Source organism: Xenopus tropicalis, chromosome 2 (assembly GCF_000004195.4).
Source record: "Xenopus tropicalis strain Nigerian chromosome 2, UCB_Xtro_10.0, whole genome shotgun sequence".
Taxonomy (NCBI): domain Eukaryota; kingdom Metazoa; phylum Chordata; class Amphibia; order Anura; family Pipidae; genus Xenopus; species Xenopus tropicalis.
The window spans coordinates 177,286,266-177,347,038 of record NC_030678.2 but is presented as its reverse complement, the minus strand read 5'-3'; the positions used below and the strand labels follow the sequence as shown (position 1 = coordinate 177,347,038).

At 51.0% G+C, this 60,773-nt stretch overlaps 1 protein-coding gene across 1 annotated transcript; it reads left to right on the top strand.

Annotated features, from left to right (window-relative positions):
* Window positions 1–13,199: 13,199 nt before the first annotated feature.
* On the top strand, window positions 13,200–32,815 carry stard10 (StAR related lipid transfer domain containing 10). The gene is made up of 6 exons (NM_001126587.1): window positions 13,200–13,528; window positions 27,432–27,579; window positions 27,951–28,054; window positions 31,408–31,525; window positions 31,812–31,864; window positions 32,297–32,815. Exons 1-6 carry the CDS (start codon window positions 13,370–13,372, stop codon window positions 32,522–32,524), a joined length of 810 nt encoding a protein of 269 aa, NP_001120059.1. The 5' UTR covers window positions 13,200–13,369; the 3' UTR covers window positions 32,525–32,815.
* The last annotated feature ends 27,958 nt before the right edge of the window (window positions 32,816–60,773 follow it).

Below are 60,773 nucleotides of genomic sequence, written 5' to 3'. Positions count from 1 at the left end.
TGGGTGAGTAATAAGGACGTTTTATCTGGATGCTCCTATTGGCCAACAGGACACACAGCCGCTGCATTGTGACTCATCACTATGTGCACACAATGTACTGAACATCCCCCCCCCCCCGCAGAAAGGGACCCTCTGGCCTTCAGAACCAGCATCAGTACCGGGAGAGAGAACAACACTCAGCAGGGAACGTCCGGAGCAGCACCATCAGCTGATATTATGGTACAGGTGTATTGGGGAGTTGTATCAGGAGTCAGAACCAGCAGTGCAGGGAAGGGAAAGGGACAGACACAGTGACAGTTACACATAACTATAAACCCAGTGAGAATGAAGGATGAATGGGTATTGGGGAGTTGTATCAGGAGTCAGAACCAGCAGTGCAGGGAAGGGAAAGGGACAGACACAGTGACAGTTACACATAACTATAAACCCAGTGAGAATGAAGGAATGAATGGGTATTGGGGAGTTGTATCAGGATTCAGAACCAGCAGTGCAGGGAAGGGAAAGGGACAGACACAGTGACAGTTACACATAACTATAAACCCAGTGAGAATGAGGAATGAATGGATATTGGGGAGTTGTATCAGGAGTCAGAACCAGCAGTGCAGGGAAGGGAAAGGGACAGACACAGTGACAGTTACACATAACTATAAACCCAGTGAGAATGAGGAATGAATGGATATTGGGGAGTTGTATCAGGAGTCAGAACCAGCAGTGCAGAGAAGGGAAAGGGACAGACAGTGACAGTTACACATAACTATAAACCCAGTGAGAATGAGGAATGAATGGATATTGGGGAGTTGTATCAGGAGTCAGAACCAGCAGTGCAGGGAAGGGAAAGGGACAGACACAGTGACAGTTACATATAACTATAAACCCAGTGAGAATGAGGAATGAATGGATATTGGGGAGTTGTATCAGGAGTCAGAACCAGCAGTGCAGGGAAGGGAAAGGGACAGACACAGTGACAGTTACACATAACTTTAAACCCAGTGAGAATGAGGGATGAATGGGTATTGGGGAGTTGTATCAGGAGTCAGAACCAGCAGTGCAGGGAAGGGAAAGGGACAGACACAGTGACAGTTACACATAACTATAAACCCAGTGAGAATGAGGAATGAATGGATATTGGGGAGTTGTATCAGGAGTCAGAACCAGCAGTGCAGGGAAGGGAAAGGGACAGACACAGTGACAGTTACACATAACTATAAACCCAGTGAGAATGAGGAATGAATGGATATTGGGGAGTTGTATCAGGAGTCAGAACCAGCAGTGCAGGGAAGGGAAAGGGACAGACACAGTGACAGTTACACATAACTATAAACCCAGTGAGAATGAGGAATGAATGGGTATTGGGGAGTTGTATCAGGAGTCAGAACCAGCAGTGCAGGGAAGGGAAAGGGACAGACACAGTGACAGTTACACATAACTATAAACCCAGTGAGAATGAGGGATGAATGGGTATTGGGGAGTTGTATCAGGAGTCAGAACCAGCAGTGCAGGGAAGGGAAAGGGACAGACACAGTGACAGTTACACATAACTATAAACCCAGTGAGAATGAGGAATGAATGGGTATTGGGGAGTTGTATCAGGAGTCAGAACCAGCAGTGCAGGGAAGGGAAAGGGACAGACACAGTGACAGTTACACATAACTATAAACCCAGTGAGAATGAGGAATGAATGGATATTGGAAAGATGCTTAAAATGATGATGATGAAATATTTTTTATTTATCTTTTTATTTGGGTGTAGTTCCCCTTTAATCCCCTAATCCCAGGGTCAGTAGCGGAGCTGGCAGTTTGTGGACCTCACAAAAGCGGCAGTCGGAGCAATTAGGTGCGACACATTATACTCTCTAATCTGCATCTGAGCTCAGTGTGACCCCACACCCTGCACTAATACTTACTAATTACTAATGGGGGGGGGGGGGGGGTCTCTGTGCTGCTGTGCTGGTTACACAGGATATACAGGGCAGAAGGGGGGGGATATAAAGGGCAGAAGGGGGGGGGATATAAAGGGCAGAAGGGGGGGGGGATATAAAGGGCAGAAGGGGGGGGATATAAAGGGCAGAAGGGGGGGGGCAGGTAGAATTACTGGGTCCTGAGCGGCCCCTTTCCTGCCCGGAGACACAGACACCCGGATACAGAAGGTGCAGAACAGGAGCTGCCGCCCTGAGCAAACAGCCTGGGAATGAGGAACAGGGAGGGGATAGGCCAGCCCTCCTGCCTTAACCCTTATACTCCCAGCCCTCCTGCCTTAACCCTTATACTCACAGCCCTCCTGCCTTAACCCTTATACTCCCAGCCCTCCTGCCTTAACCCTTATACTCCCAGCCCTCCTGCCTTAACCCTTATACTCCCAGCCCTCCTGCCTTAACCCTTATACTCCCGGCCCTCCTGCCTTAACCCTTATACTCCCAGCCCTCCTGCCTTAACCCTTATACTCCCGGCCCTCCTGCCTTAACCCTTATACTCCCGGCCCTCCTGCCTTAACCCTTATACTCCCGGCCCTCCTGCCTTAACCCTTATACTCCCAGCCCTCCTGCCTTAACCCTTATACTCCCAGCCCTCCTGCCTTAACCCTTATACTCCCAGCCCTCCTGCCTTAACCCTTATACTCCCAACCCTCCTGCCTTAACCCTTATACTCCCAGCCCTCCTGCCTTAACCCTTATACTCCCAGCCCTCCTGCCTTAACCCTTATACTCCCAGCCCTCCTGCCTTAACCCTTATACTCCCAGCCCTCCTGCCTTAACCCTTATACTCCCAGCCCTCCTGCCTTAACCCTTATACTCCCAGCCCTCCTGCCTTAACCCTTATACTCCCAGCCCTCCTGCCTTAACCCTTATACTCCCAGCCCTCCTGCCTTAACCCTTATACTCCCAACCCTCCTGCCTTAACCCTTATACTCCCAGCCCTCCTGCCTTAACCCTTATACTCCCAGCCCTCCTGCCTTAACCCTTATACTCCCAGCCCTCCTGCCTTAACCCTTATACTCCCAACCCTCCTGCCTTAACCCTTATACTCCCGGCCCTCCTGCCTTAACCCTTATACTCCCGGCCCTCCTGCCTTAACCCTTATACTCCCGGCCCTCCTGCCTTAACCCTTATACTCCCAGCCCTCCTGCCTTAACCCTTATACTCCCAACCCTCCTGCCTTAACCCTTATACTCCCAGCCCTCCTGCCTTAACCCTTATACTCCCAGCCCTCCTGCCTTAACCCTTATACTCCCAACCCTCCTGCCTTAACCCTTATACTCCCGGCCCTCCTGCCTTAACCCTTATACTCCCGGCCCTCCTGCCTTAACCCTTATACTCCCGGCCCTCCTGCCTTAACCCTTATACTCCCGGCCCTCCTGCCTTAACCCTTATACTCCCGGCCCTCCTGCCTTAACCCTTATACTCCCGGCCCTCCTGCCTTAACCCTTATACTCCCAGCCCTCCTGCCTTAACCCTTATACTCCCGGCCCTCCTGCCTTAACCCTTATACTCCCGGCCCTCCTGCCTTAACCCTTATACTCCCAGCCCTCCTGCCTTAACCCTTATACTCCCGGCCCTCCTGCCTTAACCCTTATACTGCCAGTCCTCCTGCCTTAACCCTTATACTCCCGGCCCTCCTGCCTTAACCCTTATACTCCCAGCCCACCTGCCTTAACCCTTATACTCCCAGCCCTCCTGCCTTAACCCTTATACTCCCAGCCCTCCTGCCTTAACCCTTATACTCCCAGCCCTCCTGCCTTAACCCTTATACTCCCAGCCCTCCTGCCTTAACCCTTATACTCCCAGCCCTCCTGCCTTAACCCTTATACTCCCGGCCCTCCTGCCTTAACCCTTATACTCCCAGCCCTCCTGCCTTAACCCTTATACTCCCAGCCCTCCTGCCTTAACCCTTATACTCCCAGTCCTCCTGCCTTAACCCTTATACTCCCGGCCCTCCTGCCTTAACCCTTATACTCCCGGCCCTCCTGCCTTAACCCTTATACTCCCGTCCCAGCCCTCCTGCCTTAACCCTTATACTCCCAGCCCTCCTGCCTTAACCCTTATACTCCCAGCCCTCCTGCCTTAACCCTTATACTCCCAGCCCTCCTGCCTTAACCCTTATACTCCCAGCCCTCCTGTCTTAACCCTTATACTCCCAGCCCTCCTGCCTTAACCCTTATACTCCCAGCCCTCCTGCCTTAACCCTTATACTCCCGGCCCTCCTGCCTTAACCCTTATACTCCCAGCCCACCTGCCTTAACCCTTATACTCCCGGCCCAGCCCTCCTGCCTTAACCCTTATACTCCCAGCCCTCCTGCCTTAACCCTTATACTCCCAGCCCTCCTGCCTTAACCCTTATACTCCCAGCCCTCCTGCCTTAACCCTTATACTCCCAGCCCTCCTGCCTTAACCCTTGTACTCCCAGCCCTCCTGCCTTAACCCTTATACTCCCGGCCCTCCTGCCTTAACCCTTATACTCCCAGCCCTCCTGCCTTAACCCTTATACTCCCAGCCCTCCTGCCTTAACCCTTATACTCCCAGCCCTCCTGCCTTAACCCTTATACTCCCAGCCCTCCTGCCTTAACCCTTGTACTCCCAGCCCTCCTGCCTTAACCCTTATTCTCCCAGCCCTCCTGCCTTAACCCTTATCTCCCAGCCCTCCTGCCTTAACCCTTATACTCCCAGCCCTCCTGCCTTAACCCTTATACTCCCAGCCCTCCTGCCTTAACCCTTATACTCCCAACCCTCCTGCCTTAACCCTTATACTCCCGGCCCTCCTGCCTTAACCCTTATACTCCCAGCCCTCCTGCCTTAACCCTTATACTCCCAGCCCTCCTGCCTTAACCCTTATACTCCCAGCCCTCCTGCCTTAACCCTTATTCTCCCAGCCCTCCTGCCTTAACCCTTATACTCCCAGCCCTCCTGCCTTAACCCTTATACTCCCAGCCCAGCCCTCCTGCCTTAACCCTTATACTCCCAGCCCTCCTGCCTTAACCCTTATACTCCCGGCCCTCCTGCCTTAACCCTTATACTCCCAACCCTCCTGCCTTAACCCTTATACTCCCGGCCCTCCTGCCTTAACCCTTATACTCCCGGCCCTCCTGCCTTAACCCTTATACTCCCGGCCCTCCTGCCTTAACCCTTATACTCCCAGCCCTCCTGCCTTAACCCTTATACTCCCAACCCTCCTGCCTTAACCCTTATACTCCCAGCCCTCCTGCCTTAACCATCACACTCCCAGCCCTCCTGCCTTAACCCTTATACTCCCAGCCCTCCTGCCTTAACCCTTATACTCCCAGCCCTCCTGCCTTAACCCTCATAGTCCCGGCCCTCCTGCCTTAACCCTTATACTCCCAGCCCTCCTGCCTTAACCCTCATAGTCCCGGCCCTCCTGCCTTAACCCTTATACTCCCGGCCCTCCTGCCTTAACCCTCATACTCTTGGCCCGGCCCTCCTGCCTTAACCCTTATACTCCCGGCCCTCCTGCCTTAACCCTCATACTCTTGGCCCGGCCCTCCTGCCTTAACCCTCATACTCTTGGCCCGGCCCTCCTGCCTTAACCCTTATACTCCCGGCCCTCCTGCCTTAACCCTCATACTCTTGGCCCGGCCCTCCTTCCTTAACCCTCACACTCACGGCCCAGCCCTCCTGCCTTAACCCTCACACTCCCAGCCCAGCCCTCCTGCCTTAACCCTCACACTCCTGGCCCAGCCCTCCTGCTTTAACCCTCACACTCCTGGCCCAGCCCTCCTGCCTTAACCCTCACACTCCCGGCCCAGCCCTCCTGCCTTAACCCTCACACTCCCGGCCCTCCAGCCTTAACCCTCATACTCTTGGCCCGGCCCTCCAGCCTTAACCCTCACACTCCTAGCCCTCCTACCTTAACCCTCGCAGCTCGGCCCTGCTGCCTTAACCCTTTCCTATAACTATAACTGTGGGATAGTGTGTAAAGTAAGGCAACAATGAGAAAGCCTGTAAGTGTGGGATAATGTATATAGTAAGGCAAGGTGGTGTCAGGGGAAGGAACTGTATGTGGGCAATTATACTATGTACAGTGAGGCAAGATGTAAAATCTGGGATCCCGTCTGCAGCCCCCAAATGTTGAGAGACTACAACTCCCAGCATCCAAAGTTACCAGCTGTAGGGGTGCAAACTGTACGATAAGTAATGGGCCCCACGTTAGGTGTCACCCCAAGCAGCGCAGCCATTGTCATTTCCCTGTGAGTGACACCCATGTACCCCCCACCCACCATATAGGGACTGCGCCCCACTCACTGGTACTGTAAGGGGCCACAGAGACCTCACTCACTGGTACTGTAAGGGGCCACAGAGACCTCACTCACTGGTACTGTAAGGGGCCACAGAGACCTCACTCACTGGTACTGTAAGGGGCCACAGAGACCTCACTCACTGGTACTGTAAGGGGCCACAGAGACCTCACTCACTGGTACTGTAAGGGGCCACAGAGACCTCACTCACTGGTACTGTAAGGGGCCACAGAGACCTCACTCACTGATACTGTAAGGGGCCACAGAGACCTCACTCACTGGTACTGTAAGGGGCCACAGAGACCTCACTCACTGGTACTGTAAGGGGCCACAGAGACCTCACTCACTGGTACTGTAAGGGGCCACAGAGACCTCACTCACTGGTACTGTAAGGGGCCACAGGGACATCACTCACTGGTACTGTAAGGGGCCACAGAGACTTCACTCACTGGTACTGTAAGGGGCCACAGAGACTTCACTCACTGGTACTGTAAGGGGCCACAGAGACCTCACTCACTGGTACTGTAAGGGGCCACAGGGACATCACTCACTGGTACTGTAAGGGGCCACAGAGACTTCACTCACTGGTACTGTAAGGGGCCACAGAGACTTCACTCACTGGTACTGTAAGGGCCACAGAGACCTCACTCACTGGTACTGTAAGGGGCCACAGAGACCTCACTCACTGGTACTGTAAGGGGCCACAGAGACCTCACTCACTGGTACTGTAAGGGGCCACAGAGACTTCACTCACTGGTACTGTAAGGGGCCACAGAGACCTCACTCACTGGTACTGTAAGGGGCCACAGAGACCTCACTCACTGGTACTGTAAGGGGCCACAGAGACCTCACTCACTGGTACTGTAAGGGGCCACAGAGACTTCACTCACTGGTACTGTAAGGGGCCACAGAGACCTCACTCACTGGTACTGTAAGGGGCCACAGAGACCTCACTCACTGGTACTGTAAGGGGCCACAGAGACCTCACTCACTGGTACTGTAAGGGGCCACAGAGACTTCACTCACTGGTACTGTAAGGGGCCACAGAGACCTCACTCACTGGTACTGTAAGGGGCCACAGGGACATCACTCACTGGTACTGTAAGGGGCCACAGAGACCTCACTCACTGGTACTGTAAGGGGCCACAGAGACTTCACTCACTGGTACTGTAAGGGGCCACAGAGACCTCACTCACTGGTACTGTAAGGGGCCACAGAGACCTCACTCACTGGTACTGTAAGGGGCCACAGAGACCTCACTCACTGGTACTGTAAGGGGCCACAGAGACCTCACTCACTGGTACTGTAAGGGGCCACAGGGACATCACTCACTGGTACTGTAAGGGGCCACAGAGACTTCACTCACTGGTACTGTAAGGGGCCACAGAGACTTCACTCACTGGTACTGTAAGGGGCCACAGAGACCTCACTCACTGGTACTGTAAGGGGCCACAGAGACCTCACTCACTGGTACTGTAAGGGGCCACAGAGACCTCACTCACTGGTACTGTAAGGGGCCACAGAGACCTCACTCACTGGTACTGTAAGGGGCCACAGGGACATCACTCACTGGTACTGTAAGGGGCCACAGAGACTTCACTCACTGGTACTGTAAGGGGCCACAGAGACTTCACTCACTGGTACTGTAAGGGGCCACAGAGACTTCACTCACTGGTACTGTAAGGGGCCACAGAGACCTCACTCACTGGTACTGTAAGGGGCCACAGAGACCTCACTCACTGGTACTGTAAGGGGCCACAGGGACATCACTCACTGGTACTGTAAGGGGCCACAGAGACCTCACTCACTGGCACTGTAAGGGGTCACAGAGACCTCACTCACTGGTACTGTAAGGGGCCACAGAGACCTCACTCACTGGTACTGTAAGGGGCCACAGAGACCTCACTCACTGGTACTGTAAGGGGCCACAGAGACCTCACTCACTGGTACTGTAAGGGGCCACAGAGACCTCACTCACTGGTACTGTAAGGGGCCACAGAGACCTCACTCACTGGTACTGTAAGGGGCCACAGAGACCTCACTCACTGGCACTGTAAGGGGCCACAGAGACTTCACTCACTGGTACTGTAAGGGGCCACAGAGACCTCACTCACTGGTACTGTAAGGGGCCACAGAGACCTCACTCACTGGTACTGTAAGGGGCCACAGAGACCTCACTCACTGGTACTGTAAGGGGCCACAGAGACCTCACTCACTGGCACTGTAAGGGGTCACAGAGACCTCACTCACTGGTACTGTAAGGGGCCACAGAGACCTCACTCACTGGTACTGTAAGGGGGCACAGGGACATCACTCACTGGTACTGTAAGGGGCCACAGAGACCTCACTCACTGGTACTGTAAGGGGCCACAGAGACCTCACTCACTGGCACTGTAAGGGGTCACAGAGACCTCACTCACTGGTACTGTAAGGGGCCACAGAGACCTCACTCACTGGCACTGTAAGGGGTCACAGAGACCTCACTCACTGGTACTGTAAGGGGCCACAGAGACTTCACTCACTGGCACTGTAAGGGGCCACAGAGACTTCACTCACTGGTACTGTAAGGGGCCACAGAGACCTCACTCACTGGCACTGTAAGGGGTCACAGAGACCTCACTCACTGGTACTGTAAGGGGCCACAGAGACCTCACTCACTGGCACTGTAAGGGGTCACAGAGACCTCACTCACTGGTACTGTAAGGGGCCACAGAGACTTCACTCACTGGTACTGTAAGGGGCCACAGAGACCTCACTCACTGGCACTGTAAGGGGCCACAGAGACCTCACTCACTGGTACTGTAAGGGGCCACAGAGACTTCACTCACTGGTACTGTAAGGGGCCACAGAGACCTCACTCACTGGTACTGTAAGGGGCCACAGAGACCTCACTCACTGGTACTGTAAGGGGTCACAGAGACCTCACTCACTGGCACTGTAAGGGGTCACAGAGACCTCACTCACTGGTACTGTAAGGGGCCACAGAGACCTCACTCACTGGTACTGTAAGGGGTCACAGAGACCTCACTCACTGGCACTGTAAGGGGCCACAGAGACCTCACTCACTGGTACTGTAAGGGGCCACAGGGACCTCACTCACTGGTACTGTAAGGGGCCACAGGGACCTCACTCACTGGTACTGTAAGGGGCCACAGAGACCTCACTCACTGGTACTGTAAGGGGGCACAGAGACCTCACTCACTGGTACTGTAAGGGGGCACAGAGACCTCACTCACTGGTACTGTAAGGGGCCACAGAGACCTCACTCACTGGTACTGTAAGGGGGCACAGAGACCTCACTCTGCCAAACAAGCCTGTCGCTCAGTGTATAGCCACCGTTACAGTGTCCGACCCACACACAAACCAATTTAAACTGCCCAATCAACTCCACTAGTCTGAGTCAGCAGCTTATTGGCCAGAGTATGTTGTCTCCTTTATTGGTATCTAGCCAGAAATCAGCTGTATTTATTGGGCAGGTAGGTTAGAAAATCCCAAGTTGGCAGTTAGGGGTTACTCATAATATCAGGGGCCGGTTGGCAGTTAGGGGTTACTCATGATATTAGGGGTCGGTTAGCAGTTGGGGGTTACTCATGATATTAGGGGTAGGTTGGGGGTTACTCATGATATTAGGGGTAGGTTGGCAGTTAGGGGTTACTCATGATATTAGGGGTCGGTTAGCAGTTGGGGGTTACTCATGATATTAGGGGTAGGTTGGGAGTCACTCATGATATTAGGGGTAGGTTGGGGGTTACTCATGATATTAGGGGTAGGTCGGGGGTTACTCATGATATTAGGGGTAGGTTGGCAGTTAGGGGTTACTCATGATATTAGGGGTCGGTTAGCAGTTGGGGGTTACTCATGATATTAGGGGTAGGTTGGGGGTTACTCATGATATTAGGGGTCGGTTAGCAGTTGGGGGTTACTCATGATATTAGGGGTAGGTTGGGAGTCACTCATGATATTAGGGGTAGGTTGGGGGTTACTCATGATATTAGGGGTAGGTCGGGGGTTACTCATGATATTAGGGGTAGGTTGGCAGTTAGCGGTTACTCATGATATTAGGGGTAGGTTGGCTGCTGAGGGTTATTCATGATATTAGGGGTAGGTTGGCAGTTAGGGGTTACTCATGATATTAGGGGTAGGTGGGCAGTTAGGGGTTACTCATGATATTAGGGGTAGGTTGGAAGTTAGGGGTTACTTATATTAGGGGTAAGTGGGCAGTTAGGGGTTACTCATGATATTAGGGGTAGGTTGGCAGTTAGCGGTTACTAATGATATTAGGGGTAGGTTGGCAGCTGGGGGTTATTCATGATATTAGGGGTAGGTTGGCAGTTAGGGGTTACTCATGATATTAGGGGTAGGTTGGCAGTTAGGGGTTACTCATATTAGGGGTAGGTGGGCAGTTAGGGGTTACTCATGATATTAGGGGTAGGTTGGCAGTTAGGGGTTACTCATGATATTAGGGGTAGGTTTGGCAGTTAGGGGTTACTCATGATATTAGGGGTAGGTTGGCAGTTAGGGGTTACTCATGATATTAAGGGTTGGTTGGCAGTTAGGGGTTACTCATGATATTAGGGGTAGGTTGGCAGTTAGGGGTTACTCATGATATTAAGGGTTGGTTGGCAGTTAGGGGTTACTCATGATATTAGGGGTAGGTTGGCAGTTAGGGGTTACTCATGATATTAGGGGTAGGTTGGCAGTTAGGGGTTACTCATGATATTAGGGGTAGGTGGGCAGTTAGGGGTTACTCATGATATTAGGGGTAGGTTGGCAGTTAGGGGTTACTCATATTAGGGGTAGGTGGGCAGTTAGGGGTTACTCATGATATTAGGGGTAGGTGGGCAGTTAGGGGTTACTCATGATATTAGGGGTAGGTGGGCAGTTAGGGGTTACTCATGATATTAGGGGTAGGTTGGCAGTTAGGGGTTACTCATGATATTAGGGGTAGGTTGGCAGTTAGGGGTTACTCATGATATTAGGGGTAGGTTGGCAGTTAGGGGTTACTCATGATATTAAGGATTGGTTGGCAGTTATGGGTTACTCATGATATTAGGGGTAGGTTGGCAGTTAGGGTTTACTCATGATGTTAGGGGTAGGTTGGCAGTTAGGGGTTACTCATGATATTAGGGGTAGGTTGGCAGTTGGGGGTTACTCATGATATTAGGGGTAGGTTGGCAGTTAGCGGTTACTCATGATATTAGGGGTAGGTTGGGGGTTACTCATGATATTAGGGGTAGGTTGGGGGTTATTCATGATATTAGGGGTAGGTTGGCAGTTAGTGGTTACTCATGATATTAGGGGTAGGTTGGGGGTTACTCATGATATTAGGGGTAGGTGGGCAGTTAGGGGTTATTCATGATATTAAGGGTTGGTTGGCAGTTAGGGGTTACTCATGATATTAGGGGTAGGTTGGCAGTTAGCGGTTACTCATGATATTAGGGGTAGGTTGGGGGTCACTCATGATATTAGGGGGAGGTTGGGGGTTACTCATGATATTAGGGGTAGGTTGGGGGTTACTCATGATATTAGGGGTAGGTTGGGGGTTATTCATGATATTAGGGGTAGGTTGGCAGTTAGGGGTTACTCATGATATTAGGGGTAGGTTGGCAGTTGGGGGTTACTCATGATATTAGGGGTGGGTGGGCAGTTAGGGGTTACTCATGATATTAGGGGTAGGTTGGCAGTTAGGGGTTACTCATATTAGGGGTAGGTGGGCAGTTAGGGGTTACTCATGATATTAGGGGTAGGTTGGCAGTTAGCGGTTACTCATGATATAAGGGGTAGGTGGGCAGTTAGGGGTTACTCATGATATAAGGGGTAGGTGGGCAGTTAGGGGTTACTCATGATATTAGGGGTAGGTGGGCAGTTAGGGGTTACTCATGATATTAGGGGTAGGTTGGCTGCTGAGGGTTATTCATGATATTAGGGGTAGGTTGGCAGTTAGGGGTTACTCATGATATTAGGGGTAGGTGGGCAGTTAGGGGTTACTCATGATATTAGGGGTAGGTTGGAAGTTAGGGGTTACTCATATTAGGGGTAAGTGGGCAGTTAGGGGTTACTCATGATATTAGGGGTCGGTCGGCAGTCGGGTAGGATGGAATTATAGGGCCACTCGGGATAGTGCGGGTAAATTGTCGGCACAGGGTTCCCCAGAGGTTTCGGACATACAAACCCGGTGAATCTGACAGGGTATAAGACCCAGGGACACATGTAGAAGGGGGAGTGCGCTGTGCGGTAGGTGGGTGGGTGCGCAGTGAGCGCCTATGTACATAAATGTGTCATGTCCAGTGCGTATTCACAGATGCTCTCAGCACACAGGGCACAATTACACACACACAGCTGCACACAGTCGCACCGACACACACACACAGTCGCACCGACACATAGAGAGAGAGAGAGCGACACAGGCACTAACACAGAGGGCAGATCCCAGGGGTTCCCCCCACCATTTCCGCTGGGGACACTGCTGATTCAGAGCTGACAGCCGGGGGTGCCGGAGGGCCCCATTCCTGATGCACCTGTCTGGCCTGTAGAACCGGATTGGTGCTGCCATATGCCTGCCCCGGGAAGGCTGCTCTATAGATGGGATTGATCCCCGGGTGAGAGACACATTCCCTCCGGTAACTGCTCCGATCCCCCCCCCCCCGGGCACTGCAGCCGCCTGCCCCCCCCCCCCGGGCACTGCCAGCCGCCTGCCCCCCGGCACTGCCAGCCGCCTGCCCCCCCCGGCACTGCCAGCCGCCTGCCCCCCCCCGGCACTGCCAGCCGCCTGCCCCCGCACTGCCAGCCGCCTGCCCCCCGCACTGCCAGCCGCCTGCCCCCCCCGCACTGCAAGCCGCCTGCCCCCCCCCGCACTGCCAGCCGCCTGCCCCCCCGCACTGCCAGCCGCCTGCCCCCCCCCCCCGCACTGCCAGCCGCCTGCCCCCCCCCCCGGCACTGCCAGCCGCCTGCCCCCCCCGGGCACTGCCAGCCGCCTGCCCCCCGCACTGCCAGCCGCCTGCCCCCCCCGGCACTGCCAGCCGCCTGCCCCCCCCGGCACTGCCAGCCGCCTGCCCCCCCGGGCACTGCCAGCCGCCTGCCCCCCGCACTGCCAGCCGCCTGCCCCCCGCACTGCCAGCCGTTGCGCCATGTCCAGGGACTCCGTGCAAATCCCCGACGATCGGGACTTCCAGACGTTCCGCACTGAGTGCTACTCGGACGCCGGTTGGACTATGACCTACAGCAAATCCGGGATCACCGTGTGGATCCAGATCCTAGAGGAGGAGAGAGCCCTGCACAAGATCAAGGTAAGGATCGGTCCATTGGATCCAGAACCGGGGCCCCTGTCACTTTGTATCGAGATGGGGAGTAACAAGTGCGAAGTGTCGAGATTTCATTCGGGGCAGATTTATCAAAAATGGGAGTTTAGCGCTAAATCCATAAAAACTCACCCAGGTTCGATTCATTCCTATGGGAAGTGTATTTATCTAATGCGGAGTTCGAACTTTCACTTATTGGTAAATACGTTTCTAAAAAATATCCAATAGGAATGAATAGAGTTTTTATGTATTAAGTTCACATTTTGATACATCTGCCCCTAATTACTGTTACTTTACTGCTGACTGTGCAATTTGGCTTCCCTGGCCCTATACTGTATCCCTGGTCAGCCCCCATACGGTATGTAGGGAACCCCAAGCAACATCCCCCCCCAAATAAAGTACATTGGGGTCCCATTAATGCAGCCCCAGCACACACCCCCTGGGGCCGCTCCATACAGTAAATGTCATATAGTAAAGTACATTTGGAGCAATCCCCCATATAATGTTGTGTAGTATTTGCCCTCCTTGTGCAATGTATTTTGGAACCCCCATGTGCACTGTTTGCCTGGGATCTTCCTGTCTGTGCAACCCCCATACAGTACATCTGGGGACCCCCACCCCACAGCGCCTGTGGGAACCTCCAGGAGTTACCTCTTTCTGTTATGTTTAAAAAAAAAAAAAAAATATATATATATATATACATCATGCAGACATAGTTTGCTGGGTGCTGAGAGTTGTCTCTACTACAAATCATAATCACTAATGGTCCTGCCCTGCAGAGCTTGCAATCTAAAATAGGCAGGATACATTAGTGTTTCAGTTATAACAGCAATGCCATTCTGCCTCAGCAATAAGGGGATATGTGACTTTCTGTGGAGTATATATATATATATATAATAGATAGTATAGTATGATAGTATTATACTATAGTGCAGATCCCTTATCTGTTGTTAGGGGGGGGGGCTCCAGCTGTTGTTAAGTGGCATTTGGGGGGTGCTGGCAGTTGTAATAACCAACAACTGGAAGACTGGAAGCTAAACTTGGAAATTGAGAAAATGATATATATATATATATATATATGAGTTGTAGAGGATGATGGGACTTGTAGTTCTGAAGCAGCTGGTGTGTTGTAGGTTAGTTATCACTGACCAATCAGGGGGTCTGCAGCCTGTGGGGATCAGTGTTAGTAGCAGGGCAGAACCAATGCGGCTGTGCCATGCCAGTGGGTAACTGAGGGCAGAGGTACATGGGCATGCAATTGCCCCTCCATTGCCCTTTAGAATAATTGGGCCCTTCCGGTGCAGTTGCAGGTCAAGCAGTTATTGATCAGAAATGCTTATTCCCAAGTGATACCTGCCTGACCAATCAGTGCTCTCTCAGGCTCGGGGGGGGGGGGGGGATTACCATTCGATCAATACAAACATTTTGCCACCCACCGTGCTGAAAACCATATGGCTGAGAAAATACTCACAATCCCCATAAATCTAATAGGAATTCAGGGGCCCACAGTGAGGCCACGCCCACATTAGCCCCAACTGTGAGGCCACGCCCACATTGGCCTCCAACTGGAGCATCCCAGGCACCGCTGTGTGGCCCCATGGAGCCCGTGCCATACAAGTCACCCATTTATTTGGCACCATAAACTTGACTTATTTCAATCAGCAATATAGGGCTTATTGCATTGGTGGCCAAATTGGCCAAATAGTTGCCCAGTCTCCCCAGTAGCCCTCGGATTCATGGTGCATATGCAGTTTAGGGTACGGACGGGTAACCATGTGATTAACACGCGGTGAAAATTTTTCCAAAACTTCCATTTATGGAACAAAAAGTCACGTGATTTTATGGACTCGGAGACGCGGATTCAGCCGAATCCCAAACCAAATCCTGGATCTGGCACATTCCTACTAACGAGATAATAAAACTCCCAGAATTCCATAGGAAATACATTTTATTACAGGGGAGGGTCCTTCCTTGCCCCAAACCCAGTTCTGATAGACCCAGGGGGGGAACCAGTGTTACAGGTTGGGGGGGGGGACAGGAGTTTCACCTGAAATTCTCCCTTTGTGTGTGGATTCCCGGTGCCTGTGGGCTCAGTCATTGTCTGGGCCTTTGTGTCCCTGCCAGGCCCGCCCTCGCGGAACCGGTTCTTCTGCTTCTAATGACCCGGACATTGTACCCAGTGGGGCAGCGCGTTCCTGCCAGCTTTATCCCTGTTCCCTGGGATTATTCCAGCAATTTGGGGGGGGGGGAGCTACAGTAGATGTGTCTGTGGCCCCATTATTACGGGGACCCACGTTTTCACCCCACGGGATGAATATGGCGCATTAAGAGCCAAAGAGCTTGCAATCTATGGCTCACACGTTATCTTTTAAAGTTAAGCTTTAACCAGTTCTTGGATGTGTCTACTGTATCTGCCATCACCCCTACTCTGGGGAGGACATTTTCACTAATGAGATTCAACATAAGCCCAAACAACCTCCCCCCCCAGGGCCAATAAGTAGCGACTGTCTGTGGCATCTTCAGCCAATCAGCAGCGAGTCTGGGTCCAAATAACACCCATCCCTACACCTGAATGAATTTGCCTTTATTTTATTCCCCTGACAAATAGAGAAGCAGAGAATTTATTGGGTGCTGTCACCCCTAAGCACCCGTATTTAGGCACGTTGGGAGAGGTAGACTTGCAGGTCCCGGAGTTCCCAGCAGGGATCAGTTCTGGGCCAACGGGGTCCACAAGGGCCAGGCCCACCAGATTCCGTCCAGTGACCCAACCGGCACTATGGAAGTAATATAATCAATAGAAATCATTTGTTGGACAGGCCGGCCCACTATGCAGGGGGGGGGGGGGGGGGGCAAGGGCTGCATTTATTTCTCACCCCAGATTGTATCTCCCCATGCTTTGTCACTGTGTTCCTGTGTCAGTTTGCACTGCCTGGGGCAGAATCTGATTGGCTGGTGGAGCAGGAAGTGGTTTCTACCATAAGACAAATCTGCCCTTGGATCTGTTTCTTGTTTCCTTCGGCTGAAGGTGGTTGTGCCGGGCACCGTAATGTATCTTTATATACAGATATCCTATATATGTGTGCGTGTCATTAATAATAATAATAATAATAATACAAATGTATCAGATTTATAGGAAGATTGTTGTATTTTGCCCCATAGAGAAGTAAATCCCAGAGAAACGTTGCTATGGAGCCAATAGACATCTCCAGGTTGCTAGGAGGTTTCTAAGGGGATTCTAGAATGAAGGTATTGGGCTCCGAAATGTGTTTGGCAAATGGGAGAGTGACATCAGCTTGTGTGGGGGGGGGGAATGGGGGTGCCGAAGGCAAGTGCCCCCCACGCCAGCCCAATTCTCTATTCTCCGCACACAACTTGAATGGCACACAGAATTCAGACCGGCCCAAACCCGGGGAAGGTAGGATGAGTGGGACCTGCGCCTACCCTGTGGTCACAGGGGGGCGCAGGAGAGTAGGGGGTGGAAAGGTATTTTGGAGAGATTGGAGCCCCCGGGGTGACTTATCTCTCCATGGGGCATTAACCCTATAGTTGCTGCTACAGTGTCACTGACGCCTGAGCCAGAACCAGTATCCCATGATGTTTAGATCCGAGACCCTCAGTATGTGAAAATAAGTCTCAGCATTTCCCAGTGATGAGCAGTGAATGGAAACTCTGAGTCATATATATAGAGAGTGATTATTATTATTATTATTTATTTATAAAGCGCCAACATACCCCGCAGCGCTGTACAATAAGTGGGTTTCATACATTGGGCATACAGAGTAACATATACAGCAATCAGTAACCGATACAGGAGAGGAAGGGAGCCCTGCCCAAAAGAGCTTACACTCTACAAGGAGTAACATATACAGCAATCAGTAACCGATACAGGAGGGGAAGGGAGCCCTGCCCAAAAGAGCTTACAATCTACAAGGAGTAACATATACAGCAATCAGTAACCGATACAGGAGGGGAAGGGAGCCCTGCCCAAAAGAGCTTACACTCTACAAGGAGTAACATATACAGCAATCAGTAACCGATACAGGAGGGGAAGGGAGCCCTGCCCAAAAGAGCTTACACTCTACAAGGAGTAACATATACAGCAATCAGTAACCGATACAGGAGGGGAAGGGAGCCCTGCCCAAAAGAGCTTACACTCTACAAGGAGTAACATATACAGCAATCAGTAACCGATACAGGAGGGGAAGGGAGCCCTGCCCAAAAGAGCTTACACTCTACAAGGAGTAACATATACAGCAATCAGTAACCGATACAGGAGGGGAAGGGAGCCCTGCCCAAAAGAGCTTACACTCTACAAGGAGTAACATATACAGCAATCAGTAACCGATACAGGAGGGGAAGGGAGCCCTGCCCAAAAGAGCTTACACTCTACAAGGAGTAACATATAAAGCAATCAGTAACCGATACAGGAGGGGAAGAGAGCCCTGCCCAAAAGAGCTTACACTCTACAAATATATATATATATATAGAGAGAGAGAGAGAGAGAGAGAGAGAGAGAGAGAGAGAGAGAGAGAGAGAGAGAGAGAGAGAGAGAGAGAGAGAGAGAGAGAGAGAGAGAGAGAGAGAGAGAGAGAGAGAGAGAGAGAGAGAGAGAGAGACAGACAACTAGGAGTAACTAGGAACCCCCCCATCAGTTGCAGGGTCTGTTTACTTTATAGTTACAACCCTGGGTGCCATCACCATCCTCCTCCTCTGCCCTCAGTTGGGGTCAATGGATTCACCGGTACCAGAACTCAAACTTCCAGGCACAAATAAAATATGAGGATCCCTCAGGGGTTAAATTTAAAGTGTCCTTTTGTCAGTTGAGCTATCCCATCCCTCCCGCCCCCACTAGTGATAATATTGACTGGTCCAATGGACCCCCCCAGGGGCAGCAGCACCATGGAAACCACAGGGACTGCCCACTTTGTGTGGGGACATTTCCACTGAGCCACTTGGCACCTCCAACTGTCACCCTTTCCCCTCCCTGCCCAAAAGCTCATCAGAGAAAAGAGGGGTTCACACACTATCACCCTAAATGCCGTGCTGCTTGTACAGAATATTAGGGGTAAAGTCATGGGAAGACAATGGGGGCCCGTGGGGCATGTAACTATAGAGTTTGTCACTCGGTTGGCATCTTTAGGGGCAGATTTACCAAGTAGCCAAACTCTATTTTCACCATTTAATAAATATGCCCCCCAAAGTTCCACTATAAAAGTACCTGGGGGTCCCCCATTGTTGAACTGAACGTTGCATGGAAAGGCCATGGGGCTACCGTATGTAGATCTGCTGCTATGGAGAACTCTTACCTTAACCCTTTGGTGACAGGGGTAGAAAAGGTGATCTCCGAGGCCCTCGTTATGTCAGTGTTAAAGCAAATATTTAATATTAATATTTAATGGCAGAAGCAGCTCGGGGTTTGTGTAGTTTCCCACATTCAGCAAAAGCATCAGATGCATTAATCCTTAGATTTATAGCTAAGTAGTGTTCTGGCCGAGCCCCTATCCACTGAGTTGGGCCCTATGGGGGGCACAAACCCACAGAAGCCCCCCCCACACACACACACACACATAGGAGGCTCTACCTTATAGACACTCTGTCATGGCCTCTCTTTTTATTGGCATCATTGGGGAGCGCTGTGGGCCCCCCTGAAACATGACAACACTACCTGTGCAACATAGGACCTTGCCTAAAACCTTTCTGCTTTCAAATCAAAATATGATATGTTACTTCCCCTTTAAACTGAGGTCTGTAGTATATAAGTATATGATGCCCAGATGCTGTATATGAGTATATAAGTATATGATGCCCAGATGCTGTATATGAGTATATAAGTATATAATGCCCAGATGCTTTATATGAGTATATACGTATATGATGCCCAGATGCTGTATATGAGTATATAAGTATATAATGCCCAGATGCTTTATATGAGTATATACGTATATGATGCCCAGATGCTGTATATGAGTATATAAGTATATGATGCCCAGATGCTGTATATGAGTATATAAGTATATGATGCCCAGATGCTGTATATGAGTATATAAGTATATAATGCCCAGATGCTTTATATGAGTATATACGTATATGATGCCCAGATGCTGTATATGAGTATATAAGTATATAATGCCCAGATGCTTTATATGAGTATATACGTATATGATGCCCAGATGCTGTATATGAGTATATAAGTATATGATGCCCAGATGCTGTATATGAGTATATAAGTATATGATGCCCAGATGCTGTATATGAGTATATAAGTATATGATGCCCAGATGCTGTATATGAGTATATAAGTATATGATGCCCAGATGCTGTATATGAGTATATAAGTATATAATGCCCAGGTGCTGTATATGAGTATATAAGTATATAATGCCCAGATGCTGTATATGAGTATATAAGTATATAATGCCCAGGTGCTGTATATGAGTATATAAGTATATGATGCCCAGATGCTGTATATGAGTATATAAGTATATGATGCCCAGATGCTGTATATGAGTATATAAGTATATATAGGAATATCTGGTTCTGCTCTGTAGAGCTCATTCTCCGGGAACATTCTAGAAAACCCAATGACTTTATAAATGGTGTTATTGCTCTTGAAATATTTAAAAGGGAATCTGCATAGCCCCCCGCTCCCCCCTATCTCCCCCTGCTCCCCCCTATCTCCCCCCGCTCCCCCCTATCTCCCCCTGCTCCCCCCTATCTCCCCCTGCTCCCCCCTATCTCCCCCCGCTCCCCCCTATCTCCCCCTGCTCCCCCCTATCTCCCCCTGCTCCCCCTATCTCCCCCCGCTCCCCCCTATCTCCCCCTGCTCCCCCCTATCTCCCCCTGCTCCCCCCTATCTCCCCCCGCTCCCCCCTATCTCCCCCCGCTCCCCCCTATCTCCCCTGCTCCCCCCTATCTCCCCCGCTCCCCCCTATCTCCCCCTGCTCCCCCCTATCTCCCCCGGTCCCCCCTATCTCCCCCTGCTCCCCCCTATCTCCCCCTGCTCCCCCCTATCTCCCCAGCACCCCCCTATCTCCCCCTGCTCCCCCCTATCTCCCCCCGCTCCCCCCTATCTCCCCCCGCTGCCTCGTTACAGAGAGGATTTCTTTTTTGTTTCATCTGGCAAAGAGGCATCAGCTCAAAGCATCTCCTGTTGCTTAGCAACCACATCAGCACCACAAAACTCCCTCCCTGCTCAGCGGTTCACGTGTCTCAGCAAGTAGCCAGGAAACATTGTGTAGTTGCCCGGCCCCGTGTAGTGGGGGGTCCAGCCTGTCACTGGGTGCTGGGAGTTGCACCGAAACTGTAGCCAGATTGGTTAATGCTGTAAATTCACTATATGAATATATAGTATATATATATAATTAAATATTAATGTATGTGCTGGGAGAGGGTATGCTATGTGCAAAGCGACAGTTTTTACCCACAATGCAATGGTCACAATGCCACTATCACTTAGGGTGCCTACTAAATAGCTTATACAGACAGACATTGGCTGATTAACCTCCCTAGGGGCGGGATCATTGGTTACTAAGTAGTATGGGACCCCCATGCCAGGTGCTAATAGCTAGTTGGGTCTGGCTGTCAGGGAATTCTGGGAGTTTAAGTACAGCAAAGATGGAGGCCAGCAGGTTGTAAAAGAAAAAGATTATTAGTCTGTACATTTAAAGGGCCAGTACATGATTTGCGTTTCTGGTCTGCGCAGCTGGAAACCTGCAGTGCTAGGTGGTTGTTAGGGTCAGTGACCCCAGCGATCACTGAGGGGGTGAAACAGCCAATTACTTTGCTCCGTGAGAGTTTATAAGTGATTTCTGCCCCCCGGGGACAAAGTCTTATTGAACACTTATTGATTGTGATTGTGTATTGTGTAAAGAGCCCCCCAACTGCATTGATCTACTGGGCTGAATATGAGGGCTGGCCGGGGTCCCCGGGCTATGCAGGGGTTTAGAGGTTGCTAAGGACTCCGGGGGGTGCGGGGAGTTGGAGGCCAGGAAAGCTGCTCGTACCATCAGGCTCTGGCTTGATTAACTATTAAACAACTGAGGTTGCCGTGGGAACAAATGGGCCCCTTGGTATGTAGATATGGAACATTCATTTAGTATCCGCTATGGATCGATTGGCCCCTCCCTGACTAATGTGGAGGAATTTCCCATCATCCCTGCGCTGTACAAACAGCTGAGCTCACAGGGGGTCCGGCCCAGCGCGTTATTAAGTCAATAATGACCTATAATGTATTAACACTTGCCTTTCTGTGATCAGAGACATTCTTAGTCTAATGATTTGTACTGCTTATGCCGGAGCTGCCATATTGCTTGCTATAATCACATGACTTCTGACATCATCCTGCCCCTGGAATACACCCCCCCCTTACTGGATACTCTTCCCTTTTAGCTGTATACAATAAAAGAGATAGTAGGGCTACAAATATCCTTTACCCTTTGCGGTAAAACACTTCTGTCATTATGAGGTGTTACTTACCCTTTAAACTAAAGTGTCACTTTCCATGGGAACCCCCGGCCCAATGTGGCAAAAACTCCGCCCCATGATTCTGCCCCCGCTGAGAGAATGTGTCGGCGCCTTGTCCCCCCCCTCCAGGTCAGGAAAGTGCATGTAAAATGGGTGACTTAGTGCATAGCCGGGAGTTATGTACTTACTGTAGGGCAGGGAGCGGTTATCACTGGTCCCACTCCCTCTGCGCATACACAACTGCCCCGTGTGTTTTGTTCCGCACATCAAAGCAAGTTCAGTAAGTAAATTGCGCCTGAGTCACGGGATCTTGGGTTCCATTTTGTGCCGGAGGGGGGGGGGGTGCGGGGAGTTGTTTAACGGGCGTTAATGATAAAGAATGCATTGGGAATGTAGCAGGGCAGGCAGTAACCCTTCCAACACTTTCCCCTGTCTCTGCCCCTATATATTAGGTACCTACCTAGTGCTACCAACCCCTATTTCTGTAGGGAAATGAGAGCAGGGCAGGCAGTAACCCTTCCAACACTTTCCCCTGTCTCTGCCCCTATATATTAGGTACCTACCTAGTGCTACCAACCCCTATTTCTGTAGGGAAATGAGAGCAGGGCAGGCAGTAACCCTTCCAACACTTTCCCCTGTCTCTGCCCCTATATATTAGGTACCTACCTAGTGCTACCAACCCCTATTTCTGTAGGGAAATGAGAGCAGGGCAGGCAGTAACCCTTCCAACACTTTCCCCTGTCTCTGTCCCTATATATTAGGTACCTACCTAGTGCTACCAACCCCTATTTCTGTAGGGGAATGAGAGCAGGGCAGGCAGTAACCCTTCCAACACTTTCCCCTGTCTCTGCCCCTATATATTAGGTACCTACCTAGTGCTACCAACCCCTATTTCTGTAGGGAAATGAGAGCAGAGCAGGCAGTAACCCTTCCAACACTTTCCCCTGTCTCTGCCCCTATATATTAGGTACCTACCTAGTGCTACCAACCCCTATTTCTGTAGGGAAATGAGAGCAGGGCAGGCAGTAACCCTTCCAACACTTTCCCTTGTCTCTGCCCCTATATATTAGGTACCTACCTAGTGCTACCAACCCCTATTTCTGTAGGGAATGAGAGCAGGGCAGGCAGTAACCCTTCCAACACTTTCCCCTGTCTCTGCCCCTATATATTAGGTACCTACCTAGTGCTACCAACCCCTATTTCTGTAGGGAATGAGAGCAGGGCAGGCAGTAACCCTTCCTGCATTAGTGCAAGTTATGTATAATCCTGGGATTACTGTTACAGTATCCGTTTAATCCCATGGAGATTATTTTGCAATATCAAACTGATCCAGGTTCCCACATAAAGATTTATTCTGATTGGACACTGAGAGTAGCGTTTGTCTATCTTGTGCTGATCTCTGCGCCCCTAGTTTTGCTATAGAAGTTGCCAAAAACCATCATTATAGATGCAAGGAAATTCCCCAATGAGAATTGTACTGATAAATAAGTTGATTATAAATGCAAAAGAACTGACCAATGAGAATGCTGATTCCCAGCACTGTGTCAGGCCCCTTGCTGGTACCTTACATATAGAGATAATGATGGCATTTTCTCCCGCCATTATATGGCACAGGAATCAGACATGGGTGTTGCTCCTTTCTAAATAACGTCAGTAAAGTCGGTTTGGCCCCGGGCCCCTTGGCTCATAAAGAGACGCTGAATCAGCGCTAATGGGAGCAGGTTCCGTTACGGGGCCCCATTACTGGATATTGCTCTGCATTATGTATGAGGAACCGCCTCTTTATCCGCCATGTTTGCTTTCTCAGCTCCGCCCTGGCCCTCGGGGGCCCATCACTAGCCCTGTATGTAGCCAATATATTCCTGGGGTGTATACAGTGAGCCTTATTGTGGGGGTGCAGAAAGTAACCCCAGTGAGGAATATTCCCTCTGCTGCTGGGGGGCCCACGTAGGATTCCGACTCAGTACACAATCCTATTCATAGATTTCTGTTATGACAGTTTTAATACTGAGTGTGTGGGCGGAACTTCTGTTCCCAGCAGTCTGTGCGAGCCGGTGGGCGTCAGCGCCGGGACACGGAGCCAGCGGAGCCATTCAAACAAAGCTCTGTATTGTAAGCAGCAGATGGCAAGTCGGTGGCAACAAGCCGGCCCCAAAATACCCAGCAACTGGCACCGCAGACACGGCATAAACATCTCTAAATATAGGCAGCGATGCCAGATATACCCACCTACTGCTACTCACTAGTACTGCTCAACTACCCACCCTACTAACCAGCACCCAGGGTGGCACCGTGCCATCATTATCTCTATATGTAAGGTACCAGCAAGGGGCCTGACACAGTGCTGGGAATCAGCATTCTCACTGGGCAGTTCTTTTGCATTTATAATCAACTTATTTATCAGTACAATTCTCATTGGGGAATTTCCTTGCATCTATAATGATGTTTTATATAAAATACAGGAGTCGGGGTTAACAGGACCCACAATGCAGTAGTACAGATTAACCCTCTGAGATTGTCCTACGTGGCACTCCTTATCTGTAACTCAATCACCGTATCACTTCCGCACACGCTACCGGGCCTTCTGCACCGCGGGATTGTGGGTAGAGACACGGAATATGGCCGGATTTACTCACATCAGCTGGGATTCTCATTGGAGGATTTTTCGCATGTTAAAGCAGTCGCTGGCTGTGGGGATTTGGGGGAAAGTTTTATTGGGCAATATTGCTTTAAGAATACAGCCCTGATGTTGCTGGACTACAGCTCCCAGCATGCCCCAAGCTTCATTATATGTTACATTATTGTGGGATTTGTAGCCCAGTAACAACTGAGTAACGTTGGGTTGAGCCGCGCTGGGCAGCAGGGTTTGTATCCCCTTTAACCTGTTATTGCCCCAGGGTGTGTATAGAATCCCCGCCCTGCAGGGGTAATTAGCAGGGTAACTAACGGGCTGCAGCCATGTGGCACTAATGTCATTTAATTACTAATAAATCATGAAGGACATGGAGTTTATAGGGGGTACAAGGGGGAGAGACTCTCCATAAGAAGTTACATTATGTAGGTTACAAGGGGGTTACAGCCGGACTGCAACTCCCAGAATCCTTAGCTGTTAGCTTTAATAGTGCGTTCCCTCTGTTCCCCACAGTGCAAGATGGACTGCAACTCCCAGAATCCTTAGCTGTTAGCTTTAATAGTGTGTTCCCTCTGTTCCCCACAGTGCAAGATGGACTGCAACTCCCAGAATCCTTAGCTGTTAGCTTTAATAGTGTGTTCCCTCTGTTCCCCACAGTGCAAGATGGACTGCAACTCCCAGAATCCTTAGCTGTAGCATTAATAGTGCGTTCCCTCTGTTCCCCACAGTGCAAGATGGACTGCAACTCCCAGAATCCTTAGCTGTTAGCATTAATAGTGCGTTCCCTCTGTTCCCCACAGTGCAAGATGGACTGCAACTCCCAGAATCCTTAGCTGTAGCATTAATAGTGCGTTCCCTCTGTTCCCCACAGTGCAAGATGGAGTGCAACTCCCAGAATCCTTAGCTGTAGCTTTAATAGTGTGTTCCCTCTGTTCCCCACAGTGCAAGATGGAGTGCAACTCCCAGAAGCCTTAGCTGTAGCATTAATAGTGTGTTCCCTCTGTTCCCCACAGTGCAAGATGGACTGCAACTCCCAGAATCCTTAGCTGTTAGCATTAATAGTGCGTTCCCTCTGTTCCCCACAGTGCAAGATGGACTGCAACTCCCAGAATCCTTAGCTGTAGCATTAATAGTGCGTTCCCTCTGTTCCCCACAGTGCAAGATGGAGTGCAACTCCCAGAATCCTTAGCTGTAGCATTAATAGTGCGTTCCCTCTGTTCCCCACAGTGCAAGATGGACTGCAACTCCCAGAATCCTTAGCTGTAGCATTAATAGTGCGTTCCCTCTGTTCCCCACAGTGCAAGATGGACTGCAACTCCCAGAATCCTTAGCTGTTAGCATTAATAGTGTGTTCCCTCTGTTCCCCACAGTGCAAGATGGACTGCAACTCCCAGAATCCTTAGCTGTTAGCATTAATAGTGTGTTCCCTCTGTTCCCCACAGTGTAAGATGGACTGCAACTCCCAGAATCCTTAGCTGTAGCATTAATAGTGCGTTCCCTCTGTTCCCCACAGTGCAAGATGGACTGCAACTCCCAGAATCCTTAGCTGTAGCATTAATAGTGCGTTCCCTCTGTTCCCCACAGTGCAAGATGGACTGCAACTCCCAGAATCCTTAGCTGTTAGCATTAATAGTGTGTTCCCTCTGTTCCCCACAGTGCAAGATGGACTGCAACTCCCAGAATCCTTAGCTGTTAGCATTAATAGTGTGTTCCCTCTGTTCCCCACAGTGTAAGATGGACTGCAACTCCCAGAATCCTTAGCTGTAGCATTAATAGTGCGTTCCCTCTGTTCCCCACAGTGCAAGATGGACTGCAACTCCCAGAATCCTTAGCTGTTAGCATTAATAGTGCGTTCCCTCTGTTCCCCACAGTGCAAGATGGACTGCAACTCCCAGAATCCTTAGCTGTAGAATTAATAGTGCGTTCCCTCTGTTCCCCACAGTGCAAGATGGACTGCAACTCCCAGAAGCCTTAGCTGTTAGCATTAATAGTGCGTTCCCTCTGTTCCCCACAGTGCAAGATGGACTGCAACTCCCAGAATCCTTAGCTGTAACATTAATAGTGCGTTCCCTCTGTTCCCCACAGTGCAAGATGGACTGCAACTCCCAGAATCCTTAGCTGTAGCATTAATAGTGCGTTCCCTCTGTTCCCCACAGTGCAAGATGGACTGCAACTCCCAGAATCCTTAGCTGTAGCATTAATAGTGCATTCCCTCTGTTCCCCACAGTGCAAGATGGACTGCAACTCCCAGAATCCTTAGCTGTAACATTAATAGTGCGTTCCCTCTGTTCCCCACAGTGCAAGATGGACTGCAACTCCCAGAATCCTTAGCTGTAGCATTAATAGTGCGTTCCCTCTGTTCCCCACAGTGCAAGATGGACTGCAACTCCCAGAAGCCTTAGCTGTTAGCATTAATAGTGCGTTCCCTCTGTTCCCCACAGTGCAAGATGGACTGCAACTCCCAGAATCCTTAGCTGTAGCATTAATAGTGCGTTCCCTCTGTTCCCCACAGTGCAAGATGGACTGCAACTCCCAGAATCCTTAGCTGTAGCATTAATAGTGCGTTCCCTCTGTTCCCCACAGTGCAAGATGGACTGCAACTCCCAGAATCCTTAGCTGTAGCATTAATAGTGCGTTCCCTCTGTTCCCCACAGTGCAAGATGGACTGCAACTCCCAGAATCCTTAGCTGTAGCATTAATAGTGCGTTCCCTCTGTTCCCCACAGTGCAAGATGGACTGCAACTCCCAGAATCCTTAGCTGTAGCATTAATAGTGCGTTCCCTCTGTTCCCCACAGTGCAAGATGGAGTGCAAGGACGTGTCGGCCGAGGTTCTGTATGACGTTCTGCACGACATCGAGTACCGAAAGAAATGGGATTCCAACGTTATCGAGACCTTCGACATCGGGAAACTGACAGTTAATGCAGATATTGGATATTATGCCTGTAAGTTGGGGGGGGGTAACTGTATAGGGGGGAGGGAAGGAATAAATAGGGAGGGAAGGTTCGCTGTGATTTGCTGCTGATTGGCTAACAGTAAGGTAGGTGCCCAATTGGTGACCTTGGCTGTTGCTGAACTACAATTCCCAGCATCCCATGCTGTGGGCACAACCAGCAGAACACAATAAGCGACCATGAAATACTCTTCCTGGCCAAGGGGGTCTCAGGGGGGTCTCGGGGGGTATAGTGGGTTCAGCGGGGCCCTGAGTGATGCTCAGATCATGTCTGTGGGAGATAAACTGTACCCCCAAGTAGGGCGTAAGGGGGTCCTACGTATAATGATACAGAACCATCACTGTATTTGTCTCTGCCAATAGGGAAGTGCCCCAAGCCCCTGAAGAACCGTGATGTCATCACTCTGCGCTCCTGGCTGCCGTTTGGCAATGATTACATCATCATGAACTATTCTGTCAAACACGCGGTGAGTAACCCAGTGCCATCCAATCAGTGTGTGTCGTGGGCATCTAGCCGGGCACACAGCACCCTCGCACCCAACTGACTGGGTGCCCAGACTAATACACAGCCCCTACTCCCCTGGTTATCAGACTGGGTGCCCACAGACACAGCACCCTCTGCCCCAACTGACTGGGTGCCCAGACTTATACACAGCCCCTACTCCCCTGGTTATCAGACTGAGCACCCAGTGAGACACACCGCTATTACTCTGGGTGCCCACACTTACAGCACCCACTCCCCAGATGTCCCTGTGTCTAATTACTGTCCCCTTATTGGGCCACTTGCTGCCCCAGTGAGTAACCTGCGGGGGTGAGGGACGTGGGCACAAATGGGGCACATTCAGGAGCCACAATGCCGCGTTCCCTGGCAAAGAATAAATTCTCTAATTTGCCCGGCGCTGAGATCATTGTGCCGCCTCAGCTCTGTTTATAAAAGTGGGTCAGAACCTAATGCAGATTTGTACTCGTGGGCACAGCGCGGCGCCAACTGGCACATTTAATGCTGAATTACATAAAATGCCTTTTTGCTGTGAGTAGCGAGTAGCGCAGTGAGATTAGTAGGGTTTATGTTGGGGGGGGGGTTACTGTAAGCTCCTCAGTTACTCACAGTATATATACACTATAACGGGCCCACTATACAGTATATATACACTATAACGGGCCCACTATACAGTATATACACTATAACGGGCCCACTATACAGTATATATACACTATAACGGGCACACTATACAGTATATATACACTATAACGGGCCCACTATACAGTATATATACACTATAACGGGCCCACTATACAGTATATATACACTATAACGGGCCCACTATACAGTATATATACACTATAACGGGCCCACTATACAGTACATACAGTGGAGGAAATAATGATTTGACCCCTCACTGATTTTGTAAGTTTGTCCAATGACAAAGAAATGAAAAGTCTCAGAACAGTATCATTTCAATGGTAGGTGTAACAGTGGCAGATAGCACATCAAAAGGAAAATGGAAAAAAGAACTTGAAATAAAAGATAGCAACTGATTTGCATTTCATTGAGTGAAATAAGTTTTTGAACCCTCTAACAAAAAAAGACTTAATACTTAGTGGAAAAGCCCTTGTTTGCAAGCACAGAGGCCAAACGTTTCTTGTAATTGATGAGCAAGTTTGCGCACATTTTAGGAGGAATGTTGGTCCCACTCCTCTTTGCAGATCATCTCTAAATCCCTAAGGTTTCTGTCTCTGTGCAACTCTGAGCTTGAGCTCCCTCCATAGGTTTTCTATTGGATTAAGGTCCGGAGACTGACTAGGCCACTCCATGACCTTAATGTGCTTCTTCTTGAGCCACTCCTTTGTTGCCTTTGCTGTATGTTTTGGGTCATTGTCGTGCTGGAACACCCATCCACCACCCATTTTCAGTTTCCTGGCAGAGGGAAGGAGGTTGTCGTTCAGGATTTCACGATACATGGCTCCGTCCATTTTCCCGTTAATGTGAATAAGTTGTCCTGTGCCCTTAGCAGAAAAACACCCCCAAAGCAAAATGTTTCCACCCCCATGCTTGACGGTGGGGACGGTGTTTTGGGGGTCATAGGCAGCATTTTTCTTCCTCCAAACACAGCGAGTTGAGTTAATGCCAAAGAGCTCTATTTTGGTCTCATCAGACCACAGCACCTTCTCCCAGTCACTCACAGAATCATTCAGGTGTTCATTGGCAAACTTCAGGCCTGCACATGTGCCTTCTTGAGCAGGGGGACCTTGCGAGCCCTGCAGGATTTTAATCCATTGCGGTGTAATGTGTTTCCAATGGGTTTCTTGGTGACTGTGGTCCCTGCTAATTTGAGGTCAGTAACTAACTCCTCCCGTGTAGGTCTAGGGTGCTTTTTCACCTTTCTCAGAATCATTGACACCCCACGAGGTGAGATCTTGCGTGGAGCCCCAGAGCGAGGTCGATTGATGGTCATTTTGTGCTCCTTCCATTTTCCAACAATCGCACCAACAGTTGTCACCTTCTCTCCCAGCTTCTTGCTAATGGTTTTGTAGCCCATTCCAGCCTTGTGCAGGGCTACAATTTTGTCTCTGACATCCTTGGACAGCTCTTTGGTCTTTCCCATGTTGGAGAGTTTGGAGTCTGCTTGATTGATTGATTCTGTGGACAGGTGTCTTTTATACAGGTGACTAGTTAAGACAGGTGCCTTAATGAGGTTGGCTAATTGAGTAGAAGTGTCTAACCACTCTGTGGGAGCCAGAACTCTTAATGGTTGGTAGGGGTTCAAAAACTTATTTCACTCAATGAAATGCAAATCAGTTGCTATCTTTTATTTCAAGTTCTTTTTTCCATTTTCCTTTTGATGTGCTATCTGCCACTGTTACACCTACCATTGAAATGATACTGTTCTGAGACTTTTCATTTCTTTGTCATTGGACAAACTTACAAAATCAGTGAGGGGTCAAATCATTATTTCCTCCACTGTATATCATTATCCTTTATTTATATAGCACCAACATGTTCCGCAATGCTGTACAGAGATCATCCATCATTCCCATCATTCCCTGCCCAAAGAGCTTACAATCTAAGGTCCCTATCCCATTCCCATCAGCCCCTGCCCCAGTGAGCTTACAATCTAAGGTCCCTATCCCATTCCCATCAGCCCCTGCCCCAGTGAGCTTACAATCTAAGGTCCCTATCACATTCCCATCAGTCCCTGCCCCAGTGAGCTTACAATCTAAGGTCCCTATCCCATTCCCATCAGTCCCTGCCCCAGTGAGCTTACAATCTAAGGTCCCTATCCCATTCCCATCAGTCCCTGCCCCAGTGAGCTTACAATCTAAGGTCCCTATCCCATTCCCATCAGTCCCTGCCCCAGTGAGCTTACAATCTAAGGTCCCTATCCCATTCCCATCAGTCCCTGCCCCAGTGAGCTTACAATCTAAGGCCCCTATCACATTCCCATCAGCCCCTGCCCCAGTGAGCTTACAATCTAAGGTCCCTATCCCATTCCCATCAGTCCCTGCCCCAGTGAGCTTACAGTCTAAGGCCCCTATCACATTCTCATCAGCCCCTGCCCCAGTGAGCTTACAATCTAAGGCCCCTATCACATTCCCATCAGTCCCTGCCCCAGTGAGCTTACAATCTAAGGCCCCTATCACATTCCCATCAGTCAGACTTTTTTGCCTGTAGTTCCTGGAACTTGTGTGACCATCTCTGCTTGTTGGCAATAGAACAGCAGTTGTGTCTTGCTTTATGGCAGCTATAATCACTATAATATCTCAGGATGCTGAATATATTGATAACCATTTATTTATTTGTCCATTGCTCCCTGTATAGAAATACCCTCCAAAAAAGGACTTGGTCAGAGCAGTGTCGATCCAGACCGGGTACCTAATCCAGAGCGGAGGGCCAAAGAGCGCCACCCTAATCTACCTGGCACAGGTTGACCCCCGAGGTAAGTGACTTGGTGGCATTGACCCCTCGAGACTTTAGATACATGAACTGTGAAATAATAAGAAGTCAAAAGTCTTTCAGCATCAATTGTGATGGGGGTTTAAAGGGGAAGTTCGACAGAAGGGCGTCTACATCAAATACTGATTGATAGAGGAGGTAAAGGGTACCCCGCCCATAAGAGCTTGCAATCTAAATGCCACATATATTAGGTCTCTGGACACAGTGTTACAATGTCAGATTATAGGCAAAATACCAAGTTATTTACTGCTTTTCCTTTGTATTTTTAGGATCCTTGCCCAAGTGGGTTGTCAACAAGTCCTCACAATTTTTAGCTCCGAAGGTAAGTACCGTACTGTCCAATGGGAAGCAATATGACTCCTCCCACTCCGGTTGCTCCGGTTATATTTAAAGAGCAGTTCGGTGATAATATGGTGGCTTTGACCAGAGTCTGTAGAATTTACCCCATCGTGTTGCTGTTCTATGGGAAACCTTGGTTCTGCTGTGAAGCTTGGCCACTGGGGGGCACTGTGTTCATGCGAGTTGATCGGCACATATATGGCAGCTCATAGATAAATACAAAACATAGAGGACATATTTCCCCTTTAATCTACCCCATGGTGTAGTTGTCAGCCATTACTCCCTGTTGACTGATGGAGAACTGGAGGAACCTTCTTCCTCAACCCATTGGTGGCAGTTCTGGCCGACATCTTGGGGTACAAGCCATGTTTAGGACCCCTAAGGAAACCCAACTCAATCGTTTTTCTTTCTGCAGGCCATGAAAAAAATGTACAAAGCCTGTGTGAAGTACCCCGAATGGAAGAAGAAACACAATCCCCACCACAAACCGTGGCTCTACCCAGAGCAGAGCACCCTGCCCACCATCAGCCTGGCCGACGTGTCCATACAACATGCCGACTCTCTGGAGAACATCGACGAGAGCAGCGCCACAGAGACCAAAGATGACCGGGGAGAAGCTAGCGACGAGGACAGTGTCAACTGAGGCTCCATCAGCTCTTGTCTTCTTCTTGGAGTCCTCCTCATTATCGTTCTTTGGACAACAATGGGGGTCAATGATGGAGAAGGGACAATGTGAGGGGGTAGAACGATACAACCCAAGGCAACTCTGGGATTCAGGACTTGTTGCACTCGTGGCTTCTTTGATGGGAAAGGGGGCAACAGGTGGCCTTCATGGTCTCCAGGAGAACCTGCACCCCCCCCCCTCCAGCTTTTGTTTTTTTTAAATGTATGTAAAGTCCAGTCTTTTCAGAAAAAAAGCTCAACTGAATAGGAATAGTAATAATTGTCGATACTTGGGGAGTGGGAGTGAGCACACGAGGTGAGTGTGAGTGAGCACGCAAGGTGAGTGTGAGTGAGCACGCCAGGTGAGTGGGAGTGAGCACGCCAGGTGAGTGGGAGTGAGCACGAGAGGTGAGTAGTGTCTAGGGCTATGGTTACACAGGGGCAGATTGAGGGTACCCTTAGCTGGTCACACTTGGGTAGATGTTGTAGGCCAGATTGGCCAAGAAAGGTCAACTATACCAGTATGTGAAATTCTTTGGGCCCAGATTTGCTGACTTTCTGATACTGGGTCGGTTCCGCTTGAGATTCCTCATTGGGCAAGTTCTGCTGCTTCTTTAGTCGGACACCACAGGGCCCCATCTGGACCTTCTGGCAGTGTGGCTTACATACGGCCCATTTGGCCATACGCACACCCAACATTGCTACTTGCCCTGGGGCCATTAAAGGGGCGGTTCACCTGTAGTATGTTATGGAATGACCTATTCCTAGCAACGTTTCAGTTGGTCTTTATTATTTATTTTGTACAGTTTTTGAATTATTTGCCTTCTTCTTCTGACTTTTTGGGGGTCACTGACCCCGGCATCCAAAAAACCATTGCCCTATGGGGCTACAATTTTATTATTATTGTTACTTTGTATTCAGCCCCTCTCCTATTCATATTCCAGTCTCTCATTGCAACCTTATTCCCTGGTTACTAAGGTAACTTGGACCCTAGCAACCACATACCAGCTACAATTCCAAATTATTGCCCTATGAGGCTACAATTTTATTATTATTGTTACTGTGTATTCAGACCCTCTCCCATTCATATTCCAGTCTCTCATTGCAACCTTATTCCCTGGTTACTAAGGTAACTTGGACCCTAGCAACCAGATACCAGCTACAATTCCAAACTATTGCCCTATGAGGCTACAATTTTATTATTATTGTTACTGTGTATTCAGACCCTCTCCTATTCATATTCCAGTCTCTCATTGCAACCTTATTCCCTGGTTACTAAGGTAACTTAGACCCTAGCAACCAGAAACCAGTTCAAAAAAATGAAGACCAATTGCAAATTGTCTCAAAATATCACTCTCTACATCATACTAAACGTTAACTCAAAGGTGAACAACCCCTTTAGGGACCATTTCTTCTAAACTTGAGTTTCCTTCTACCAAAAGTCATGTCCAACCAAAACCTCCCTGATTGGTTATTGTCCATTGTGACATCAATTTGAAGGGCGGAGCTCTGTGTTTTCTGCTTCTCTCTAGCTACTGATTGGTGGGGTCCGTACAATCAGCTGATGGTGCCTTTCCGTAAGGACACGCCTATATATTGCTCATAGAGAAGTAATGGGAAACAATTTGTAGGAAGATTTATATTCAATGGGAATAAAATGTGAATCCTGTAATGTTTAGAGGTATCTGCTGGGGGCACTCCTCTGTCAATAGATCAACTTAAAGGGAAAGTATCATAAAAAAAATGGCAGAGCTGTTGACTTGGGTGTTTAGAAGGCTTTGCTGCCAACTATAGGTCAAAGCTGGTACTACATGTCATATAATTAGAACCACAATAACCAATCATCTCCCTTCATTTTCTCTGATTGGAGAAGCTGATGACCGATACTTGAAACAGCGATACTTTCCCTTTAAGACAGTGGTAAGGCCGGCCTTTTCCTGTTAACCTCTGACCCTGGGCGGCCATTTATTTTCTGTAGACTCACACTTCTTATTAGCTGATACCTGTCATAATGTCCCCTGTCCGTATAGGAAATAGAGCTATTTTGGTATAAAATATTGAGAACATTTATATGTTTATTGCCCAATGCCATAAAGCAATTTGCTGCAAAATAGGTGACACTGCCATTAAAGGGGAACCGAACACTCAATGTTTCATACGCCCCGTGTTTCCAAGGGTTATATTGTCAGATACTGCCATTACTGATCATATCTGTGTAAATCCAGCAATGTCACAGTGGGATGTTTAATAAATTTGTTTCACTAACGCTTGTTAGCATTTTCTGTTGCTGTTGAAATAATATATCCTTATCATTTACAGTAGGGGGTACAGTATCCCTTATAATACATGAGTGATACTCAGAGCTCCCTGTATAACTCAGCCTGCAGCCTTGTGCCTTTATATGGGGGGCACAGAACCCCTCAGTGACTGCTAATATCCTTATCATTTACAGTAGGGGGTACATTATCCCTTATAATACATGAGTGATACTCAGAGTTCCCTGTATAACTCAGCCTGCAGCCTTGTGCCTTTATATGGGGGGCACAGAACCCCTCAGTGACTGCTAATATCCTTATCATTTACAGTAGGGGGTACATTATCCCTTATAATACATGAGTGATACTCAGAGTTCCCTGTATAACTCAGCCTGCAGCCTTGTGCCTTTATATGGGGGGCACAGAACCCCTCAGTGACTGCCGGGGGGGGGGTACCTTATTGCTTATATATTATTATATATATTATTCCCTGTATAATGACATTATCTCTTTATGGAATATATAATATTATAATGAAAGGCCTGAGTGACAGTTGCCCTTTGCAGACAGATAATGGGGGGGGGAATGATTATGACCCTGCAGAGCCCCCGTAGTCCCAGTACCAGTGGATGCCGCCGGCCCATGCCCAGTTGGCGCCAGTAGAGGAGCCGGAGCTGCAGTAAATCAGATAATGGGAATGCCGGGGCCGCTATCAGTCTCTTATTCACATTCAGCCCTGGCACAGCCGGCGCCTCTCTGTACAGATTATGGGGGGGGGGGGGGGTTATTTATATTTATCCCCAGGGGGGTTTGTGCTGGGACTGGAAATGCCACAGTCAGTAAAGTCATCCAGTTACGCACTTTCCTATACACCAAATTTATAATTCATGCAGACCAACTGCAAATTTTTTGCAGTATTCAAAGTGCAGGGTTTTCCTCTCTGTAGGGCCCCATTATATATATATAATCCCCACTGCACCAACTCTATGGCTCTGGCACCAACTTGCCTTACTATACACACTATCCCACAGTTACAGCCAATACACCAGAGACCAATCAGCCTTATTATACACACAGACACAGCCCCTTCCCCTGACAGTAACTTGCCTTACTATACACACTATCCCACAGTTACAGCCAATACACCAGAGACCATTTAGCCTTATTATACACACAGACACAGCCCCTTCCCCTGACAGTAACTTGCCTTACTATACACACTACCCCCCCCCCGCTGGACTCTGCAGTTACTGAGATGCTGTGTCTCAATTGCTTAATTGGTTACTAATCTGCCAACACTGCTTCCTGCTTGTGGGCTTAGCCCTGCCCACTGTTTTCTCAGCAGTAGGCATTTGTCAGGGATACAGTATATAGTGGTAATGAGTACAGAGAGCTAGAGCAGTGTAATGGGGCAGGGGCTCCACCTACTGGCCAAGACTCTGTATTGTGGGTTCAGGAAATCAAAGGACTTGGGCTGAATATCATACAGGGGGTCAGGGGCTGCTCAGTTACTGGTACTAAGTCATATGGGGGTGGGGGCTGGACTACAGCTCCCAGCATGCCCCAAGCTTCATTATATGTTACATTATTGTGGGATTTGTAGCCCAGTAACAACTGAGTAACGTTGGGTTGAGCCGCGCTGGGCAGCAGGGTTTATATCCCCTTTAACTTCTAGTTACACCACTGCCCTTATGGCTTATGGGGTTTGTGGAGCCACAAGACAAATAACGAGGGGATCAGAATATGGGGGGCAGGAAAAGAAAAGCAGTTGTTCGGTGCCTGTTGCCGGGCAGAGAAGGAGCCAAACAAAAGCTTTTTGCCTGCGATGAACTTGATCCCAGAGGAAGCGGTTTCTATAGAAACAAGAGGATGTGATGGCGCATAAGGACCAGGGATGCTGCTCAGTCACTTACCTGTTTGCCTACGGGGATAGGGGAGACATCAGAGGTCACTTCAGGTAATCACCTGACCTGCCGCCCTTTTCTACTGGGAGGTGTTTCCCTGCCTCCACTACTCTCTCAGTTATTTTAGCTTTATTAACTTTCTCCCCCATGTCCCTTCTCCTAAGTACTCCTAAATACCCCATATCCAAGGCACCTGAATATATGTAGGGTCCATGATTTGAGCCCAAGGGAGTGAGACCCACAGGCTCAGCCCAAATGGGCCCTAGGGCCACAGTGCCGGTACCGGCTCAAAGGAGAGTTAAAAAGGATCCGTGTTTGGGAAACGAAGGAAACATCCGAAATGACCTTGAGCCCAGAAGGAAAGTCTGTGTTCGACTGCGTCACAGCGGGTTGCCGTGGAAACCTTGGGAGAGCTGTGGGTGGAGGAGAGACCGAAACTCTGGTCCCTGACGTAGAACCCTCGGCCCAGATCTCTCCTGCGTGGAGCTCACTGGCTGCCCAACTGCTGGTTCTGACCAATGCAGCAGAACCCAAAGTGGTGCAAAGCTGCTAGATTGTTTCAGGAGTCAGAACCAGCAATGCACAGAATTGTGTATTCTTTCATTACGCAAGTGCAGTTCAGGGTGCAGTTCCCCTTTAAATCATAATTGTTCTTAAATGCAGCCAATAATATACAGCGAGGCACAAAGTGTCCCTGACCCACGTACATTGGAGATTTACTGCCAAGGAACCGGCTGATCCGATGATTCCAAGAACCTGAGCCCAAGGTTACAGAGTCCCACGCATTCACTGGCCTTCAGGCTGGGCCCCCTTAGCCCATAACAAGGTTACAGATATATAGAAACATTGGGGTAACAGTCACCCCGCTATAGTTCCAGGGGTACCCAGGGCACAAATAAGCACTCACCCCAAATCCCCCCCTAACTGGCCTTCAGGCTGGGCCCCCTTAGCCCATAACAAGGTTACAGATATATAGAAACATTGGGGTAACAGTCACCCCGCTATAGTTCCAGGGGTACCCAGGGCACAAGCACTCACCCCAAATCCCCCCCTAACTGGCCTTCAGGCTGGGCCCCCTTAGCCCATAACAAGGTTACAGATATATAGAAACATTGGGGTAACAGTCACCCTGCTATAGTTCCAGGGGTACCCAGGGCACAAAAAAGCACTCACCCCCAAATCCCCCCCCTAACTGGCCTTCAGGCTGGGCCCCCTTAGCCCATAACAAGGTTACAGATATATAGAAACATTGGGGTAACAGTTACCCCGCTATAGTTCCAGGGGTACCCAGGGCACAAATAAGCACCCCAAATCCCCCCCTAACTGGCCTTCAGGCTGGGCCCCCTTAGCCCATAACAAGGTTACAGATATATAGAAACATTGGGGTAACAGTCACCCCGCTATAGTTCCAGGGGTACCCAGGGCACAAATAAGCACTCACCCCAAATCCCCCCCTAACGGGCCTTCAGGCTGGGCCCCCTTAGCCCATAACAAGGTTACAGATATATAGAAACATTGGGGTAACAGTCACCCCGCTATAGTTCCAGGGGTACCCAGGGTACAAATAAGCACTCACCCCAAATCCCCCCCTAACTGGCCTTCAGGCTGGGCCCCCTTAGCCCATAACAAGGTTACAGATATATAGAAACATTGGGGTAACAGTCACCCCGCTATAGTTCCAGGGGTACCCAGGGCACAAATAAGCACTCACCCCAAATCCCCCCCTAACTGGCCTTCAGGCTGGGCCCCCTTAGCCCATAACAAGGTTACAGATATATAGAAACATTGGGGTAACAGTCACCCCGCTATAGTTCCAGGGGTACCCAGGGCACAAATAAGCACTCACCCCAAATCCCCCCCTAACTGGCCTTCAGGCTGGGCCCCCTTAGCCCATAACAAGGTTACAGATATATAGAAACATTGGGGTAACAGTCACCCTGCTATAGTTCCAGTGGTTGGGCCCTAAAAGGACTGGGGGCCCAATACTGCAGTAGACAAATAAATATCAGGCTCCCTTTAGTCTCTGTATCAGGTTATTATGGGATGTTTCCATGTTATTTATATTCACACCAGGTCCGACCAATCTCGCTGCAGCTTTAACAGATCAATTATAAATGGGATCAGACAGTTCTATTTAATCTCAGTCCAATCGTTTTGGGCCAGTGATACAGTTAGTAAATGCACTAATGGCACAAGGGCGCCACCCAGTGGGGAACAGAGGGAAGCAGTTTGTGCAGATGAAGCAACAAAACAAAACAAATACAAAACAAACAGAAGAATTGTGTGATACCTTTTATTGTGCAATATTGCTTTAAGAATACAGCCCTGATGTTGCTGGACTACAGCTCCCAGCATGCCCCAAGCTTCATTATATGTTACATTATTGTGGGATTTGTAGCCCAGTAACAACTGAGTAACGTTGGGTTGAGCCGCGCTGGGCAGCAGGGTTTATATCCCCTTTAACATTAAATCAAATATCTTGTGATTACATTATATTACTGTGAATCAGACAGACATCACAGCTGCCTGGGGATGTGGGAGCTGCAGTTTCACAACACCAGTATATGCTGCAGACTGTACTGATTTCCGAGGTGCCATGCGGAATGAATTTCCCATTAGCTACTCGGCAAAAAGAAAAAGGGTGAAGGGAAGAGAATAAATCATTCCCCAGGCCTGGAATTCCTTCTCCCAATAAACAGACTGGGAATAACGTGTTTGCGCCGGGGGAGGAGCCGTTACACATTGCGGCCAGCAGGTGGCGCAGCGGAACAACCAATCCCCGGCTGGGAAAGGGCTTCCCCCTCTGTCGCTGCTCATTCAGCAGGTTAATCCCAGTAGCCCGGACCGGAGGGGGGAGGCAAATACCGACCACAACAAGTAGCAGCGGCAGTGACGCAGCGACTGCACCGAGAGGTCAGTGACGGTTGTTTATCTGCCCTTATGCGCTTAGAGTGTCAGCTCTGCTGGTCAGGGGCAGCTGAGGGTGATGGGGCTCTGAGATCCCTCATACTGCATTCTGGGTGGGTGTTTACTTACCCTTTATTTTCAAACTCATCAAACTGTGCCTGAACCCTAGCGCTGTGTGACCCTCAGATCAGTACTGGGATTAGAGTGCAAGCTCTGTGGGACAGTTCCCCTGCTGTGTGACCCTCAGATCAGTACTGGGATTAGAGTGCAAGCTCTGTGGGACAGTTCCCCTGCTGTGTGACCCTCACATCAGTACTGGGATTAGAGTGCAAGCTCTGTGGGACAGTTCCCCTGCTGTGTGACCCTCAGATCAGTACTGGGATTAGAGTGCAAGCTCTGTGGGACAGTTCCCCTGCTGTGTGACCCTCAGATCAGTACTGGGATTAGAGTGCAAGCTCTGTGGGACAGTTCCCCTGCTGTGTGACCCTTAGATCAGTACTGGGATTAGAGTGCAAGCTCTGTGGGACAGTTCCCCTGCTGTGTGACCCTTAGATCAGTACTGGGATTAGAGTGCAAGCTCTGTGGGACAGTTCCCCTGCTATGTGACCCTTAGATCAGTACTGGGATTAGAGTGCAAGCTCTGTGGGACAGTTCCCCTGCTGTGTGACCCTTAGATCAGTACTGGGATTAGAGTGCAAGCTCTGTGGGACAGTTCCCCTGCTGTGTGACCCTTAGATCAGTACTGGGATTAGAGTGCAAGCTCTGTGGGACAGTTCCCCTGCTATGTGACCCTCACAGCAGTACTGGGATTAGAGTGCAAGCTCTGTGGGACAGTTCCCCTGCTGTGTGACCCTCACATCAGTACTGGGATTAGAGTGCAAGCTCTGTGGGACAGTTCCCCTGCTGTGTGACCCTTAGATCAGTACTGGGATTAGAGTGCAAACTCTGTGGGACAGTTCCCCTGCTGTGTGACCCTCAGATCACTACTGGGATTAGAGTGCAAGCTCTGTGGGACAGTTCCCCTGCTGTGTGACCCTTAGATCAGTACTGGGATTAGAGTGCAAGCTCTGTGGAACAGTTCCCCTGCTGTGTGACCCTCACATCAGTACTGGGATTAGAGTGCAAGCTCTGTGGGACAGTTCCCCTGCTATGTGACCCTCACAGCAGTACTGGGATTAGAGTGCAAGCTCTGTGGGACAGTTCCCCTGCTATGTGACCCTTAGATCAGTACTGGGATTAGAGTGCAAGCTCTGTGGGACAGTTCCCCTGCTATGTGACCCTTAGATCAGTACTGGGATTAGAGTGCAAGCTCTGTGGGACAGTTCCCCTGCTATGTGACCCTCACATCAGTACTGGGATTAGAGTGCAAGCTCTGTGGGACAGTTCCCCTGCTATGTGACCCTTAGATCAGTACTGGGATTAGAGTGCAAGCTCTGTGGGACAGTTCCCCTGCTATGTGACCCTCACATCAGTACTGGGATTAGAGTGCAAGCTCTGTGGGACAGTTCCCCTGCTGTGTGACCCTCACATCAGTACTGGGATTAGAGTGCAAGCTCTGTGGGACAGTTCCCCTGCTATGTGACCCTCACATCAGTACTGGGATTAGAGTGCAAGCTCTGTGGGACAGTTCCCCTGCTATGTGACCCTTAGATCAGTACTGGGATTAGAGTGCAAGCTCTGTGGGACAGTTCCCCTGCTATGTGACCCTCAGATCAGTACTGGGATTAGAGTGCAAGCTCTGTGGGACAGTTCCCCTGCTGTGTGACCCTTAGATCAGTACTGGGATTAGAGTGCAAGCTCTGTGGGACAGTTCCCCTGCTGTGTGACCCTCAGATCAGTACTGGGATTAGAGTGCAAGCTCTGTGGGACAGTTCCCCTGCTGTGTGACCCTTAGATCAGTACTGGGATTAGAGTGCAAGCTCTGTGGGACAGTTCCCCTGCTATGTGACCCTCACATCAGTACTGGGATTAGAGTGCAAGCTCTGTGGGACAGTTCCCCTGCTATGTGACCCTTAGATCAGTACTGGGATTAGAGTGCAAGCTCTGTGGGACAGTTCCCCTGCTATGTGACCCTCAGATCAGTACTGGGATTAGAGTGCAAGCTCTGTGGGACAGTTCCCCTGCTATGTGACCCTCACATCAGTACTGGGATTAGAGTGCAAGCTCTGTGGGACAGTTCCCCTGCTGTGTGACCCTCACATCAGTACTGGGATTAGAGTGCAAGCTCTGTGGGACAGTTCCCCTGCTATGTGACCCTCAGATCAGTACTGGGATTAGAGTGCAAGCTCTGTGGGACAGTTCCCCTGCTGTGTGACCCTCAGATCAGTACTGGGATTAGATTGCAAGCTCTGTGGGACAGTTCCCCTGCTATGTGACCCTCAGATCAGTACTGGGATTAGAGTGCAAGCTCTGTGGGACAGTTCCCCTGCTGTGTGACCCTCAGATCAGTACTGGGATTAGAGTGCAAGCTCTGTGGGACAGTTCCCCTGCTGTGTGACCCTTAGATCAGTACTGGGATTAGAGTGCAAGCTCTGTGGGACAGTTCCCCTGCTATGTGACCCTCAGATCAGTACTGGGATTAGAGTGCAAGCTCTGTGGGACAGTTCCCCTGCTATGTGACCCTTAGATCAGTACTGGGATTAGAGTGCAAGCTCTGTGGGACATTTCCCCTGCTATGTGACCCTTAGATCAGTACTGGGATTAGAGTGCAAGCTCTGTGGGACAGTTCCCCTGCTATGTGACCCTTAGATCAGTACTGGGGATTAGAGTGCAAGCTCTGTGGGACAGTTCCCCTGCTGTGTGACCCTTAGATCAGTACTGGGATTAGAGTGCAAGCTCTGTGGGACAGTTCCCCTGCTATGTGACCCTCAGATCAGTACTGGGATTAGAGTGCAAGCTCTGTGGGACAGTTCCCCTGCTGTGTGACCCTCAGATCAGTACTGGGATTAGAGTGCAAGCTCTGTGGGACAGTTCCCCTGCTATGTGACCCTTAGATCAGTACTGGGATTAGAGTGCAAGCTCTGTGGGACAGTTCCCCTGCTATGTGACCCTTAGATCAGTACTGGGATTAGAGTGCAAGCTCTGTGGGACAGTTCCCCTGCTATGTGACCCTCAGATCAGTACTGGGATTAGAGTGCAAGCTCTGTGGGACAGTTCCCCTGCTGTGTGACCCTCAGATCAGTACTGGGATTAGAGTGCAAGCTCTGTGGGACAGTTCCCCTGCTATGTGACCCTCAGATCAGTACTGGGATTAGAGTGCAAGCTCTGTGGGACAGTTCCCCTGCTGTGTGACCCTCACATCAATACTGGGATTAGAGTGCAAGCTCTGTGGGACAGTTCCCCTGCTATGTGACCCTCACATCAGTACTGGGATTAGAGTGCAAGCTCTGTGGGACAGTTCCCCTGCTGTGTGACCCTCACATCAATACTGGGATTAGAGTGCAAGCTCTGTGGGACAGTTCCCCTGCTATGTGACCCTCACATCAGTACTGGGATTAGAGTGCAAGCTCTGTGGGACAGTTCCCCTGCTATGTGACCCTCAGATCAGTACTGGGATTAGAGTGCAAGCTCTGTGGGACAGTTCCCCTGCTATGTGACCCTTAGATCAGTACTGGGATTAGAGTGCAAGCTCTGTGGGACAGTTCCCCTGCTATGTGACCCTCAGATCAGTACTGGGATTAGAGTGCAAGCTCTGTGGGACAGTTCCCCTGCTATGTGACCCTCAGATCAGTACTGGGATTAGAGTGCAAGCTCTGTGGGACAGTTCCTGGCAAGTTTAGGAATTGGTTCCCCCCCCCCCGGCTGCCATTATGTATTTATTTGTTTATTGCCTTACTGCTCAGCCCTGGAAGGGTTAAATGTGCCCCCCTGCCCTTGTCTCACTATCGCCCAATCAGCTCGCTGCATGCAGTTTCCAGCTTCCCATTGGTTCCCTTCACCCGTTAGAGTTTGTTTTATCCTTTCTGTGTCTCTTGTGTCCCAACGGGCCTCGCTGAGCATCATGGGAAATCAGTGGCTGCTGAGCATTCTGGGAAATGATGGGAGAGGTCAAAGGTCTGTGAGTAGAAAGGGGAAGCTCCTGTGATCCAATAGCAACACGGGATCCAGTAAATCATTCAGAGCCGGAATCCCCGCCCCCCGGACCTGCTCTAAAGGGGAACTTAACCTAAATGTAAACATATGCGCTAGCCTGGTATTGTCCAAACGTGTTGCTAGGGTCGGCAAGCTCGGCAACAAGAGGCTACATTTATTATAGATATTATGGGTTTTATTGCCCTTTCTGTGGTTAAATCGTTCCTTGAACTTCCTTTTTATTTCATGTTCGGCATTTACTTGAGTTTGTGAAAAATAAGTTATTTATTATTCTGCTGCGGCTGCAGGAAAATCAGTGCTTGTGGGCTGAACCCAGCCCCTGTGCACTCAGGGCTCCTAGGGGCACAACCATAGCAACCGGGGCTTAGACTGAGCGGCACATTGGCACATAGGCCTGAGGGGATGACTAAAGGGTAAGTAAAGCCTGTAATAGAAGAGGGTACAGTTGATGGGTGGCACTGCGGGTGTTTAATTACCCTGTGACTGGGGGCAAACACGGGGCTGGGGGGAGTTATATGAAATGAAACCGCACTTCCCCTTTGGGTGACAGGCCCCGAGCGGCTGTGGGTGAGTGTGAGGGTGAGTGTGTGGGGTGAGTGTGAGTGGGAGGGTGAGGGTGAGTGTGAGTGGGAGGGTGAGGGTGAGTGTGTGGGAGTGTGGTCCCCCATCTCTCTCTCATTGGCTCCTTCCCCCCATCTCTCTCTCATTGGCTTCTTCCCCCATCTCTCTCTCATTGGCTCCTTCCCCCCATCTCTCTCTCATTGGCTTCTTCCCCCCATCTCTCTCTCATTGGCTTCTTCCCCCCATCTCTCTCTCATTGGCTCCTTCCCCCCATCTCTCTCTCATTGGCTCCTTCCCCCCATCTCTCTCTCATTGGCTTCTTCCCCCCATCTCTCTCTCATTGGCTCCTTCCCCCCATCTCTCTCTCATTGGCTTCTTCCCCCCATCTCTCTCTCATTGGCTTCTTCCCCCCATCTCTCTCTCATTGGCTCCTTCCCCCCATCTCTCTCTCATTGGCTTCTTCCCCCCCATCTCTCTCTCATTGGCTTCTTTCCCCCCATCTCTCTCTCATTGGCTCCTTCCCCCCATCTCTCTCTCATTGGCTTCTTCCCCCCATCTCTCTCTCATTGGCTTCTTCCCCCCATCTCTCTCTCATTGGCTCCTTCCCCCCCATCTCTCTCTCATTGGCTCCTTCCCCCCATCTCTCTCTCATTGGCTTCTTCCCCCCCATCTCTCTCTCATTGGCTCCTTCCCCCCATCTCTCTCTCATTGGCTTCTTCCCCCCATCTCTCTCTCATTGGCTCCTTCCCCCCATCTCTCTCTCATTGGCTTCTTCCCCCATCTCTCTCTCATTGGCTCCTTCCCCCCATCTCCTTCTCTCATTGGCTCCTTCCCCCATCTCTCTCTCATTGGCTTCTTCCCCCATCTCTCTCTCATTGGCTCCTTCCCCCCATCTCTCTCTCATTGGCTTCTTCCCCCCATCTCTCTCTCATTGGCTCCTTCCCCCCATCTCTCTCTCATTGGCTTCTTCCCCCATCTCTCTCTCATTGGCTTCTTCCCCCCATCTCTCTCTCATTGGCTCCTTCCCCCCATCTCTCTCTCATTGGCTTCTTCCCCCCATCTCTCTCTCATTGGCTCCTTCCCCCCATCTCTCTCTCATTGGCTTCTTCCCCCCATCTCTCTCTCATTGGCTCCTTCCCCCCATCTCTCTCTCATTGGCTTCCTTCCCCCCATCTCTCTCTCATTGGCTCCTTCCCCCCATCTCTCTCTCATTGGCTCCTTCCCCCCATCTCTCTCTCATTGGCTCCTTCCCCCCATCTCTCTCTCATTGGCTCCTTCCCCCATCTCTCTCCATTGGCCTCCCCATCTCTCTCATTGGCTCTTCCCCCATCTCTCTCTCATTGGCTCCTTCCCCCCATCTCTCTCTCATTGGCTTCTTCCCCCCATCTCTCTCTCATTGGCTTCTTCCCCCCATCTCTCTCTCATTGGCTCCTTCCCCCCATCTCTCTCTCATTGGCTTCTTCCCCCCATCTCTCTCTCATTGGCTCCTTCCCCCCATCTCTCTCTCATTGGCTTCTTCCCCCATCTCTCTCTCATTGGCTCCTTCCCCCCATCTCTCTCTCATTGGCTTCTTCCCCCCATCTCTCTCTCATTGGCTCCTTCCCCTCTCCATTGGCTCCTTCCCCCTTCTCATTGGCTCCTTCCCCCCATCTCTCTCTCATTGGCTCCTTCCCCATCTCTCTCTCATTGGCTCCTTCCCCCCATCTCTCTCTCATTGGCTCCTTCCCCCATCTCTCTCTCATTGGCTTCCTTCCCCCCATCTCTCTCTCATTGGCTCCTTCCCCCATCTCTCTCTCATTGGCTCCTTCCCCCATCTCTCTCTCATTGGCTCCTTCCCCCATCTCTCTCTCATTGGCTCCTTCCCCCATCTCTCTCTCATTGGCTTCTTCCCCCATCTCTCTCTCATTGGCTTCTTCCCCCATCTCTCTCTCATTGGCTCCTTCCCCCCATCTCTCTCTCATTGGCTTCTTCCCCCATCTCTCTCTCATTGGCTTCTTCCCCCCATCTCTCTCTCATTGGCTCCTTCCCCCAATCTCTCTCTCATTGGCTCCTTCCCCCCATCTCTCTCTCATTGGCTTCTTCCCCCATCTCTCTCTCATTGGCTCCTTCCCCCCATCTCTCTCTCATTGGCTTCTTCCCCCATCTCTCTCTCATTGGCTCCTTCCCCCCATCTCTCTCTCATTAGCTCCTTCCCCCCATCTCTCTCTCATTAGCTCCTTCCCCCATCTCTCTCTCATTGGCTCCTTCCCCCCATCTCTCTCTCATTGGCTCCTTCCCCCATCTCTCTCTCATTGGCTTCTTCCCCCATCTCTCTCTCATTGGCTTCTTCCCCCATCTCTCTCTCATTGGCTCCTTCCCCCATCTCTCTCTCATTGGCTTCTTCCCCCATCTCTCTCTCATTGGCTTCTTCCCCCCATCTCTCTCTCATTGGCTCCTTCCCCCAATCTCTCTCTCATTGGCTCCTTCCCCCCATCTCTCTCTCATTGGCTTCTTCCCCCATCTCTCTCTCATTGGCTTCTTCCCCCATCTCTCTCTCATTGGCTTCTTCCCCCATCTCTCTCTCATTGGCTCCTTCCCCCCATCTCTCTCTCATTGGCTCCTTCCCCCATCTCTCTCTCATTGGCTTCTTCCCCCATCTCTCTCTCATTGGCTTCTTCCCCCATCTCTCTCTCATTGGCTCCTTCCCCCCATCTCTCTCTCATTGGCTTCTTCCCCCATCTCTCTCTCATTGGCTTCTTCCCCCCATCTCTCTCTCATTGGCTCCTTCCCCCAATCTCTCTCTCATTGGCTCCTTCCCCCCATCTCTCTCTCATTGGCTTCTTCCCCCATCTCTCTCTCATTGGCTCCTTCCCCCCATCTCTCTCTCATTGGCTCCTTCCCCCATCTCTCTCTCATTGGCTTCTTCCCCCATCTCTCTCTCATTGGCTTCTTCCCCCATCTCTCTCTCATTGGCTCCTTCCCCCCATCTCTCTCTCATTGGCTCCTTCCCCCATCTCTCTCTCATTGGCTTCTTCCCCCATCTCTCTCTCATTGGCTTCTTCCCCCATCTCTCTCTCATTGGCTCCTTCCCCCCATCTCTCTCTCATTGGCTTCTTCCCCCATCTCTCTCTCATTGGCTTCTTCCCCCATCTCTCTCTCATTGGCTTCTTCCCCCCATCTCTCTCTCATTGGCTTCTTCCCCCATCTCTCTCTCATTGGCTTCTTCCCCATCTCTCTCTCATTGGCTCCTTCCCCCATCTCTCTCTCATTGGCTCCTTCCCCCCATCTCTCTCTCATTGGCTCCTTCCCCATCTCTCTCTCATTGGCTCCTTCCCCCCATCTGTCTCTCATTGGCTCCTTCCCCCATCTCTCTCTCATTGGCTCCTTCCCCCATCTCTCTCTCATTGGCTCCTTCCCCCATCTCTCTCTCATTGGCTCCTTCCCCCATCTCTCTCTCATTGGCTCCTTCCCCCATCTCTCTCTCATTGGCTCCTTCCCCCATCTCTCTCTCATTGGCTCCTTCCCCCATCTCTCTCTCATTGGCTCCTTCCCCCATCTCTCTCATTGGCTCCTTCCCCCCATCTCTCTCTCATTGGCTTCTTCCCCCATCTCTCTCTCATTGGCTTCTTCCCCCCATCTCTCTCTCATTGGCTTCTTCCCCCATCTCTCTCTCATTGGCTTCTTCCCCCATCTCTCTCTCATTGGCTTCTTCCCCCATCTCTCTCTCATTGGCTTCTTCCCCCATCTCTCTCTCATTGGCTCCTTCCCCCCATCTCTCTCTCATTGGCTCCTTCCCCCATCTCTCTCTCATTGGCTCCTTCCCCCCATCTCTCTCTCATTGGCTTCTTCCCCCATCTCTCTCTCATTGGCTCCTTCCCCCCATCTCTCTCTCATTGGCTTCTTCCCCCATCTCTCTCTCATTGGCTCCTTCCCCCATCTCTCTCTCATTGGCTCCTTCCCCCCATCTCTCTCTCATTGGCTCCTTCCCCCATCTCTCTCTCATTGGCTCCTTCCCCCATCTCTCTCTCATTGGCTCCTTCCCCCCATCTCTCTCTCATTGGCTCCTTCCCCCCATCTCTCTCTCATTGGCTTCTTCCCCCATCTCTCTCTCATTGGCTCCTTCCCCCCATCTCTCTCTCATTGGCTCCTTCCCCCCATCTCTCTCTCATTGGCTCCTTCCCCCCATCTCTCTCTCATTGGCTCCTTCCCCCATCTCTCTCTCATTGGCTCCTTCCCCCCATCTCTCTCTCATTGGCTTCTTCCCCCATCTCTCTCTCATTGGCTCCTTCCCCCCATCTCTCTCTCATTGGCTCCTTCCCCCATCTCTCTCTCATTGGCTCCTTCCCCCCATCTCTCTCTCATTGGCTCCTTCCCACCATCTCTCTCTCATTGGCTCCTTCCCCCATCTCTCTCTCATTGGCTCCTTCCCCCCATCTCTCTCTCATTGGCTTCTTCCCCCCATCTCTCTCTCATTGGCTCCTTCCCCCCATCTCTCTCTCATTGGCTCCTTCCCCCATCTCTCTCTCATTGGCTTCTTCCCCCCATCTCTCTCTCATTGGCTTCTTCCCCCCATCTCTCTCTCATTGGCTCCTTCCCCCCATCTCTCTCTCATTGGCTCCTTCCCCCATCTCTCTCTCATTGGCTTCTTCCCCCCATCTCTCTCTCATTGGCTCCTTCCCCCCATCTCTCTCTCATTGGCTCCTTCCCCCATCTCTCTCTCATTGGCTTCTTCCCCCCATCTCTCTCTCATTGGCTCCTTCCCCCCATCTCTCTCTCATTGGCTCCTTCCCCCATCTCTTTCATTGGCTCCTTCCCCCCATCTCTCTCTCATTGGCTTCTTCCCCCCATCTCTCTCTCATTGGCTCCTTCCCCCCATCTCTCTCTCATTGGCTCCTTCCCCCATCTCTCTCTCATTGGCTTCTTCCCCCCATCTCTCTCTCATTGGCTCCTTCCCCCCATCTCTCTCTCATTGGCTCCTTCCCCCATCTCTCTCTCATTGGCTTCTTCCCCCATCTCTCTCTCATTGGCTCCTTCCCCCCATCTCTCTCTCATTGGCTCCTTCCCCCCATCTCTCTCTCATTGGCTCCTTCCCCCATCTCTCTCTCATTGGCTCCTTCCCCCATCTCTCTCTCATTGGCTCCCTCCCCCATCTCTCTCTCATTGGCTCCTTCCCCCCATCTCTCTCTCATTGGCTCCTTCCCCCCATCTCTCTCTCATTGGCTCTTTCTCTTTCCCCCATCTCTCTCTCATTGGTTCTTTCCCTTTCCCCCATCTCTCTCTCATTGGCTCTTTCCCTTCCCCCCATCTCTCTCTCATTGGCTCTTTCCCTTCCCCCCATCTCTCTCTCATTGGCTCTTTCCCTTTCCCCCATCTCTCTCTCATTGGCTCTTTCCCTTCCCCCCATCTCTCTCTCATTGGCTCTTTCCCTTCCTCCCATCTCTCTCTCATTGGCTCTTTCCCTTCCCCCCATCTCTCTCTCATTGGCTCTTTCCCTTCCCCCCATCTCTCTCTCATTGGCTCTTTCCCTTTCCCCCATCTCTCTCTCATTGGCTCTTTCCCTTCCCCCCATCTCTCTCTCATTGGCTCTTTCCCTTTACCCCACTTCTCTTTGTTGACTCTTTATCTTCCCGACCCCCGTCTCCCCCCCCCCGTCCCCTCTCACTGACTCTTTTCCCTGCTTCTTCTCATTGGCTGAATCCATTAGCACTTTTATCTTTAATTGGCTTTTCCCATTCCCCCCTCATTGGCTGAATCCATGGGAACTTTTTCTCGTATTGGCTCTTCCCCTTCCCTCACTCTCATTGGCTGAATCCATGGGAACTTTTTCTCGTATTGGCTCTTCCCCTTCCCTCACTCTCATTGGCTGAATCCATGGGAACTTTTTCTCGTATTGGCTCTTCCCCTTCCCTCACTCTCATTGGTTGAATCCATGGGAACTTCTTTCTCTTATTGTCTCCTCCCCTTCCCTCACTCTCATTGGCTGAATCCATGGGAACTTTTTTTCTCTTATTGGCTCTTCCCCTTCCCTCACTCTCATTGGCTGAATCCATGGGAACTTTTTTTCTCTTATTGGCTCTTCCCCTTCCCTCACTCTCATTGGCTGAATCCATGGGAACTTTTTCTCGTATTGGCTCTTCCCCTTCCCTCACTCTCATTGGTTGAATCCATGGGAACTTCTTTCTCTTATTGTCTCCTCCCCTTCCCTCACTCTCATTGGCTGAATCCATGGGAACTTTTTTTCTCTTATTGGCTCTTCCCCTTCCCTCACTCTCATTGGCTGAATCCATGGGAACTTTTTTTCTCTTATTGGCTCTTCCCCTTCCCTCACTCTCATTGGCTGAATCCATGGGAACTTTTCTCTCTTATTATCTCCTCCCGTTCCCCCTTCTCATTGGTTTATCCCAGTTACACCTTTCCCTGCTGGGGGCCCTGGGGTTGTTAGTTTGTAGTTGGAGCTCAATGTTTTTGAGTTTGGGTCCAAGTGCCCCAAGTCACATGGCCGACAGGACACAGAACCACAGAACCCCCAATGTGGGCCCATAAGCCCTGGGGACTGTGCCAGCGGCTCGTGACCCGGTAGGACGGGCTGAGTGCACAATGGAGAGATTTATCCCTGTGAATGTGTCGGCCCCCCCCCCAGAGCCAAACTGCCCCGCAATGAACTCTTTGTTATGTGACTTTCCTGAGCGACCGGCCTCGTCCCCCCACATCTCCCTCCTCTTCCCCCCGGATTATTATTAGCCCGGGTTTATCCTCAGTCCTGTTCTATTGGCCGGCCCAACGAAACCAGGTGCCTCCCTGCAATTCTATAATGTATAAGCGCCCCCTTACCTGCTGGCACCATCCTGATTATTATTATTATTAATACAGTTTATACAGCCAGACAGTGACCAGAGAGTACTGTCCCTTTATCCCCATGTCTGATTCCTGTGCCATATAATGAGGGGAGAAAATGCCATCATTATCTCTATATGTAAGGTACCAGCAAGGGGCCTGACACAGTGCTGGGAATCAGCATTCTCACTGGGCAGTTCTTTTGCATTTATAATCAACTTATTTATCAGTACAATTCTCATTGGGGAATTTCCTTGCATCTATAATGATGGTTTTTGGCAGCTTCTATAGCAAAACTAGGGGGCGCCGTGGGGCAGCATCATGGCTGGGTTTATAAAACAAACAACCAGCGCCGCACTATTGGCCTCTCACACAATGATTTACAGAGTTTATGGGCCAATTGGGTAAATCCAGAGGCGCCAGAATAGATCAAACAGTGATTATGGTGAAACACCGGGAGCAGCTGGTACTTTCCCTCCGACGTGTCCCTGGCGCTGGGCTCTGGGTTCCGTGGCTACGGGGGGTTCCCTGGCACTGGGCTGTGGGTTCCGTGGCTACGGGGGGTTCCCTGGCGCTGGGCTCTGGGTTCCGTGGCTACTGGGGGTTCCCTGGCGCTGGGCTGTGGGTTCCGTGGCTACGGGGGGTTCCCTGGCGCTGGGCTCTGGGTTCCGTGGCTACGGGGGGTTCCCTGGCGCTGGGCTCTGGGTTCCGTGGCTACGGGTGGTTCCCTGGCGCTGAGCTGTGGGTTCCGTGGCTACGGGTGGTTCCCTGGCGCTGAGCTGTGGGTTCCGTGGCTACGGGGGGTTCCCTGGCACTGGGCTCTGGGTCCCGTGGCTACTGGGGGTTCCCTGGCGCTGGGCTGTGGGTTCCGTGGCTACGGGGGGTTCCCTGGCGCTGGGCTCTGGGTTCCGTGGCTACGGGTGGTTCCCTGGCGCTGGGCTCTGGGTTCCGTGGCTACTGGGGGTTCCCTGGCGCTGGGCTCTGGGTTCCGTGGCTACGGGTGGTTCCCTGGCACTGGGCTGTGGGTTCCGTGGCTACGGGTGGTTCCCTGGCGCTGGGCTGTGGGTTCCGTGGCTACGGGTGGTTCTCTGGCACTGGGCTGTGGGTTCCGTGGCTACAGGTGGTTCCCTGGCGCTGGGCTGTGGGTTCCGTGGCTACGGGGGGTTCCCTGGCGCTGGGCTCTGGGTTCCGTGGCTACGGGTGGTTCCCTGGCACTGGGCTGTGGGTTCCGTGGCTACGGGGGGTTCCCTGGCGCTGGGCTCTGGGTTCCGTGGCTACTGGGGGTTCCCTGGCGCTGGGCTGTGGGTTCCGTGGCTACGGGGGGTTCCCTGGCGCTGGGCTCTGGGTTCCGTGGCTACGGGTGGTTCCCTGGCACTGGGCTGTGGGTTCCGTGGCTACGGGGGGTTCCCTGGCACTGAGCTGTGGGTTCCGTGGCTACGGGGGGTTCCCTGGCGCTGGGCTCTGGGTTCCGTGGCTACGGGGGGTTCCTATACGGTACCAGCTGGGATTATATTCCCACTTATTTCCCTTATTGCCCACCGAACATTTATATCCTGTATAACTGGATTTATAGATACGGGTTTGAGATGCCATACAGATTCCCTACTTATACAGATTACCGGCCTTTCTGCTCCTTACTAACCTACATCTTTATTGCCCACCCCATTACCCCCAGGCCTTTTACATGAAGGATTTGCCCAATTTATCCCATTAAAAAGGTCACTGATTCTTTAAAGGGGAGGAACTGATAGGGGAACCATTCACTGGATATGGGGGTGCCATTCACTGGATATGGGGGTGCCATTCACTGGATATGGGGGTGCCATTCACTGTATATGGGGGTGCCATTCACTGTATATGGGGGTGCCATTCACTGGATATGGGGGTGCCATTCACTGGATATGGGGGTGCCATTCACTGGATATGGGGGTGCCATTCATTGGATATGGGGGTGCCATTCACTGGATATGGGGGTGCATGGGAGTTTGGTGCCTGTAGGCCTGAGGGTGACGGGTCGGACTGTGGGTCAGAAAGCAAACAGAATCTTCCGGAACCTGTTATGGGCCAGAGATTCCCCAGAGCTCACAGTACAGTAGGGCAGGGACGTTACATGGAGCTTGTGAGGCTTCTGGGTCTGTTCCCAGTGGGTTCAAAGGTGTTGCCTCAGGCTATTGGTCTCTGCCCCGATGTCCTACCCTTTGCCCCTAGGTGTTATCATAGTGAGATCTGTAGCTGTGCCCACATTTATCCCCAGGTAATAGCCCCAAATATACTTGGGTAACTATAGAGGAAGCTAATTAACTAATGTTTTGGGGGCCCTAAATTGAATTTGCTGGGGGCCCAGTAACATCTAATTACCCCAGTGTGCCTGATAGTGACCCCTGTACCCCGGTGCCAAACTGCCGCCTTACAGCTAATGTGAGAGTTACCCATGATACCCCAGGCTGTGCCAAATAGTGATCTCTGCAGCCATTGGCTGAGCTACATCCCTGGGCGTAGAGAGTGGGTTATACAGCTATAGCCAGGGTATTTACAGATAATACCCCAGGCTGTTTGCCCAGATGATGCCCTTGCCAGCCTGTGCCAGATACTAATCCCATGGTGCTTGGGGGCAGTCGGGGTGGGATGCAGCTGAATTGCCCTTGGGATGAGAGTGCATTGCTATTCATATGCAGAGAGACAGCCCCCAGGGAATGGGGGTGGGGGGCACTTTCCTAGGGAACGAGGGGGCACAGTGAAGTGGGCAGCGAGGCCGTTGCTGGAGAAACGCTGCGGAGAAAGGAAAGAAGGCGCACGTCCCGCTTGCATCACAATGATGGGGCTTCGGGCTCAACGCGTTTTGCTTCACACCTCTTGGTTTCCTCATTCGCTGACACTCGGGCGACAATGAGGAAGTGCGAGGGGAAGAGAGAGAGTCACACAAACAGTGAGTGTCACAGAGAGACAGAGAGAGACTGCTCGGCAGCACCGTGGGACCTGCACAAGGTAAAACTCCTTCCATGTTTGTGTCTGGGAACTGGGTGCTGTCTCCCCTGCCCAGACTGGCACTGGGTGCTGCCTATCCCCTGCTCAGACTGACACTGGGTGCTGCACATTCCCTGCCCAGACTGGCACTGGGTGCTATCTATCCCCTGCCCAGATGGGCACTGGGTGCTGCACATTCCCTTCCCAGACTGGCACTGGGTGCTGTATATCCCCTGCCCAGACTGGCACTGGGTGCTGCACATTCCCTGCCCAGACTGGCACTGGGTGCTATCTATCCCCTGCCCAGATGGGCACTGGGTGCTGCACATTCCCTTCCCAGACTGGCACTGGGTGCTGTATATCCCCTGCCCAGACTGGCACTGGGTGCTGCCTATCCCCTGCCCAGACTGGCACTGGGTGCTGCACATTCCCTGCCCAGACTGGCACTGGGTGCTGCACATTCCCTTCCCAGACTGGCACTGGGTGCTGTATATCCCCTGCCCAGACTGGCACTGGGTGCTGCCTATCCCCTGCCCAGACTGGCACTGGGTGCTGCACATTCCCTGCCCAGACTGGCACTGGGTGCTGCACATTCCCTTCCCAGACTGGCACTGGGTGCTGTATATCCCCTGCCCAGACTGGCACTGGGTGCTGCCTATCCCCTGCCCAGACTGGCACTGGGTGCTGCAGATTCCCTGCCCAGACTGGCACTGGGTGCTGCACATTCCCTTCCCAGACTGGCACTGGGTGCTGTATATCCCCTGCCAAGACTGGCACTGGGTGCTGCCTATCCCCTGCCCAGACTGGCACTGGGTGCTGCACATTCCCTGCCCAGACTGGCACTGGGTGCTGTATATCCCCTGCCCAGACTGGCACTGGGTGCTGCACATTCCCTGCCCAGACTGGCACTGGGTGCTGCACATTCCCTGCCCAGACTGGCACTGGGTGCTGTATATCCCCTGCCCAGACTGGCACTAGGTGCTGCCTATCCCCTGCCCAGACTGGCACTGGGTGCTGCACATTCCCTGCCCAGACTGGCACTGGGTGCTATCTATCCCCTGCCCAGATGGGCACTGGGTGCTGCACATTCCCTTCCCAGACTGGCACTGGGTGCTGCCTATCCCCTGCCCAGACTGGCACTGGGTGCTATCTATCCCCTGCCCAGATGGGCACTGGGTGCTGCAGATTCCCTTCCCAGACTGGCACTGGGTGCTGCCCATAGGGGGAGGAACACTGGGGGGAGACAGACAGAGACAGCCTTGCCCATCGGGGGCTCTGAGCAGACAAGGCTTTATCTTCCTACAGCTCCTGGGGGGGGGGGGGTTGAGGCTGCTGCTCGGTGGGTGATTTGGGGGTTAATTCATGCCAGGGTGCTGGTCTGTGCAGGGAGGGTGCTGTGTCCCAGGCTCCATGTGACTATGGCTTTAGATTTTCACCCCCTTAAACACCCGATGGTTTGGATTGCAAGCTTTGCAGCCTAAATGTGACTTGTTGGGATAATTAACAGGTATTTGCTGAGTAGCAACAGAGGGGGGCGCACTATCAGGATATGCACATTATATCCAATGACAGAATAGGGGGTATTTACCTGGAACACTTACCTGACTCCCCCCCCCCCGCACCAGGTAGCACAGTGTTCATGGGGGGCAGCTCTGACTTTGGGGTGCAGATTGCACCTGCTGTTTGCACTTTGCACCCTGTCCCTGCACCTAATGAGCCCTACTGGCACAGGAGCTTGCAATCTGAAGCACATTACAGTTAATGAGCGCGGCCTTATGGGAAAGTGACCCGCGCACGGTTGGATGTAAATCTTGTCCAGAGGAAAGTAAATCAAATGCCCCAGGGGGGCAAAAACCCTTCCTGCCCCCCGAAAGGGCAATGTGCCATGTCCCTGGCCCAGCACTAAGGGTTAATGGTACAAACATATTATTTAAGTTCACCTTTACGCTAACTTTTAGTATGTTATAGAACTGCCTTTTCTTAGCAACTTTGCAATTGGTCTTCTTTATTTATTTGTTATGGTTTTTGAATTATTTTGGTTTTCTTCCAACTCTTTGCAGCTTTCAAATGGGGGTCACTGACCCCGGCAGCCAAACCCTATTGCTCTGTGAGACTCCAGTTTTATTGTTATTGTTACTTTTTATTCTATTCAGTCCTCTCCTATTCATGTACCAGTCTCTCATCCAAACCACTCCCTGGTTGCTAAGGGACCGTAGCAACCAAATAACTGCTGAAACTCCAAACCGTAGAGCTGCTGAACTGAAAATGAAATAACAAAACAAAGACTTTAAGGTGATTAAGGAAAAGTTTTGTTCTGTGAAGCAGCTTCCTGGTCTGGAACTGCCCCCTATTAACCCTTTCCGGTTGATATAAAATGTCATTTTGTTTTTCATAGCCACTTGTAGCTATGGGCACAGTAACTGTACCAACATGGCAGCTCCCACTTGTAGCTATGGGCACAGTAACCGTACCAACATGGCAGCTCCCACTTGTAGCTAAGGGCACAGTAACTGTACCAACATGGCAGCTCCCACTTGTAGCTAAGGGCACAGTAACTGTACCAACATGGCAGCTCCCACTTGTAGCTAAGGGCACAGTAACTGTACCAACATGGCAGCTCCCACTTGTAGCTATGGGCACAGTAACTGTACCAACATGGCAGCTCCCACTTGTAGCTATGGGCACAGTAACCGTACCAACATGGCAGCTCCCACTTGTAGCTATGGGCACAGTAACCGTACCAACATGGCAGCTCCCACTTGTAGCTATGGGCACAGTAACCGTACCAACATGGCAGCTCCCACTTGTAGCTATGGGCACAGTAACCGTACCAACATGGCAGCTCCCACTTGTAGCTATGGGCACAGTAACCGTACCAACATGGCAGCTCCCACTTGTAACTATGGGCACAGTAACCGTACCAACATGGCAGCTCCCACTTGTAGCTATGGGCACAGTAACCGTACCAACATGGCAGCTCCCACTTGTAACTAAGGGCACAGTAACTGTACCAACATGGCAGCTCCCACTTGTAGCTAAGGGCACAGTAACCGTACCAACATGGCAGCTCCCACTTGTAGCTATGGGCACAGTAACTGTACCAACATGGCAGCTCCCACTTGTAGCTAAGGGCACAGTAACCGTACCAACATGGCAGCTCCCACTTGTAGCTATGGGCACAGTAACTGTACCAACATGGCAGCTCCCACTTGTAACTAAGGGCACAGTAACTGTACCAACATGGCAGCTCCCACTTGTAGCTATGGGCACAGTAACTGTACCAACATGGCAGCTCCCACTTGTAGCTATGGGCACAGTAACCGTACCAACATGGCAGCTCCCACTTGTAACTATGGGCACAGTAACTGTACCAACATGGCAGCTCCCACTTGTAGCTATGGGCACAGTAACTGTACCAACATGGCAGCTCCCACTTGTAGCTAAGGGCACAGTAACCGTACCAACATGGCAGCTCCCACTTGTAGCTAAGGGCACAGTAACCGTACCAACATGGCAGCTCCCACTTGTAGCTAAGGGCACAGTAACCGTACCAACATGGCAGCTCCCACTTGTAGCTATGGGCACAGTAACTGTACCAACATGGCAGCTCCCACTTGTAGCTATGGGCACAGTAACTGTACCAACATGGCAGCTCCCACTTGTAGCTATGGGCACAGTAACTGTACCAACATGGCAGCTCACACTTGTAGCTATGGGCACAGTAACTGTACCAACATGGCAGCTCCCACTTGTAGCTAAGGGCACAGTAACTGTACCAACATGGCAGCTCCCACTTGTAGCTATGGGCACAGTAACCGTACCAACATGGCAGCTCCCACTTGTAGCTAAGGGCACAGTAACTGTACCAACATGGCAGCTCCCACTTGTAGCTATGGGCACAGTAACTGTACCAACATGGCAGCTCCCACTTGTAGCTAAGGGCACATTACCGTACCAACATGGCAGCTCCCACTTGTAGCTATGGGCACAGTAACCGTACCAACATGGCAGCTCCCACTTGTAGCTAAGGGCACATTACCGTACCAACATGGCAGCTCCCACTTGTAGCTAAGGGCACATTACCGTACCAACATGGCAGCTCCCACTTGTAGCTAAGGGCACAGTAACTGTACCAACATGGCAGCTCCCACTTGTAGCTATGGGCGCAGTAACTGTACCAACATGGCAGCTCCCACTTGTAGCTAAGGGCACAGTAACTGTACCAACATGGCAGCTCCCACTTGTAGCTAAGGGCACAGTAACTGTACCAACATGGCAGCTCCCACTTGTAGCTAAGGGCGCAGTAACTGTACCAACATGGCAGCTCCCACTCAGCCCCATAATGGGAGGGAGTCGGTGCGAGGGGAGTGCAGGGGCCCGGCCGGCTGAGCTGCGCACAAATGAATCTTTATTTAGGGTTTATTTGTGCATCTTGGGAAACTCGCAGTGAGTAACCCCTTCAGTGCCACAGGGCCATGCGAGGTACATGAAGGGGAACTTCCTTGGTGTTGCAGAAACGGAACTCTATGCAAAGGACTTTCACAGAGAGAACTTCCCTGGGCGTCCAAACCCCATTGCTCTGTGAGGCTCCAGTTTTGTTGTTACTTTTTATTATTTATCTTTCTATTCTGCTTCTTTTCTATTCATATATCAGTCACTCTTTCAAACCCCTCCCTGGTTACTAAGGTTAAGTGGACCCTAGCAACCAGATAACCACTGAAATTTCGAACAGAAGAGCTGCGGAACAAAAAGTAAAACAAGGGACTGATGGAAATGTGATAGGGACCTTAGATTGTAAGCTCACTGGGGCAGGGACTGATGGGAATGGGATAGGGGCCTTAGATTGTAAGCTCACTGGGGCAGGGACTGATGGGAATGTGATAGGGACCTTAGATTGTAAGCTCACTGGGGCAGGGACTGATGGGAATGTGATAGGGACCTTAGATTGTAAGCTCACTGGGGCAGGGACTGATGGGAATGGGATAGGGACCTTAGATTGTAAGCTCACTGGGGCAGGGACTGATGGGAATGTGATAGGGACCTTAGATTGTAAGCTCACTGGGGCAGGGACTGATGGGAATGGGATAGGGACCTTAGATTGTAAGCTCACTGGGGCAGGGACTGATGGGAATGTGATAGGGACCTTAGATTGTAAGCTCACTGGGGCAGGGGCTGATGGGAATGGGATAGGGACCTTAGAGTGTAAGCTCACTGGGGCAGGGGCTGATGGGAATGGGATAGGGACCTTAGATTGTAAGCTCACTGGGGCAGGGACTGATGGGAATGTGATAGGGGCCTTAGATTGTAAGCTCACTGGGGCAGGGACTGATGGGAATGGGACCTTAGATTGTAAGCTCACTGGGGCAGGTACTGATGGGAATGGGATAGGGACCTTAGATTGTAAGCTCACTGGGGCAGGGACTGATGGGAATGTGATAGGGCCCTTAGATTGTAAGTTCACTGGGGCAGGGACTGATGGGAATGGGACCTTAGATTGTAAGCTCACTGGGGCAGGGGCTGATGGGAATGTGATAGGGACCTTAGATTGTAAGCTCACTGGGGCAGGGGCTGATGGGAATGGGATAGGGACCTTAGATTGTAAGCTCACCGGGGCAGGGACTGATGGGAATGGGATAGGGACCTTAGATTGTAAGCTCACTGGGGCAGGGACTGATGGGAATGGGATAGGGACCTTAGATTGTAAGCTCACTGGGGCAGGGACTGATGGGAATGGGATAGGGGCCTTAGATTGTAAGCTCACTGGGGCAGGGACTGATGGGAATGGGATAGGGGCCTTAGATTGTAAGCTCACTGGGGCAGGGGCTGATGGGAATGGGATAGGGACCTTAGATTGTAAGCTCACTGGGGCAGGGACTGATGGGAATGGGATAGGGACCTTAGATTGTAAGCTCACTGGGGCAGGGGCTGATGGGAATGGGATAGGGACCTTAGATTGTAAGCTCACTGGGGGCAGGGGCTGATGGGAATGGGATAGGGACCTTAGATTGTAAGCTCACTGGGGCAGGGGCTGATGGGAATGGGATAGGGACCTTAGATTGTAAGCTCACTGGGGCAGGGGCTGATGGGAATGGGATAGGGACCTTAGATTGTAAGCTCACTGGGGCAAGGGCTGATGGGAATGGGATAGGGACCTTAGATTGTAAGCTCACTGGGGCAGGGGCTGATGGGAATATGATAGGGACCTTAGATTGTAAGCTCACTGGGGCAGGGGCTGATGGGAATGTGATAGGGACCTTAGATTGTAAGCTCACTGGGGCAGGGACTGATGGGCATGTGATAGGGACCTTAGATTGTAAGCTCACTGGGGCAGGGACTGATGGGAATGGGATAGGGACCTTAGATTGTAAGCTCACTGGGGCAGGGGCTGATGGGAATGGGATAGGGACCTTAGATTGTAAGCTCACTGGGGCAGGGACTGATGGGAATGGGATAGGGACCTTAGATTGTAAGCTCACTGGGGCAGGGGCTGATGGGAATGGGATAGGGACCTTAGATTGTAAGCTCACTGGGGCAGGGGCTGATGGGAATGGGATAGGGACCTTAGATTGTAAGCTCACTGGGGCAGGGACTGATGGGAATGGGATAGGGACCTTAGATTGTAAGCTCACTGGGGCAGGGGCTGATGGGAATGGGATAGGGGCCTTAGATTGTAAGCTCACTGGGGCAGGGACTGATGGGAATGGGATAGGGACCTTAGATTGTAAGCTCACTG

Coding starts and splice junctions, on each gene's coding strand:
- stard10 (NM_001126587.1), top strand. CDS start 13,370: ATGTCCAGGGACTCCGTGCAAATCCCCGACGATCGGGACTTCCAGACG. Junction 13,529..27,431: donor GAGCCCTGCACAAGATCAAG/GTAAGGATCGGT, acceptor TGTTCCCCACAG/TGCAAGATGGAGTGCAAGGA. Junction 27,580..27,950: donor AGATATTGGATATTATGCCT/GTAAGTTGGGGG, acceptor CTCTGCCAATAG/GGAAGTGCCCCAAGCCCCTG.